This window comes from Elgaria multicarinata, chromosome 3, assembly GCF_023053635.1.
Source record: "Elgaria multicarinata webbii isolate HBS135686 ecotype San Diego chromosome 3, rElgMul1.1.pri, whole genome shotgun sequence".
Lineage (NCBI taxonomy): Eukaryota > Metazoa > Chordata > Lepidosauria > Squamata > Anguidae > Elgaria > Elgaria multicarinata.
Window position 1 is genome coordinate 54,480,699 of NC_086173.1, and position 72,089 is coordinate 54,552,787.

The window sequence follows — 72,089 nt, forward strand, 5'->3', positions numbered from 1 at the left end:
CTCTACCTGGTCTTGTGCATGCATACACTGTACATATAACACAGTCTTCTGTGGCCTCCCTTCTGAAGGAGGCAGCTTGTTGGGAAAGCAGATTACACGACTCCTCCAGCATCTGGCACTGGCTTCTTATGGCTCCTGGTATCTCTGCTGGAAAATCACTCACTAGGACTATGGCTCCCAAATGTGTCTATAGCAGACCCTGCAAGGCCGGCCCTACCATAAAGCAATGTGAGATGGCCACCTCAGGCAGCAGATGCTGGAGGGCAGCAGTGGCACAGTCCCCTTGCCCTTCTCATCCTGTTGAGCTGGTGCCCTGGCAGCAGAGACGCTTGCTTGTTGCCTCCCCTAGTTGCCTTCTCCTAACATGTTACAGACAGGGCCATTAGGATAGGTCCCAGATGGAGTGAGCAGGCATAGAGGCAGGCAGCCCAGGCACATACCTGAATCTATTGCTCTGCTCATGTGTCACACAGTGGGGCTGCCCCTGCTGCTGTACTGCAGCATTGAAGGAGGCATCAGGGGGAACAGGGAGGAAGTCTTGGCGAGGTGCTAGAGGACAGAGTTCAACTGTGTGTGTCGCATTGGCTGCCCTGCACCCGGAAGCCCTCCTGCTGCCCTCAGGTGTCAGGTGCAGGTTGCCAAGCTTGAAGGAAGTTTCCATAGTCAGTCTGGCTGGCTTCTGTATGAAGACTAGGAGAGAGGTGACGCCATCTTGTCCTTTGCCTTGGGTTGCAACATAACTTGGGCCAGCCATAACAAGGAACTGAATGTTTATCTTCATTCAAAACAGACCTGTGGCTCTTCATCCCACCCTACCCAATCAAGTAGTCAGACCTCAGCACTGTGGCTACAAAAAGGCCCAGTTATCCAGTGCTGCTAGAAGAAGATCACCTGGCCATCTGCAACATGCACAGAACCCAAAGCTAGGTCTGACGTTCCATTTAGGGCAGGGTTGTTGAACCTCTTTTTTTGCTCGAGAGCCCAATTCCATTTCAGAGAAGCTTTCAGGGGCTGCATTGCAGTGGTGGGCGAGGCCGAAAGCAGAAGGGGCAGAGCCAACATTACCAGCATATTGTAGCTGAAGGCTCTCACTGCCAGTAACTAAACCTTAGGAGAGGAATTTCAACCTTTTAGAATGGAGGAAGAACATGCACAAAGCCAGGAGGCCACCAAGCGATCGGTGGTAGGAGGAAAGGGGCCACGGGCATCTGGGGAACCCTAGAGGGCCACACTAGAAACTCAAGTGGGCCGAAATTGGCCCCCAGGCCTGAGGTTCTTCACCCCTGATTAGGGGGCTCAGCACCAGCTACGTGCTAAGGAGCACCACTATCTCCATTTTAATGGCAGGAAAACAAGAGGGCAAAGATTTGGCTTCTCCAAAGCCGAGTGCCTGGCCATAAGCAGATTTCTTATTCAAATCCTCGAGAGCATTTCTTGGAACAAACAGTGTGAATGAGCAGTGCCGTTTATCCCAAAAGACAATGGCAAGCGAGGGCTGTGGTGGCATTTTCTCCTGGGGGTGGGGAGGGGAGGAGAGGAGGCCACTCGTGAGTTATTCCCCTCTCTGCTTCACAAATAAACACAGATGCCAGAGGAGATCAGCCATCTCGCATGAAGCACGTCTTTCCCTCCCTCCCACTCGGCTTCGGCAGAGAGACTGTTTTAGATGACAGCTGTGGGAAATAAAAGGGAAAAGGCTTGAAAACGTGGAAGGACAGAAGCAGCTGAAGACATTTAGAACCTTGAAGCCGCCCTGCACTTTCTATAGCGGGATGTGTTTTTGTTTAAAAGACAAGGGAGGGGAAGGCAGCAGGCATCTGTTGCGAAGAGTACTTGAAGTCACAAAGTTTGCCTCCATAAAACCAAGATAGATATCTGCGGCCAACCTTCCAGTTCCTGGTTCTTCTGATTGCCATTGAAATGCCTGTTCAGGGCCCTTTAGCTTACTAGTGATGGAGCCACTAAGCAACCCAGTTTCTACGATTGATTCAAGGGGTTATGGATGAGCCAGAGACATGAACCTCTGCATCAGGGTATGGTGTGGGGAAGAAAGTGTGTCGGACTACAACTCCCATGATCGCCAGCTAGCAGGACCATTGCCCATTCTTGATTGGGATGACGGGAGTTGTAGTCTGACACTTCTGGAGGACACCAGGTTATAGTATTTCAGCCTCCAAATGGACTAGATTAATAGGTATAGTACCTGTTTGTTTGTTTTGCACACTATATCTTGCTGACATACAAGCAAGATATAGTGGCTTGTCTGTTACCCATTGACTCAGCCATTCACAGTCATTCACTAACAGATCCATTTCCTTCTGTCAAATGGTATGTAATCCATGAAGAAGCCACATGGGACAGCCTTTGACTCTGCCAGCTCTTGTTTTTGTATTTTCAGTACTCTTCCCATTTCTGGTTTACAAGCACATGTGCCACAATTAATATGTTAGGGCACATCTACACCACAGACTTTTAGCTGTTCCATCTTCTGTCCCCAGGGAACCTTGGGAAATGTAGTTCTGTAAGGGGGCTTGGGATCTCTCATGGAGAATTCTCAGACGCCTCATCAAATTCCACTTCCCATGTTTCTTCGGGGGAAGCCATGTCAATTCATCTGGTATAAGGAGCCATCTCTTTATAGTTTTACTCTACATACTTAGCAGTTTCTCCTTATGAAATGTTTGCTTGTAATATAATATTCTATTGATAGAATGCAGTGTCCTGGAAAGACCTCCTGTGTGTCCCTTAACATAATCTTACAAAACAAATAAAAATAAACAGACACCCAGTTCTCTGAAGAATCCACACACCATATTTTGTACAGATTGTATGACAAGGCTAGACAGGATTTTGGATTATTATACTGGCATTCAGGCCAAGTGGCTGCTTTCAAGAAGTTGCTAATTCTTTAGTGATGAGTTATGGCATATTCATTCATCCATCCATTACAGAATGCCTCAGGGACCTCTGGCAAACGCTTACTATGCCTTTGTCCACATGGCTAGCTACCCACTGTCAATCCAGTGAGGCCTTATCCAGGAAATTCCTATTAACCTTCACTCCCACACAAGAAGGATCGGCTCTTGTGAGGAACGGATGTTGAACCTCGTCTAGCCCAAGGGCTGAATTCAGTTCCGGAGTAGCTCTCGGGAGCTGTATCCCAAGGATGCTTCAGGCAAAGGGAAAAGCGGTGGGACCAAAACACCAGCATATTTTAGCTGCTTGAAGCTTGTAGGCCTGTAAATAAGCCTTAGAAGGGGCAATTTAGCCTCTTAGAGTTGGGGAAAGCATGCAGCGGCCAGCAAATCAGCAAACATTTCAGTCACCTGGGGTGAAAGGGGGAGGGGCCGTATGGGGAACCCTAGAGGGCCAAATTGGGACTTCAGGTGGGCCAGAGTTTCTGCACCCCTGTTGTAGAGATCCAAGGTTTTCTGGGGGATTGAGTAGTAGGGCCAGGAAAAATATTGCCACCCCAAATGGCTGCACCACACTATGTGCAGGGTGCCTGGTGTCATTTTTGATGGCTGTGTGGTGCCTTTAAAGATATTGTTGCTCCCTGCAACTGTATGGGTTCTCGTTCTCTCTCTCTCTCTCTCTCTCTCTCTCTCTCTCTCTCTCTCTCTCTCTCTCTCTCTCTGTGTGTGTGTGTGTGTGTGTGTGTGTGTGTGTGTGTGTGTAAGTAAACCAGCTGGTCTGGGTTTAGACAGAACTCCATACCTTCCAGTTTGCATCTTAAAGATAGAACTGGCTCTTAGGGAAGATAGTCCACAGGAATACCAGACGTAGGCCTGATTCAATGTATAATGCCTATTTAGTAGGGACTGTTTTCTGGTAACTGACCCTGGTAGAACATTTTCCTTATTATGCTTTTTTGGAGTGAAGTTAAATCCCCTGAATTCAGAGGAACTTACTCCAAGTAAGTGTGCGTCAGACTGTAGCCATGACTCCTCTCTTCTATTAGCCTGGGATGTAACAGAGATAAGAGAACTCTTCCTGATTTACCAAGGCTGCAATGCTATGCATGTTCATTTCTGGGTAAACATGGATCAGACTGCATTCTCCTAAATCTCTTACATTGTTTATTTTAAAATACAATATTGTTATTGTCAGTTTACTAGCACACCCTGCTTCTGAAGCCAGTGTAGTTAAGGTTGTTGCAGAATAAATGGATACAATTAAATTCATTATATTGAAGTCCTTTAATGTGGCATTTAAATATTTACTACTACTACTACTACTATTTTTATTTATTTATTTATTTCATTTCTATACTGCCCAATAGCCGAAGCTCTCTGGGCGGTTCACTACTACAGTTGTTGTGGAAGATTTAGAGCACACATCATACAACAAAGCATAGTAAACAAAGAACAGCCTTCCAAATGTATACCGAAGGAGGTAAGGGCATAGGGCATCATACCTGATATGAGCACAGAAGTGCTACTGTTAGGAAATGTAGCTGAATGAAACAGACTGAATCCAGAGAGTAAAGGGCTTGGTGAACATCACTGAGTTATAAACAGTCCTCTGGCCAAGCAATCAGAAGTATAAAATAGCTGAGTAAATCAGGCTAGATGTCTAAAAGAATGAAACGACTACTACTACAGAGATAAGGAACAGGCTACTCTTCTTATACACAAGAATGCAAGGCTAAAAAGAAAACTTATGTGGCTCCATCTGGCTGCTAGGCAACAATTTGTCCCCTCTTGTGGGCTCTGTTTGTTCCCAAGACTTAACCCTTAGCTTGTACCTTTGTTTGATGCCATTCCCTTCTATCACTATTCCAAAAGTTACAGGTATACAAGCCTCTCTATTTTCATCTGTGAAATGCTGGAAGTTATGGAATAATATGCTTACTGGGCCTGGGCTCCAACGTGACATAGAATCATAGAATAGCAGAGTTGGAAGGGGCCTACAAGGCCATCGAGTCCAACCCCCTGCTCAATGCAGGAATCCACCCTAAAGCATCCACCCTAAACAGATGGTTGTCCAGAATAGAGCACTGAGCAACCCTCCTCCTCCCTCTCTCTGCCCCCCCCATTAACATCATTAAAAAAATTATTTTTAGCTGCTTTTCTGCCCCAAAATGTCACTCGAGGTGGCTGTATGAGGAATTCCACACAGAGGTGCTCAGACATGATCACCTAATTCACACAGTTTCCTCTTGTTCTGAAAGGCCTTGTTCTCTTTTGTATCTGACTTCCCTAACTTCTTTGCATCCAGTGCAAGAAAAACCCAGAGCAATGGAAAGAAAAGGAAAGAGGGGAGGGAAGGCACAAACATACACCCTCCTCACAAACGTAGCCTATTTTCTTTTTTGCTTTTGAAGTGCTTCTTCAAAGAGTATCGACCCCCTCCACATAAGCACACTTATTTCAGAACAAATTATCTAAGTAGCTGCATGCATATTGCATTTAGTTTATTTTGTTGGTTGGTTGGTTTTGCGTGTTTGAAATCTTTCCCAGCCACAGACATAAAATCATTTTCTGCACTGCTGAGATAAAGGAGCTAGGGTTGTGTATGGAGATGGTCGGATCCAATCAGGAATAGGCCAGCTGGCAAGCCAAAATGGCACTACGACTTGGGGTGATGGTGGTGGTGGTTACTGATGCTGTCCTTGGTCATACACTCCTCAAATTGCTGGAGCTCTTCATCAGATATAAAAGAAAAATGAAAGATTTACAGCCGTGCGACTGAGGATAGTCTGTCTTGAACATTATCTCAATGCTGTACAGTGCCATTAGGCAAAGCAGCAGTATTCACAATTTTGTACATGCTGACTTAGAATTCAAAATTATTCTGTATGAGGATTATCTTTTATTGGTTATTTCAAAACTCCAGTCGTTGGTTCTGGCTTTGATGAAGCTGATTAATACTTTCGGTGATTTGCCTAGTTATTCAATTAACTGCTCAAAGTCAGAAATAATGCCGATTGGAGATAAGATACATTCTAGTGTATTAGCCAACTGGCTCACAGCTAAAGTGGCTAGATTTTGCGCAGCAGCCATAAACCGTCATAGAGAGGTGATAAATTAACATTGTTAAACGTTCTACAGATGTTTCTCCTGTGGTGCCTGTATATTTTTACTCTTAATCTCTCAATTTTAACTCTTCTTGTTGTTGTTGTTGTTGTTGTTGTTGTTTTAAACTTTATTTTATTGTTCATTTGTTCTGACATGCTGGCTGCTTGCCGTAATAAACTTGATTGATTGATTGACTGCATTGCAACTGGCAATTTCATTGGTGCCCTGATTCCATCACTTATTTGGGAATAATCATTCCCAGAAACATATCTCAAATGATTAAGTTAAATGTAAATAAGTTGATCAATGATATTTCACGAGATATTGATAGATGGGCATCCTTCAAGTTAAGTTTATGGGGCAAGATTAGCACACTTAAGATGAATACTATACATCAAATTGTTTATGTTATATGTGGAATCCCTTTACTTATACCTAGTAAAGTAGGTATAAGTAAAGGGATACCAGTACCATAGCTGTAGCCATCTAATTTTTAGAGGAATTCGAGATTCATAGAAAGGGCCTAGCGGCATATTCTAAGACCAGCAATTTTTTTATTTGTGCTTTATTTTATTATACCAAATCAACCAGCTTTACGCTCTATGTGCCCCACCACGTCATCTGACATCTGAGATAACTTTCTGACAATCTTTGTCTCAACAAATACCTAGAGTGCTAGCTAAGCAATTGAAGGGCCAAGGGGAACCATTATTGGGTTGTGCTTAGGGCATCATCTGGCCTTAATCCGGCCCTGCTTCTTTTGTTCATATGTTCTGGAAATGTCCAATAGTTGCTGCCTTTTGGGAGGAATTTATCAGAAGCATAAATTTTGTATAAGAAAGTTCTTTAATATTTTCAGATGTACATGTCATCTTAAATTATGTACTGGTTTCTTGGAATGTAACACACGGTCAATGTAAATGGATTTTTGTGCTCTTTTGACCACCAAAAGAATTATTCTACAACACTGGAAAGATAAAACCACACTCCCTATAATGCAATGGATTGAAGACTTAACATTAGCAACATTTGAAAGAGTGGGATGCAGGCATCACTTACGAATGGACTTATACTCAGACATTTGGTCTGCCTTTATGGAAATTTATGTGTAATCTACGCTACTTTTCCTTCTTTCTCTCTCTTTGTTCATTTAGAAATTGTGATATTTGAAACAGAGGCTTTTGAAATATGTAGTTGTATATTTATTATTAATATTATTATCTTTTAAAGTTTTTATTTTGTTTAAAAACTCACAATAAAAATTGATTAAAAAATAAATAAAAGAAAAATGAAGGATTTACAGCCGTGCAACAGAGAGGATAGTCTGTCTTGAACATTATCTCAATGCTGCATGGTCGTAACAGGGGGGCATGGGCTGGATATTAGACCTAAACTGGTTTAGACATGAAGTCTTCAACAAAGGGACACAGTGTGTGTGTGTGTGTGTGTGTGTGTGTGTGTGTGTGTGTGTGTGTGTTTGTGTTGTATTTTTGTAATGATGCTTAGAAATCTCGAATAGATCTACCCCAGACTTCCCCAACCTAGAAATTTTGGACTACAACACCCAACATTCTTGCTGGGTGGGTCCACTAGGAATTGAAGGCCGAAACATCTTGAGGGAATTCAGCTAGGGACAGCCAGCCTACCTAGCCTTCTGGTGGAACTATAATACCCAGGATTCCACAGGAAAGCTGTGATTTACCAGCTAAGGCCTTTAGTGTAGCCCTGTCCTTTAGAGCAGCATTTGCCAACCTACTCCTCTCCAGATTTTTGGACCATCACTCCCAGCATGCCTAGCCATTGACCATGGTAGTTGGGGCTAATAGGAGTTAAAGTCCAGAACATCTGTAGGGCCCAGGTTGGGGAAGATTGCCTTAGATCAGCAGTGGGGAACCTCTTCCTGCCCGAGGGCCAAATTTAGTTTTGGAGAAGATCTCAGGGGGCATATTCCAGTGGTGAGTGGGGCCAAACATACCCTAAAAACACACAACCTATTGTATCTTAAAATTCTTGATGCCAGTAACAAAGCCCTGTGAGAGTAATTTCCACCTTTTAAAATTGGGAAAGATTGCACAAAAGCAGGGAAATCACCGAATGATTGGTAGTTGAGGGAAAGGAGGTGGTGCCAGGAGAAGGGGGTGTGGCCATCTGGGGAACACCGGAGGGCCATATTGGGGTTCCGGGATGGTTGGATTTGGCCCCTGGGCTTGAGGTTCCCCACCCCTGTCTTAGGGGTTGTCTTCACAGCGCTGAGTTGGTGCTGCCTTCCCCGAAACACACAGGAAAGCCCCACGGTGGCTGCGAATCTGCGGCTGTGTCGGCACCAGCGCAGATTTGCAGCCACTATGGGACTTTGGCCATGTATAGATAGCCCCCTGGACTGTATAGGGCTTCTCTTCAGAGCCCCAACTGTTGGAGTCATTATAAGAGCATACAGGCATGTCAATTGATTAATTACCAACAGAAAGGAAAACCGAATGAATAATGAGAGAATAGATATCTGATATCTGTTTCAGGGGACGACGACTTTAACATGGTGGGAGAGCATGGCTGTATTGCACATCATCTCTCTCTCTCCCTCTCCCTCCGAGCCAAGGACCTGAAGCGTTCAGCTCTAGCCAGACACCACAAATCAGGAGGTCATGCCCAGCCATTGCCTGCTGTTGAGAGCAGATGTAACCATTTGGGGCCTTCCAGGCTTTGCAGCTATGATGTTCCAGCAGTTTGGGTTCTCCTGACCCAAACATTTGTTCTTCCCTGTGGGGAGCTGCCTGAAGGAACTATCACCACGGGGCCACTGAGTGCTTCACAACCCATTTAGCCCGTAGCCATATGTTTAAAGAGATGATCATCTCTGCTAGGGAGCTGTTTGGAAATGCTGCTCTGAGAATCTGAGGCTCTGAGTTACGCCTGTGCTTTGGCCTTTGGCAAAACTGGGAAAAGCAAGGCGCCAAGAAGGAACCAGAGGGGTATAATTCCATTGGTGTCTCCTTTAGGATTCAGGCAAATTTCCCTGTGTTGGGGAAATGACTGTGATGCTAAAGGCAGCCAAGAGCAAGATCACACAGGAACTGGAAACAACTCCCCTTCCTACTGAGTTTCTGGTGTAATTCTTTCCATCAGTTTGCCAATGGTGATGTTGCAGCCCTTAACATTCCCCTAATGTAGGTTAGTACAAGTCTCCTTTTTACAGATGGGGAATGCTCAGGCTTGCCCGTGGCTGCAATTTACATAACAAGCATTATGCATGTTGACTGCATTCATGCAATTAACACCATGAGACTTTCTACACCAAGGAAAATCCCACATTCACGACGTGCTCCCTTTCCCTTCCCTATTTTCCCATTTAACCAGGAGCTTTATAGGTTTTATTTATACAGCCAAAAGATGGTGCTGTCTTCTGTCTCTTTTTATAGCATGTTTCCTCTTTTCACTGTGAAATGGAAAGGAGGTCTTTTTGTTACTACTTTTTTCTGTTTTCATTTAAATCACAGAAAAAACAAGAGATGCACTGGTGGTTTGTAGCACCATGTAATCAACCAGGAAACTTCCGTGAGTGGCCAGTCATGAACGTACTATAAATAACTCATTTAGAAGAGCTCCATGTCTATTTTTTACTTTGGAGAGTGTGGCTTGCCTGTTTCCACCCAGTGGGCCAGTTCGCTTCCCTTGTGGGAGGGGAAACAACCCTCAGGTAACCCATGGGTTGTTATTGGGTTATGTGAGGGTTACTATGTACAGCACCATGTACATTGATGGTGCTATATACATACATACATACATACATACATACATAAATAATGTTTCCTCCTCCAACAAGCCATGCCACCTGGGTTCAGACAACACGACAAGCTGCACCCAGGCGGCTGTTTAGGCAAATGGTGCCATCACTTAAACAAGCCACTATAGGGCAAATTCAATTTTAGAGAAGCTCCTGGGGACCATGTTCCAATGGTGGGTGGGGCTAAAAGCCAAAAGGGATGGGGCCAAAGGCAAAGGGGGTGAGGCCCCAAATACCATAAATGCCGGCACATTTTAGCTTAAAGCTCTCTCTGCCAGTAGCTAATAGCTTCTCCACACGAGTGATTTATAGCATGCTTGTGATTGGTCTCTCAGGGAAGTTTGTGGGTCCTTTTCATGACATCATCAACCCCCAATGCCTCTCCCACCATTTTTCAAGCAGGAATTGTCATTTTATAATACCCTGAAAATGCTGTAATAAATTGAAATTGCGCCATGAAACTGCTCCATCTGCTGACGATAGAATTGAAACATAAGGGAAGGAACTGGCAAAAAACTAGTGGGGAGCACGCGTATGGTGCTGGTTGCTAAACCTGCGAAGGTTCCAGAAGACAAAGCCCTTTTGTCTTCTGGAGTCTTGGTGGGATTTTTGCTAAATGTGGAGAAGCAGAGGCCTTAACAAAGGAATTTTAATCTTTTAGAATGGGGGGGGGGAGAGTGCAGAAACACCAGGAATCCTCCAAATGATCAGTGGTCAGGGTAAAGTGGGCATGGCCACCTGGGAAACTCTGGAGGGCCGGATTTAGATGCCAGGTGGGCCGGATCTGCATCCCCTGGGTTGTGTGTGAATGCAGTGGGGAATCTGATCTACTCCCACGTGATTTAGGGCCCTGGAAAATCATTGACAGGGACGGACGGAGGGCACACACTTGTCTACATTCTCTGCCTCATTGCATGGGGGATTTAGAATGCCTGAACAGGTCTTTTGTTCCAGTTCCCACTCATATGGGTTGAACATGAGAGGGAAATCGGAGATTCCTCCAGTGTACCTTGACATTTACATTACAGACCAACGAGAGAAAAGCTGACCCCAGCCCCAACGGTGAAGATGCATTTGGTTTCTGAGGCACTACAATCGTTTCTGCGTTTTCTCAGGAAAACCCCCAAGAGTGATCGGAGGGTGCTCAGCTATCTCATTAAAACTAATAGCTGCAGGGAATAAATATTTGTATCTCCCATCCCTGCCTTATTTTAAATCCAAAACTTTAAAAACACTTGAACCCAGCAAATCTCTCCACACAATCAAGGACCCTGCAGCAGGCCTGTCATGGGGGTGGGGGTAGAGTTGGGAAGGGGGCTCATGTTGATACAAGCTTGTGCTGGGCCCAGAGAAATGATGCTGGTGTGTATCATTATGTTTGTTATTCCCAGTAATGAATAAACATGATCTACCCAGTTTTCAATGAACTTGCCTTTCTGCTATTATTCATTTCTTATTCTAACATAAGAACATAAAGAAGTGCCATGCTGGATCAGACCAAGGGTCCATCTAGTCCAGCACTCTGATCACACAGTGGCCCACCAGCCATCGGCCAGGGATGAACAAGCAGGACACAGTGCAACAGCACCCTCCCACCCATGTTCCCCAGCAACTGGTGCACACAGGCTTATTGCCTCAAATACTGGAGATAGCAAGCATGACCATTTCTGCAATGAAGCCAGGATTTTTATTTCTTCACCTTCTTCCAGTGTGTAAAAGGTTTGTCACAAATTCTACATCACACGTTTCAGTTCTGGCCTCCTTATCATTCGGAAGTCAAACGGATCCTTTGCCATTTCTTCTACGGATTCTATAACTTTCCCCCAATAAATGTGAATCTTTAGCCTTGGCAAACGCTAAAAAGAGCACTCTCTCTCTCTCTCTCTCTCTCTCTCTCTCTCTCTCTCTCTCTGTGTGTGTGTGTGTGTGTGTGTGTTGTAATTTACATGTTGTTGAGTACCATTGAAACAACTTTATACAGATTTGTCTTCAACGTTATAAATTTTGAGGCTATGTTAAGCGAAAGCCATTGCGATTGATAATGTGAAATAGCAAAGCTTGTATCTTCTCCCTATATGGTCTGATACGGCTGAATTGGTAAGGAATCCTGCTTACAATATTGTTTATGGTGTTCTTCAGCAGAAATGTGATTTTAAAAACTGTTTTCTATGACATAGTCGCAAAGCCAGCTGAAGTGTTAGAAAACTGCTGCTGCTAAAAATGTCTGTGTGGCAGGAGCGACCCCTCGTGGCAAAGTGGATCCAAGATGCAAACAGAGAAATCTGGATGCCATTCAGGAAATAATCTAAAGACAGGAGAAAGTGAATTTCAAAACTGGCACATTGCATGTTCAGCCCAGTCCAATTTTTTTGCTGATTTATCATTGAATGCAGTTAGTGCCTGCCTTAGCTGAACACCTAATGTAGCCCTCACCTTCCCAGCTGTCTGCCACTTTGGCTTCTAGTGCTCCTGATTCAAATGTGTTGTGGAGCTACTCTGTCTTTTTCTCCTACATGGATTTTCTAAGATGGAAGAAGCAGTGGGAAAACATGGGAGGATTGCGAGTTGCAGATGATGTTGTGCAGAACTCCCATAAATTTCCATGATTGAGACAGGGCAATGGTGGCCTCTGCTTTACTCTTCAATTGGGCTGTGGTGCACATTATATGCACCAGGGGGTTGCTGCTCAAAATAGCCTACCTTTGGCAAAACTTCCTTGCCCTGGATGAATTCATCACATGGATCTCTGCCATGATGTTCTAAATCTCTTAGGGTGACCATATGAAAAGGAGGACAGGGTTCCTGTATCTTTAATAGTTGTATTGAAAAGGAAATTTTAGCAGGTGTCATTTGTATATATGGGGAACCTGGTGAAATTTCTTCTTCATCACAACAGTTAAAGCTGCAGGTGCCCTGCCCTCTTTTAAAGCTGGTCACTCTAGTATAGCTCCTGCAGCTTTAACTGCTGTGAAGAGGGAATTTCATGAGGTTCTCCATATATACAAATGACACCTGCTGAAATTCCCTTTTCTATGCAACTGTTAAAGATACAGGAGCCCTGTCCTCCTTTTCATATGTTCACCTAAAATCTCTGCATCCCAGCTCCATGGCTGCAGGCAGGGGCATTCGAGATGCATAATATGATAGCAGACACCCAGTACTTCCACATGCTATGGCTGTGATGAGGATCATACATTATGGCCCAAGCAGCTGTTTCAGCAGTAGCCCCATTGGCAAACATAATTTGTGCTCTGGCCCTTAAGCTGTTCTGTGTTTTGTATAGTATCCACAACACAGAAGCTAGAAATATGTCAAATGTTAGGACCATTAACTAGCCCTGCAATACGTCCCCATTTAGATTAATGTTTTAACCACTCATTAGCCAGAAAACCGCCTCTAGGCGACAGATTTTAAACATATTATTACTATGATTACAAATACTTATAGAAACACAGAAAAGAAGCACCGTCTTAGAAGAGGCATGCCACCATCTCTCTGACACAGGAGAGGGGATGCTTCCTCTGAGATGGTGCCTGCTGCAACACACATTCATTACCTAAAAACAAGGAAAGATGCTGTTTTCTTCAAAATGGGAGAAGAGGCTGATGCTAGGGAAAGTGGAAAGCAAAAGGAAGAGGGGCCGACCAAGGGCAGGATGGATGGATGATATTCTGGAGGTGACAGACTTGACCTTGGGGGAGCTAGGGGTGGCAACGGCCGACAGAAAGCTCTGGCGTGGGCTGGTCCATGAAGTCACGAAGAGTCGGAAACGACTGAACGAATAAACAACAACAAATTCATCTGCAGATTTTCGCAGGTATAATCAACTAATGTTTGCTTAATCAGGTTGCAAACCATGTATCAATAGAGGCCTGTGGCAGGGCAACCCCAAAAAGGGACTCTTGTGGTGCAACCCATTGCATGGATCAACCCATTTAGTCTGGATCAACAGCCCTGAAAGAAGTGGATTTCCCCTCCTTCTCCTTCCCATGGCAGCTCCTCCAATCCCCTGAAAATACTGCAGTGAAAGTCAGGACACCCTGCTGAATGGGGTGAGCTATGGTATGGGGGAGGTAGAGATCCCCAAAATTGGGTCTTCTGCAAGAACAACTTCCCCTCACAGAAGGCAAATCCTGCATTCAACCCATGAACATCCCATTCCAAACATTCACAGAATGAGCTTCCTCTCCATTGGAAGAGATGGAGCTGACACAGGGAGTTTAATTTTTGAACCAGATTTTAACTTTGAACCATAATTGCAACCTCTTTGGTGGATGTTTTTAAAGCAAAGGGGTTCTCTGAAATTAGAGAAATGGCCTTCTATTTTGAAAGTGCTTTACCATCTCTATATTGTCCTTGTCATCGCAAAAAAACAGAGTAGTAGGTCAGTATTAGAACTATTTTACAGATGGGAAGCTGAAGCTGAGAGACAGGCACAGTGAGCCATAGACCTTGTTCAGATGACACGCTAAGCCACGATGGTTAAGCATTTTGAGTGAAACATTACGGGATAGTGTGTTGTGAGAACCATGACTGAGCATGTCGTGTGAACTATTCCTAACCATGGTGGCTATATAACCATGGTTTAAACATGCTCACTAACCACTTGCTGGAAAAGGGTTAGCAGCCTAACCATGTCTTAGTGTGTTGTCTGAACAGGCCCTGCATCATCATCATCTTCTTCTTCTTCATCATCCTCTTCCTCCTCCTCTTCTTCTTCTTCACGTGAACCTACCTGGATAAGATCATCTTCAGAAGTCCTTCTGCAGATTTACCCTCCCCACCTTTGGAGATGAGACTAGTGGCGATGCTGTGGCAGTGCCTTTTCAGTTGTGGCAACCTAACCTTGCTTAGGAAAGCTGCCTTGGAGCACTGTCTGCTGTGTTTTTGATGCCTGGTAAGTATATTTATATTGGCCCAGGCCTTTTAAGATAATTACATTTTTAGAGTTCTGTTTTAACCTGGTATGGTATTTATATTTACTGACTACACCTTTCATTTGTATTCTGTTGTTGTTATAGTTACTTTAGGATGCAATCCTATGCACATTAAGACAGAAGAAACTCTTACATCTCCCAGTAATGGGCTGGATGAGGAAAAACAAACTGAAGCTGAATCCAGACAAAACAGAGGTGTTTGCTTTCAAGGGCTCTGACCTAGGTTTGGAGGTGTGTCAACCGGTTCTGGATGGGGCTACACTCCCCCTGAAAGACTGTGTATACAGTTTCGGGGTGCTCCTGGATCCGTCACTCCAAATAGCCCAGATAAACACGATGGCCAGGAGTGCCTACTATCAGCTTCGGCTGATACGCCAACTGCGCCCCTTCTTAGAGTCAGAAGACCTAAAAACGGTTGTGCACATGCTGGTAACCTCAAGGCTCGACTTCTGCAATGCGCTCTACATAGGGCTACCATTGTGCCTAGTTCGGAAACTTCAACTAGTTCAAAATATGGCAGCCAGGTTGGTCACCGGTACATCTAGGGGTGAGCATATTACCCCAACATTAAAATCACTCCACTGGCTGCCGATTAGTTTCCGGGCAAAGTACAAAGTGTTGGCTATTACGTTTAAAGCCCTAAATGGTTTGGGTCCAGGTTACCTGCGGGATCGCCTTCTCCCATATAGTCCGCCCCGCACACTCAGGTCCTCTGGGGAGAACTTACTTCAGTCAGCCAAGACTAGGCTGACATCAGTTTCCCAGAGGACCTTTTCTTCTGTCGCCCCTGGATTATGGAACGGCCTGCCGGAGGAGATTCGTAATATTAACTCCCTCTGTGATTTTAAGGCAGCTTTGAAGACTAGCCTTTTTCCTGCAGGCCTACCCAGATTAATGTAAAATCAAGATTTTTTTAAAAAATGTGTTGATTCCTGCACTAATGTTGTTCCCCGCCTCGATCCAAAGGGAGAGGTGGGTAAGAAATAAATATATTATTATTGTTAGTATTAGTATTCCTCAGCCAGCATGCGAGCACTCTTACTGTTTTAAACTTGCTAGCCAATAGTCACTGTGTAAGATCCTCCAGGCTGAAGACCAGAACAGAAATGTTCTCCACATATATATACTTACATATCTAGTACATCCTAGACCCAATCCTAACTGTCATGGGATAAAGGAGAGTTCCTCTTATGGATCGGTAAATAACTGGTTAAAGAACAGGAAGCCGAGAGAAGGAGACCCTCTATCCGTATCCGTGTATGCACACCACGGTCAAGGGATCATACAGGTACTGCGCATGTGCAGTATGCATAATCGGGTTGAAACAGCTGATTCTGTGTCACTTCCAGTGACACGGCTACACCTGAAGTGACGCATTCGAGAAATTCCATGAGGCCAATTTTTTGATAGAACACCTTCTCAACTGCCGCTCGATCGCAACTCAACAAAATTGGTTCAATGTGAAAAGTCTTGGAAAGGTATGTTATTATCTTGCAAATCATATATTTTTAAAAATATAAATGAAAGGTTTTCATGAGATATGTTGTGCCCTCATACATTTCATTATTACAATTTATGTATGTGTCCGTATCTCTTATAAGGGGTTAGTTTAACCTCCGGTTTGCTAGTAAAACTGAATTACTGTGTCGTGAAATGATGCATGTCTAAAAAGTGTGTCACCAACATGAAAAGTTTGGAAGGCTCTGATTTAGAAGGTAGCCAGAGCAGCAACGCGTGTGCTAGAGAGTCCCGTTTGGGAGGAAATGCAGCCTGCAAGGCCTTCCTGACCTGTACGCAACAAGAAAAATGCTGTAAAATGTTACGTGGCAACATTTATTTGCCCCGTCTACACAGTTGAATCTACACAGATTTTAATTTTTTTTATTACTACTTTCTTTTTCTTTTTTTGAATTTTTTGCGCCCCTAAGAATTTCGGGCCCAGGGCAACTGCCCCTGAGCACCCCCCCACGCTACGCCACTGATTGGGGCACAAAATCATATACACTGATAGGATCTGAGCCGGCATCGAGTGAACAAGGACAGGATCTTGGAGTTGTGGTGGTGGATAGCTCGAAGGAAACACAGACCCAGTGTGCGGCTCTTGTGAAAAAGGCAAACGCCATGCTAAGAATCATTAGTAAAAAGAGCAAAAATTAAATTGCTAATATGACAATTCCATTTATATAAATCTATGGTGTGACCGTACTTAGAACATTGCATGTTGTTATAAAGGATATTAGAGGACTAAAGCAACCCCTTTTCCCTCATGAGGAAAGGTTACAATGTGTGAGGCTTTTAGTTTTTAAAAAGTCCAGTAAAGAGGATGTAATCTAAGCATGCTTAGAAGTAAGTCTCATAGAATTTAATGGCATCATTAGAGACGATGTGAAAAGGTGACCATTTTGGGGGCGGTGGGTTTTAAATGAAGTAAAAAATAGCCAAAGGCAAGGGTGGAACCAAGTAATCTTCTATTTTAATATTATTAGTAAAAGTTTTATTAAAGTCCCAGGTGCCTACGTGTTTCAAACGCGGTTGCGTTCTTCCTCAGGGCTTAATCTAAAACACAAAGAAATCCTTTGTATCATAATATTTACAATTAGAGGCATTTTTCAAGTATATGTACCTTAAAAATTTATAATATCTAGTTAGAAAAACTTTAAAACAATATGTATAACGAGACATACAAATTGCAAACAAAAAAGATGTAATACATCATCATTCAGCCAATTGGAGTATCTATGCAAAGTATAACAACCAGGAACAAATCGTCTGTTACAATAATAAACAACAGTATTTACTTACAACATTAGTGCAGTTGTCTGCAGAAGCTGCTAGGCTAGCATGATACAGGAAGAAGTGAGATAAAACTTTTACTAATAATATTATTGTAGATTACTTGGTTCCACCCTTGCCTTTGGCTATTTTTTACTCCCCTACGGGGTTTTCCTTGCTTTCGCATTTGGTTTTTAAATGAAACCTTTTCCTGTTTTGCCTCCGAACCAGGGCAAATATCGGTGAATATTGCTCGCAAGTATAACCTCCTCCACTAAATGGATTAGATTAGAAAACAAAAACACAACTACAGTTCCCGAGAGAGCCTTCGGTCTCACGAGAGGTAAAACGAGATTCTCCCCTGAGAGGAAATACGGGTCTGAGTTTGCGCAGGCGCGTTCGGTCTCTTCTTCCTTTCTACCGGCCTTAGCGGATGAACATAGCAGCGCTGGCGGTGAGTAAGATGGGGCCTTTTGTAGGATCTCATGTAATCCTTTCTAACTAATGCTCCTGAGGAGATGCTAGGCCGTGATAGTTATCCCGCGACCGTTTGGGCGTCGCCACGGGAGCTTATTAGTTGGCTGGCTCCCTTTTATCTTAAGTTTACTCGTGATATGAAGTGTCGTCTCCCCCACCCCCCTCCGTTTCGCGTATCCCAGCTCTGTTGTGCGAGTAAAATGGGCGATGGGTCTCCCTTCCGTAAGATGAGAAAGGCTTGTGCATTCATCGGTCTTTTCCCTTTCTTCCTTTTGTAGATGCGTGGAGGAGATGAGGACGAACATGGGACGGAATTGTGTGTGTTTCCTGAGTTCGCAGTGAGTCTGTAGCCGTAAAGGGGGCTGAGTTTTGGGGTGGTGCAGAATATATAGTGCTGGCCCTAAAAAGTCTAAGGGTAGAGCATTGAACTGCGCTAGGAAAATGCCATGTTAAGGTGGAATCTACTGGTGTCCTTTTTAAAAAAATAGCGGCCATAAGGAAAGATTGCAGAGCATCCTTTATTTTCAGCCAATGTTTCAGGAAGTTGCAGTTCTGAAAAACATTAAAAAGCACCCCCTTATTTTAAAAATGTTTCATTGTAACAGAGAGCTCAGAGCAGTGCATCCATCACAGCGTCAAAGGTCTGACTTATCTGTGAAATGTCTTGACTTGATTCAACAATCTCCTCTCCAGCATCCACTGATGAATATTAATAGTGAATTATTGTAAGTGGGCAATAGGGATTGGCTATAACAGCGGCCAGTCTATTTCTGTAGTCTGGCCTCATAGGCACACAGAGACAGTGGCCAAGAAATGGTGTGCGTGCGCACATTTGGGGAGGTTGACTTGGATGGGGCGGGGCGGGGGGGACTTCTTAGCTGTGTTTTGTGAGTGCCCCCTGCCTCTCCTTTCCCTTAGTTCCTAAAGGTGGGTAAACTATTTAAACAGGTCAGAACTCTATTGCCTTTTAGGACCTCGTTGTCTTCCAGCACTGTCTTCCAGCACTGTTCACTTTCATGGGATGGGTGTGAGTAGGGTAGGGCAGCACAGTGAATTCGTATTGAAGAATCCTAATACACCTGTTGAGATTGCACTGATCTCACCTTTTTCACCATTTGGCGTAATGGAAACCTATGAACTGATAGGATTATCTCTGGTCATGAGAGGGAAAGACTAAGACTTGGCTACACTTGAGAAATAAGTTTGTGGAATCTCCTACAGGCGCATTCTTTCAGAGATCTTATTGTCACTTATTTCCTAGCATAGCCTCATTATCCTGTGCCGTATGAAACCGAATCAAGTCTGTAGATTGGAGGACAACTAAAATGTTCCTCAGTCCACAGCTGTGCTGTAGTATTTCAGCAGTGTCCACTAGATGTCGCTACCAGGAAGAAACATGTTTTGGTGTTCATAAGAAATGCTAGAAGAAAAAACTGCACATAGCAAAAGCAAACATATTTTGTTTTTCTTGTATAGAGCTGAACTTATGATGATACAAAAGTTATCCCTGTCTGAAATGGGAGCTTTTCCGGTTTGTGGAGTTGTGGAATCTGAAGCTCAGCTTTGGGGAACTCTGAAAGTAGTAGAATATCTTATTTGAACAGTTGTCGCTAATCTTGTCCTATCCTGTTCCCAGGCTGCAGTGCAGACAAGACATGAAGATGCAAAGGTTCCTCACATGATGTAAAATTAACACATCATTGAAAAGATTATGTACATGATGTAGCCACATGATGTGCCTTTCTGATTCATTATACCCAATGGTGAGCATATGCCTATGATCTTGTTATTTGATGTTCTAGGGATCACACATAACAAATCCACTGAGTCTCACTGCCCCAAGAGGAGACTTTCACTGTGGTCTGCCTGCTTCTGTGTGTGCCTTCATCATGGGGTTGTGGCCCCACTTGCTACTGTGGCATCGTCCTTGGTAAAGCACACACTGGAACGAATAACAGATTGGCCACTGGCATGCACAGGTCCCTAACTTCCAATAGGAACACTGGATAGGCAGTTGGAAGGTGCTAAGCCAAAGTTGTAATTACTTACATGTGATTTTCAGGAACCATCTTTAAACAGCTAAAACAGAAAAGTATTGCCCTTCTAAATGGCTACAGCCTTTTATTGGCATACGTTCTATCTTGCTAAATTGCCCCCACTCTCACATCTATACTCATCTACATAAAAATCAGGTTAGTTGCAAAATGGCCACATAGGAATGCATTGAGATGGCTGTAAGAGGCTGAACTCTGGTTTCTGTAAAACGTGGGGGGGGGGCATTATCTCACAAAGGCACACAAAGATGCTCCAATCTCCCCTTGCTCCCCCCCCCCATAATTTTAGTGCAGCTGCAAATACTATCTCAATAGACTGTAAGCTAGGCCAGTATATCCCCTATATTGCAGCCTAATGTGGATGTAATGCTGATCTATAGACCCCTCATTTTTACAGCCACAAGAAAGATATTAGAAGCATCCACTCCTGTTGAACACTAACTAGTTTATTATTGCATCTGAAAAGAACAAACTAGTTTAAGCCAGCCATGGGGAACCTGTGGCCCTCCATATGTTGTTAGACTCCAGCTCCTATCAGCCGCAACCAGAAGGGTCAGTGATCAGGAATAATGGGCCACAAATTCCCCTTATTGAAATAAGCCAGGATCAAAACATATTCCTGGCTTTTTATTCAATCATAGTTTCCATTTGGAAACTCAATTGATTTTTATGTGAATGGAGATAAAAGTAACTAGTTCAGGGCAGGGGAAGCAATTGAGAAGGATCCGCATTTGTCAGTGCATTACACTGGCCATTCAGAAAGTCAGTTGGTTGCAATGGCATGTACAGGAGCCTGCGGGCAATTTCTCAACCCAGCGTATGCCACTCCATTCACATGGCTGCTTGGAAGGACAAGGCTTTGTAATAGAGGGGGAAATCTTCCTTACCAAATAGTGTTGTAAAATCTGTTGAGATAATGTGTGTGATATAGTAATATTGGAGAGGGAAGTAGGGATGGGTATGTAAGGAAGAGGGCCAAGTCGTTCCTTGAGCAGGCTGAGGTCAAATGAGACGTGACTTTCATCACATGCTTGGAAGTAGCCACTTCAGTTTAAAAAAACAACAGGGGTTGAGGGGGGTGGATCTGGATCAAGACTGGGAAAGAGTTTAACCCTTTCACCCTGAGCCATGTTTCTACTTTAAAAAAAATTCCTCTCCCTGGTTGCTGCTATTTGCCCTGATTTAAATTGCATTTAAATTGAGGTACTTAGCAGTGTTTGAGGGGAGGGAATTTTCATGAGAAAATGGCACGGAGGGAGGTTTACCCTCTCCCTCTGGTCCTGCAGCTGCTCTTTTGTAAACAAAGACGTGGCCAGCAGCAAGCATGCAATTCAAAAATGTGTCCAAAGTCACGTCTAGTTTGATCCCGAGTTGGAGAGAAGTACGGAAGATATGCCAGTGTTGAATCCTGATGGGGAAGGCAAATAGAAAATTATGTCTCGAAGTTCTGCTGTTTTCCAAATGCCCAGATAGTTTTTCAAACTCCTTCAGCCTGGTTCAGATGTAATGAGAAACTGGTTTGCTACTATGTGATTGAGCCATGCGATTGCACACTCTCTTCTGTGGCTATGAGGCTATTGGAAGCATCCATTTTTAAAGAAATGACAGTTAACTACATTGGAACGTGATGGGAATTGTGGGCTGTTTAAAAGCAAATGCATCCAATCTCCTCATGGCTGCAAAGGAGCAAGGGAGCACCAGAGCCCAAGGAGGTGAGTTTCGGCAGTGGGAAACCATGGCTTCCTGTTTGCATCTGAACCAGGCCAGTATGTTTGCAAAAATGGAACTGGATTCATTAGGCAAGTATATTGAAATATGAAAATGTGATGGATTCGTGATGATGTGGGTACGTGTTCTAGAACATGCTTCCTCAACCTGGTGCCCTCTAGATGTGTTGTGATGGGGGAAATCCCCCAAAATCGAGCAGAGGCACCTTTGTGGCCCAAGCTCTGCTCATGGAAGGTGCCTCCATGCAATTTTCAGGGATTCTCTACTTTTCCCTGCACACAGCCTCTTCCATTCAGCAGGGTCCCCCAACTTCCTGTATTGCATGTTGGAGGGCCTAGAGTGGCTGCCATGGGGAGTAGGGGGTGGAGAAGTCTGCTTCCGTCAGCCCAGTTGTATGCATCTAAATCTGGATCCAGCCCTTAATTTGATCTGATAGTTTAAACAGTTTACTCCTCAAACGATTCTCATTCCTTGCAACACTAAATTGCAGTGGATTTTACATTGCTACTGAAGAAAAATTATTTGAAGTGGTGTATAATTTTTTTAACGCAATTAACAATATTTTGGTCCACAGAGTGCAGAACATCTTCCTCTGGACTCGAAAGTGCACTTAGAAGCAACTGTGGCCTGGTAAGAAGCGTAGGGTAATGCTTATTTGTGTGTCTTGTGGTAAATATAGTCCTCCATTCCTGTTGATAATACACTGATTACAAAGTTCTAGGCAGTCTGAAAAATAGTGAGTGAAAGTGGGGTTGCGTTTTGGACTCTGAATCAGATACAAATTCTTATTCCTGCATGTTATTAGAGGTTGACCTAGTAAGAAATAATTACTTCATTTACATCCCAACCTTCTTCTAAGGAACCCTGGTATTATTCCATTCTACCTTTGTGGTAATCCTAATGATGTGTGTTAGCCCTGATTAAGAGAGAAAAAAATATCCATTGTGTAGATGCTGAAGAAACTTTCATGGCTTTAGGTCTTTTTAATGCATCAGAATATGGACAGTCTTAAAAAGAGGCAAGGGTATAATTTCTTCACTATAGCAGGCCATTTCTGAAACACCAAGAGAAAATTAATCTCATTGTACTTCGTGTGTGTGTGTGTGTGTGTGTGTACCTCATACATTTGAGAGTGAATGTGGCATAGATACTAGCTTACAGTAGAATTAGGGAGACCCAGGTTCAGTTCCTCACTCGGCAAAGAAGAAGGCTGGTGACTTAGGGCCAGTTAATTGTCTCTCAGCTTAACCTACCTTGCAGGATAAGTGTATTTGGCTGCCACAGAGGGCACATTTGGTCCACTTACAATTTTTCAGATCAATCATGATCTTGAGTTATTTCTCTGTCCCCAAAAGCCTGTGATGTGATGTTATCCCTGTCTGAAAACTCAGCTATGAGGGAAAATGAGTATCAACTGAGGCTTGTGTACTTTGCTTTCTCACAGTTGTCTTGGCAATCCCTTGCAAGAGACTAAAATGCTTTCTGAATGTAAACTTGAGTTAGCTGTGATCACTTCTTCCTTCCTGCAGCAAGTGTGTGTCAGCCTTCAGTTGTTGGATTACATTTTCTAGCAGGGATTTCCCCCCCCCCCCCCCCCCCGGTACTGATTGCGATACAAACTACGATGCAGTTCCCTGAGGCACAGTCCATTGCCAATCATCTGAAAGCCGATGTTTTTATTTTAACACTGTAATGCCCCATGAAAAGCTGTTACAATAGAAGTAGTCACCTTACCATTCCAAGGCAATAGAACTAGGGGTGTGCACGGACCCCCAATCCGCTTCGTGGCCCGATCTGGAAAATCCGGATTGGGCCCGATCCTCTTCGCGCTGCACCGCCCGTCTCCCGCTCTGCGGAGCGAGGTCCGGCTTCGCCGCCGTCACTATATGGAAGGCGGCGGCGCAAGATAACCCACCCACCCACCCTGCCCCCTTACTTACCTTCCTCCGTCGCGGGCTTCAATTGAGGCCCCGGTTGAAGCCGGAAGAGGCCTCGGCCTTCACTTCCGGCTTCAACCAGGGCCTCAATTGAAGCCCGCGACGGAGGAAGGTAAGCCTCCCTGCTCCCTTACCTGGCGCTGCTGCCGCCGTATGGATGGCGGCGCCAGATTAGTCCCCCTCCCCCCACTTACCTGCAGGCGAAGCTCCGGATTGAGGCGATCCTCTTCGCCTCGATCCGCAGCCCTCCTGACACTTTTCGCCTCCGCCTTTTCCGGAGGCGAATTAGGCCTCCTCGCTCCTGCTTCTCTGAACCGAAGAGAAGCGGAGCACATCCCTAAATAGAACCACCATGTACTTTAGTTTTATGTTTGATGAGTCAATTAAAGATTCACAAAAAGCAGCAACATTGAAGCATATCTTGAAAAAGCACATACATCTTGCATCTATGATGCGACAGCGAATGTTATCGGACTGGTCAGTCACTATTTTGACACAAAGGGCGCTCTCTAGACATATTTCTAAAAGTCTATTGTCTCTTTTATTGTATTGCTGATCTGGGAGAAGCTTTAGTTCAAGTAATAGGTGATGGGACAGACCTCTGCTTGAGTGTTGCTGCTACTCAGAGCAAACAATACTGGGCTAGATGCAGCTTCCTGTGTTTGTCCTAAAACCCAAGTGAAGGGTGTATCATACCTGTTTCCTGACTTTCTACCTTCACAGAACCCATATTAACATGTTTGCTGTAGAACTCTTGAGCAGTAGTATAAAGCCTATGTTACCATAGGCAGTAGTAGTCCTGGTTGTTTCCTGATTTTTTGCCCCTCAGATTGCAGCAGTTCTGGACCATCTAAAGCACACATTCAGTCCATATGGGGGTGCTGGGCAGACCTCTTGGGCCTTCCTGCCAGCCTGAATGAACCACGTGACTGCTATATAACATGCACCCAAGAAGAATGGTAATGATGAGCAGGTGGTTTTCCAGGGAAGCTAGACTGCTGTTAATAGTCTTCTCCCTGAGGAACTGACGATAAGCTGTCTGAGTATCCTAGGGTTCCCTGGAACATAGTATGTATTGTGTGTGTATGTGTGTTTATCTATGAGCATTACATCAGAGTATGGAGCATTCTTCCCAGTATCGTGCTTAGAGCAAGAGATTGCTACTTCCTTGTTGGGGAACCACCTTCGTTGATCACCTCATTTCATCTGATCTTTTACAGTCACAACAAAGGAGAAAGACATTTGGGAAGAAACCGAATCCAAGTTTACATGATACAGTAGTGTCACTTCCTACATGAGGGTTTAGCCTCATTGGAACCATAACACTATGGGGCAGAAGTACAGGATTTCTGTTTCTCCTCTACCACCCAAAGGGGAAGGTTGAAAATAAGGATTTGGAAGACTGCAAGCTGTTTATCCAGTATCTAAGATCTCCCTGGTAAGTAGTGAGACTCCAGTTTGCTTCTTAAACTGGATTCTTAAAGCAAACAAAAACACCTTCTAAGCGATATGATGGCGAAGCAGAATAGCCAAGCTTTCTGTAGGACGGTCATCAAACAGCAGGTGGGTGGGTAGGAGCCTGCGTATGCACATGCACATCTTTGCGGAGGGAAGAATGGCAAGTGCTGTTAAGCAGATTCCATGCCTGATGCAAGTGCCTTACAGAGACCTCCTGCACATAATTGCTTTTGTTTGTGACATGTGTAGGTGTCTTAAATGTCACGTTATTGGCACATTCTCAGGTCTGTTTCATTAGGGGGTGTAATACGTTGAGGAATAAAAATCTAAGCCTGCTAACTCCTGAGATTGCGTGCACACAACAGAAATGAAGGAACTGACTTGAAATGTAAAGTCAAGGCAAGCAGTGTTGGAACTAAGTTAATAAGAGGTAGTTTGGGATCCACCGTTGGCTGCCCTGTGTCTGCAGCATTAGGGTAGCAGCATGACAACTTTTATGCTGCCACAGAGTGGATGACAAAATTTGGGCCAGGGATACGTAATTGTGGTCTGTGGACAATGTATGGCAACTGAACTATTTCTGAATGGCTAAGAGCTCTAAACTCTTATAGTTGTTTGTGTAAGTTTGGGGATGCGTGTACATGGTTTGAAGCGTTTTCTTTTTTGGACAAACTATGGTTTTCTGAGATCCTTCTGCTCTGGTCGCTCTCAGCGTTTAGTGATCGTGAGTGTGAATTGTTTTGTTCATTGTGCTTTAGTGATTGGTTTGAGAAGCTGAGTGTATTTATTCCTTCATACGTCTTGAGCATGAAGCATTGCACACCTTAAAAAGCAACAATACGAGGTGAAGGGGAAATGAGCATATGAACAAAAAGAAGCCATGATTCAGTGTTGTTCCAGCAAATCCCATTTTGTGGTTTTGGAGGGGTTAACTTCATATTTTAACAAAAACGTTTCTTTTGAAACAGGTGTAACCATATGAATGGCTACATTTCAGCAATAGAAGATTTTTATTACAGGTAAGCTTGACTTAATTCCCCCTCCCCCTGTTGAAAATAACGCTCCCACAAAATAAAGGAATCTTGTGAGTATACAGACTGAGTGAAAGTCTCTATTTCATAACCAGTCTCCATTGTGCCTCTTGGCCCTTGGGCACATTATTCAACCTTGCTTGCTTGCTTATTTATTTATTTATTTATTGACTTTCTATACCACTCCATAGCCAAGGCTGTCTGGATGGTTTACAAAGATTAAAAACATTAAAATTTAGTATACAAAGATTAAAAACTATTTACATAAAATACACAAACAATATACACGAAGACGGCATATAGCTAAAAAGAACTGGACAGTCAACCATACCATAGGACAGATCCGGGACCACTTAAAAACTCATATGTTGCCAAATGCCTGAGAAAAGAGGTCAGTCTTATCCTGGCACCGAAAAGATAACAATGTTGGCACCAGGCAGGTAGATCATAGTGGATTTCCCTTTTGACATAAAATCATGTAGTGTTTGATGATTTGGATGCAATTGGTAATATATTTTATTAAAAATAAGTTTGTGTTGCAAAAGCTAAAGTTGTAGGTTGTGTTTGGCCACAGGAGCAGCAGCAGCAGCACCTTACATTGGTTGACTTGTTCCTTGTTACAGGGGCCAAACCACTAGTCTCAGCTCTGTGCCAATCAACAGCCTGTAGGATGTTGCAAAGGATGCTGTTGACTGCTCTATCCATCCACTCTTCTTCCAAAGGAAGAAGTGGAAAAATGCAGCTGTCACAGCATAAATCTCAGTGGCTGCAGCAGAAGAGGTGGGGTTAGGAACAAAAGAGCAGCTTTGGTGGATCACACCATGAGTCCATCTAGTCCACCATTCTGTTTGCAACAGCAGTCAGCCTCCAAGTTCCTCGGATGGCTAGCAAGCAAGGGCATGAAGGCAACAGCCCTGCCCTGCAGCTTTCCCCAGCGCTTGGTACGCAAAGCTGTACTGCTATAGTGCCTGTGAACTTGGAGAGTTTCAGTTTAGTTGTTATGGTCAATAGCTGTTGATCGGCATAGTCTCCCATGTATTTATCTAACCCAGAGCTGGGTAACCTGTGGTCCTCCAGAGGCTGGGGTGGGGGAGGCTAATTTAAGCCATCTAAGCAGCGTCCTTCATGACATCTCTTGGTAATGAGTTTGTCACAGCATGGGTTAATTACACTTGTTTGTCAGTCCTGAACTAGTGCTGATGAACTTGGCTGGGTGACCATAGTTCTTATAATATGGGAGGCCCACAGTAACAGTGACAAGGCATGAATCATTCCCTCCTGGGTATCTGTGCCTAATCCTACAAGCTGCCACCGTGTTATCAGCACAATCGCTCACAAGATCAGGTTTCATTGAAAATGTCGAAGAAAGTCGATTTACAGTTTGACTGGACTGCTGTCAGCTAAGAGCAGCATCATGGAAACTGCCACTCTATTTCTTACCTTGGTCAAGGATTGAATTAAGAACATGGCTGTTACTCTTGATTTGATTAAGTTCTTAGAAATCTCTACTCCATCCCAAAACAGCCTTGAGATGGCCTACTTAAAATTTATTTTTAAAAAGATCAACACTGCTTTTTTCACTTTTGAATTTTAGCCATCATCCTCATTCTTCTTAACTTTTCCAATCTTCACTGCTCCCAATTTTAATGCTTTCCCCATCTCTTTACCTTTCATAGGTGCTGTTTTTAAGCAGAAGAGTCTAGAAATGCAGTAATCTCAGCGGTTTTCCTGTTTGTGCATATCAAAAATAAAGCAACCTATTAGAAATGACCAGTTTGAGCATTTTTTTGTAGTAGTTAACAAGGCCACCTCAGAGATTAAAGTGGCTTACCTTCAAGGGGAATGATGTTTGTGGGAACAAATGAAAAAAAAAAGGTGTTTGTGCTCTCCAATTTACAACATTACAGCGTTATCCTCTTTGTGCTTTACTCAGAAGTAAATCTTGTGTTCAATTTTGCCTGCTCCAGGATAAGTGTGCATAGGATTTCAGCCTTGATCACTGAAGCCAAACTGATCTTAATATTGCAATTAGACATTTGAACTGCTAACACCCAGTGGTTTTCAGACATCCTTGCCAGGGAGAAACACTTTCCACAGTGGTTTATTGTGGAATATCTTTCAAGGTAGCCATGGAACCCCACTGCATCACAGGGGATTCTGGGTCCCACTGAGTGGGACTGTGCACACTCTGTTCGGGTCGGGTACTTGGTCAGTATTTATCCTTCCTATTCTGCCACATGAACTGAAAATGTTCCCTAGAATGCACCCCAGGCTTCAGTGTGGCTGCACAACGCAAGTGAAGATCAGTAATGGCAGACAAGTTCACTTAAAGAAGGTCATTCACCATTATAGAACTTCTGATTAGGGAAAGCGCAATAACCACTTTAGGCACACAGTTTGAAAACCACTGTGTTCAACCTTAAGCCGAGGCTGTGGTGGAACTATTTTATCACTTGCTCATTAACTACAATGAGCAGCCTTTCAGATGAGAAGTGGAATAAGTTGTGGAGCCTCCACAAAAAGTGAACAAAAGTAGTTTGCAAAACTGTTTTAATAATAATATATTTATTTCTTACCTGCCTCTCCCTTTGGATCGAGGCAGGGAACAACATTAAATTCAGCGAGTTGCCATGGGCAGGCATTATTATTATTATTATTATTATTATTATTATTATTATTATACATCTTGATTGTATGAATTTCATTCAGTAAATCAATCAGAAGTGCAGCTGAACAAAAACTTATTCTGAATAACAAATATTTGGTTAGAACATTGATAAGCCATTCTAGCTGTACCTATACAAATAAATCAAAACTTTATTGCCTCTGTTAATCAGGAGCACCTTTTTAAATTGATCCCATTGTTTTTAATCCAGTTAAATGTTTTATCCCTGCTTCATATGCAAGGAGCTCTTGTGCAGGGATCTGTTATGCAGAGATTGCCTGGATCCATATTTGCAGTGCTACATTTCTGTGATTCTACAGAACGATACACTTCTGTGATTCTGCAGCAATTAACCGGAGAGGAGGAATCAAAGGCGAGACAAACTCTTGGAGCCCAAAATGTCTCTATACAGTCTAGTACAGTCTCCCCCAACATGGTATCCTGATGACTCCCATCAGCCCCAGCCAGCATGGCCAATAGACATAAACACTGGGAGTTGTAGTCAAAAACATCTGGAGGGCGTCAGGTAGGGCTAGTAGCATTTGTATAACACTTCATATATGCAGTGTTTCTGAGCACTTCACATACACTGGCCAGTTTTGCGCAGCAATTGCGTGAACCAGCCCATCATCTCAGAAATCCTACAACAACTATGTAAGTTAGTTCAGTATTATCTCTGTATGGGGGCAGGGATGCTGAGAGAGTGGCTTGCCCATGGCAACTCGTGTAACAGCCAAGCAAATTCCTGACTCCTAGCTCTGTCTCTTAGCAGCTATGTTCTCACTTTTAGGCTATGATGGCTTCCAGACACACCTATGAGAACAGCAGCTGCTCTTGTGCAAATTTTAAAGTAGTGGGAGGGAAGTGCTGGTCCAGGTTTTCAACCGAACGGAAGAGTAACCTCATGGATCGGGTAATGGTGTGTCTCGGTGCCTCTTCTGGACAAGCTGCCACTAATCCATCAACACACATGTTTCAAAGCAGCTTGCGCTCTCCTCCCATGCCACTCATTCCTTCCTTGGCACCAGCTGGGCCCTACTCCTTACTCAACTTGTATTGTTTAGCCAATGCCTTTTCTCTCCCTGCGTGTGCCCCCCATTACCCCCACCCCCGGTCTCACGCCCACTTGACAAAGGAAACACACAAAGGAGCAAAGATCATTCAACATTTATGCAATTATACAAAGTGGGAAAAAGTTTCGGGTTACAACTCCACCTTTCCCCATTGTGTGCCCGCAACCCTCCGTCTGTCACTAGCCGCTGTAACATTCCTGCAGAACAAAACTGACCCGATGCGGATCTCTTGGTTGCTATTTACACTTAATTATCTTCCACACACCAGTGGGAGGTTTGGAAGGTTACTTGCGTCAAGAAGATATCTTTCTTTGCTTCTTAGTGGCTAATTGTTTAATTAGCCTGAGTGGGAATTTTACCTCCTGTGTCCAAGATGCAGGAGTCAAAGGGTCGCAATGCACCCCACTTGTGAGTGCAGCTTCTGATGCCATTGGCTTAGAAGACCAAGTGAGTCTCATGTACAATTACAGCAGCACCTCCGGAGATGCCATTGTTTTGCCAGAGTCTAATGTGGACAGGACTATTGTACCATCTAGTTATGGATACTTTTCTGCTTGTGCAACCAGAGGATGTGGACAAACTGCTTGGAGGACTGAGGCCTACTACTTGCCCCTTAGACCCTTGCCCATCCTGGCTTTTGAAATCTGCCACAGCTGGGCTGGATATCTGAACTTCTGAGGTGGTAAATGCCTCCTTGAGGTCTGGTGTGGTCCCCACAGCCTTAAAAGCAGCTGTGGTGAGGCCCTTACTGAAACACCCCCACACACACACACAAATTTAGATCCTACTGTTTTAGATAACTACTGCCCTGTCTCAAATTTACCATTCTTGGGCAAGGTGCTGAAGCGTGTGGTGGCCTCACAACTCCAAGTTGTTTTGGATGAAGCTGATTACCTAGATCCATTCCAATCGTGTTTCAGGCCTGGTTATGGGATGGAAACAGCCTTGGTCGCCCTGGTTGATGACTTGTGTCAGCGAATGGTTGGGGGAGTGCAACCCTGTTGGTTCTCCTGTAACACTCAGTGGCTTTTGATACCATCGACCATGGAATCCTTTTTATTTGTTCATCTGGATTGGCCTTGGAAGGCACAGTTTTAAAGTGGTTCCGGTCCATTCTGGAAGAGTGGTCTCAGAAGGTGGTGCTGGGGGTTTGTTAGTCCACCCCATGACCATTAATCTGTGGGGGTGCCTCCAGGTTCTATCTTGTCCCCCATGCTTTTTAACATTTACATGAAACTGCTGGGGGAAGTCATCAGGAGGTTTGGGCTGAAGTGTCATCCGTATGCGGATAATGCGCAGCTCTACCTCTCATTTCTGTCTGCACATCTCAGGGACACTGTGGAACTCTTGAACCAGTGTCTAGAGACTATTTTGGGATGGATGAGGGTGAACAAGCTGAAACTTAATCTGAACAAGCTGAAACCCTAACTGGGGAAGCCCAGGTGGCTGTGGTGTCCAGGAGTGCATTCTACCACCTTAGGTTGATCCACCAGCTGTGGCCCTTTCTGGAGAGGACAGACCTTGCCTCAGTTACCCATGCATTAGTCACATCCAGGCTGGACTACTGTAATACGCTGTATGTGGGGCTGCCTTTGAAGATGGCTCGGAAACTTCAGTTGGTGCAAAATGCGGCCGCCTGTGTATTGGTTGAGGCGAGGCCATCTGATCACATAACGCCTATACTGTGCCAGCTGCACTGGCTGCCTCTGCGTTTCCGAGCGCAATTCAAAGTGCTGGTTTTGACCTTTAAAGCCCTAAACAATTTGAGACCAAGCTACTTAAAGGACCACCTTCACCCATATCAGCCTGCCCACACTTTAAGATAAAAAAAGAGGCCCTCCTTCTCACCTGCTCATCAGTGAGAGAAATTAGGTGGGTCTCCACATGGGAGAGGGCCTTCTCAGCAGTGACCCCACATCTATGGAACAAAGTCCCACCAGCAGTCCGCCATGCACCATCCCTACAGGCTTTTAAGAAGGCCTTAAAAACATTTTATTTTGCAATGGCCTTCTCATAAGTGAACACTGTTTTGCTGCTACTACCCTTGGTTTTTTTATAGTTAGTTTTTTACCGTTAGCTTTTATTGTTTTTAACTGACATTTTACTGTCTGTGATTTTATTGCTTTTAATGTTTATACCGTTTTAAGGTACGGTTGTAAGCCGCCTTGGGAGGGCTTCTACCCTGAAAGGTGGCTAAGAAATGTTTTAAATAAATGAATAAGTTCTTCTTGCAACGGGGTTCTTTCCAGTACAACTGCAAAGGCTTGAAAATGTGTGGCTCTGATGATCACTGGGAAGCCAAAGACAGACGGAGTATAGTAAAAAAGCTCCTTGACGAAAAGAAACACAATCTGTTATGCAAAAAAGGAAGAAAAGACGACCGTGGTGCGAAAGCCAACAATGCAGTGCTCCTTGTGCCTTCGGGAAGTGAAGGGGAAGCTCATTGGGGCGGCACGTGCCTGGTATGTTCCACCTTCTGTAGGAAATAATAGCGATGTTTTTGGAGCCAAACCACTGACGAAGAAATTAATTGGCACTTCGGGACCGAACAATTGGATTTAGGTCAGTGGGAATTAAAGAAGGCTTATTGGAGTTTTATTTTGTTTAGGTGAATGCAGTGGAGGTTGGTGGCTCTGATGTCAGTGGGGCTGTGAATCCGCTCTGGGTTTCAATCAGAACTCTAAAAGAGCTATGCAAGGTGTTTCGCACCCATTTCCCGTCAAGGTGCTTCACACACATCCCCCCCACCCCAACCACTGCTTGTTTGGCAGCTTCCTGTGATTTGCACAGTTCCCCCCATTCTAAAAGGATGAAATGCATCTCCTAAGGCTTCGCTAATGGTAGTGAGAGCTTTAAGCTAAAATAGGCTGGTGCTTTGGGGTCTTGGGCCCCTCCCCCTTTACCTTCACACCCCACCCCAGCCCAGAAATGGGGGACCTGAAGGCTTCTCTGAAATGAAAGTCAGCCCTCAGGTTGAAAGAGGTTCCCCACCATTGGTTCATTCTATCATGTGTTTTATTGTTCTATGATGGGGTCCCCCCCTCCCCGTTTATAACATGAAGGGGGGGGGAGTCTGTGGCATTCCGAAGGCTTCCACCGCTTAGACATCTTCACACTATTTAAGGAAATTTGCACCATAAAGAACCTGAAATTCCCATGGACTGTGGGCTCATTAAGAGGACCTTATTTACTTCTGTGAACCTCTTCACATGTACTTTAAATTTCAACGCGTTGCTTTGTTAAGAAACAAAACCAAGTCTGTTAGATATTCCGTGGGAAGTGTTTGTTGCGAGTCCCTGAGTTTACCCTGGGAGAAACCCAGATTACATAAACATTTGCTAATACCTTGAATTCAACTTTCTGCTGGTCTACGACCGTAATAAATTTGATTGATTGATTAATTGATTGAATTCAACTTTTCTTGGCACAGATTTTTTCTTCTTTTGAATGGCAGAGTAAATGCTTCCCTGCAGCAGCCAGTCAGCAGGGTATAGCATGACAGTTATTTTCCAGAAAGGCGAGGGGCTGTCTGGCTGTATAGTCCAATGCTAAAATCAACCAATTATGGTTCTTCCTATTTCCTCAACCAGCAAAGGAGACATTTCCCCAGGTGGCCATGCCCCCTCTTCATGGCTCCACCCCTTTCTCCTAACTGCCAATTGAATGATTTCCCACCTGAAAAGGTTGAAATGCCTCTCCTAAGGCCTACTTAGGGGCAATAACGGAGAGCTAAAACAGGCTGGTGTCATAGGTATTTGAGGCCCTGCCCCCTTTGGCCCTACCCACTACCAGAATGCAGCCCCTGAGAACTGCTCCAAAATTGAATTCAGCCCTGAGTCTGAAGGAGGATCAACACCACCGACCGATATCATATCAAGGATGCTGTGTGTGCCCTGCAGTCACAGGAAGGTGGGATCAGGCAGGTTTGGCAGTGCAATGGCTTCACTTGCGTTTGAAAAGGTGGAGGATTTATCACTCTTGCCTGAAGCAGTGACTGCTTTTCAAAGTGTCTCCATGTTGGTTCCCAGTGTTGTCGGCCCAACCACAACAACACCCTGTGAACTGGGTGGCAGCGATGCAGAGTTGCGCTGAACAAGAGAGCTGTTCTGAGTGCTGGGGCTCCACTGTCTCATTACCACCAGTGAACAAAGTTCTGTGTTTGCCACGGCAGGGGCAGAGGTAGAATCGTCACGGCACGTGCAGGGGGTTCCAGCCTCTTTGTCCCATTTTACAAGGATTTTCGTTAGACCACTCCAAAGAGGAGGAGGAAAAAGAGGAAGAGAAGGAAGAAGAAGAAGAAGAAGAGGAGGTGGTGGTGGTGGAGGAGGGCTTGATTCCAAAATCTGCTGCCAATATTCCATGAAGATCAGCCATCTTCCCTCCAAGCAAAGCCACAACAGACTGCTTGGCGGATGCCTCACTGAAAGTGCACCCGAAGCAGAGGCGTTACAAACAGCCGCGTCCATTGTTCTGTCATCTAGTTTTAGCTTCCTGCAGTCAGTGATTTGGCTGTATTGCGGCTGTGCTGTTGTTTCTCCTGACCGGCCTGGACCACTGCCATAGACGGGCCTTTCTTCTAGTGTGGATTTGTATAACGTTATTCCTCTTTACCAAAAGCTTTGGGAGTGATTTCCACAGGTGAATGAATGGCTGCTGCAGTACTTCCCTCTGTATATGTTTGGAACCTGTCCCTGAGCGGTGTGCCATCATTGACCGACATAAAGGCAAAGGAAGGACTCCTGTGGAACAGGAAAGTGTTCGGACAGGGGGACTCAAGGGTTGCTGTCCCCTCCCTTTTGTGGTCCACACAATTCACTGTCTTCACCGCTGATACAACTTCATGATCCCAACCTGGTGCAGGCTCTTCCATAGCTCAGCCTCTAACAACATGTCATGGTTGGCATAGAACACCAAGGGCTTCTTCTCATGCTCGTAGTAATGATCTGAAAAAGTCTTGTAATTCTGGGTTATGAATCCGTAGGCACTGACCTAAGGGGGTGGAGAAAGCAGAGTTGACAGGCTGTTAGAGGAGGGCATGGACCAATGCCCATCCTTTCATGCGCATCACATGGGCTGTAGTTCCCACAGGAACATAGGAAGCTGCCTTATACGGAGTCAGGCCCTTGGGCCATCTAAGCCAGTACTGTCAACACTGACTGGCAGCAGCAGCTTTCCAGGGTTTCAGGCAGGATTCTTCCCTAGCCCTACCTGGAGATGCCAGGGATTGGACCTGGGTCCTTCTGCACGCAACACAGGTGCTCTATCACTGACCCGTTGCAACACTTAGTTCAAAGCTGCTTCGTGCATAAAACGGTAAGCAGCATGAAGGAGATGTCGGAATGGCTCATGCTTCCCCTCTGCTGGCTTTCAGATAACATGTGAAGAAGCAACTTGCAGACTTCCCTCATAGGAGTTCTAAATGCATGTGGATCATCTTGTAAGGAACATGCCTACGGTCACCACATGAAGGTTACCTCTAACCATGCATGTGGTCATTTGCGCATCTTCTTTTCGTAAAGTGTAAAGCCACCCTCACAGGTAGTTTTAAGCCTCTCCCCTTTTCTACTGCATTGCCAGACACTGGGAAAGATAACACGAGAAGGGCTCTTACCTGATCACAGGTATGCAACGCTGTTAAAAGCATGAGTGCTCCAGTGCTGGGCATGTAGAGGTGTCCAAACTGAGTGTTTATTAATTCTGATTTTAGAAACCTGTACATAGAAAAAAGAGGATGATGGCAAGAGAATTTTTGGGATATCGGAAAAGACAAAATAGTCTATTGGCTGCTGCATGAGGTGCAAGGAAATTGGCCATATAAAAATCTGGCAAACAGGAAGATTTCACGCTTCCAGCCTATCCATCACCCTGTCATGCTAGCTTTCCACATATGGGGAACTTCTGACATAGATGTGCTTTCACATGTGTGTTTGGAGGTGGTCCGGTTCTATGAGAGCGCAGCCTGCTTGTGCATCTGTACTGGTGTTCAGAAATCTCACAGGATATGAATAGGATTTATGCACAACTTCAGTCTTCCATCTCAACAACTCCAACATCTCGTGATCCCTTTGTCCCTTCCACCAGCCATAAATTGCGAATACTGCAGCCAAAAACAAAAAAAGTGTGTGTGCATCTGGGGAAACAGAATATATTATGCATGCACATGTGGCCACACATCTGTTCTAGCTACATAACTCATTCAAATGTTGGAATGTGGGTTCCTCCATCCCCACCCACCCCGCCAATGTGAAAAGGTGCAATTAGTAGATCTGTTGCTATATCATTAAGTTCTGTGTTCAAAGAATTACCTTTCTGTTAGATAATAGACGAATTCTGGGTGTAGCAACTTGAACTTTCCTGCAGATGCTGCAGGCCCAAAGTATTTTTGTGGCCTGTGGAAAGAGATCAAACAAAAAGAGTTTGGTAGTGTGTAATTAGACAGCGCTCAACTGATCCCACGACTGGCAAGGAACCTGAGTAAATAAGCTGAACAATGGTATCATTTGTCAGCCACTGAGATGTCTGAGAAAAGAATAATCAATGGTGGGAAAAATATATATACAACTCTCCAAATTTCCAGAGCAAGGTCAGGACATTTTGGCACCTGGGACAGAAAATCCCAATGGGATCTCTTAGTCTGCATGTGGGCAACCTGCAGGCATGTGGTCCTTGGAGTCCTTCAGCATGGCCTGCACTGGTGCCTGAGCCATCTCCCTCACAGTCAAATTTTGCCACTTCCCCTTGTGAATTGTACTCCTGCCAGCCTGCCAACAGCTATGATAAGGAAGACGGTGCACCGGGAGAGTAAGCCCATGTGCCACCCTCCCCATGTAAATTGTGCTCCCTCCAGCACACCAAACCATTGTTCAGCAGGCTCACGGGAGCATGTTTGTGATGGGGAGGACAGTGCATAGGGGTGGTTCTCTCTGCCCATGTGAAAGGGACTCCCATGAGTTTGAGGTGTCGTGAGAGGAATAGTGGACACCTCCATGAGGAGCACAAAGACTGACACAGCAATGGGGAGGACTGAGCACTACTTACTTATCGCCCTTGTCATAGCCCTCTGGAACAGGGATGCCCAGCATGGCAGATTTGAGCATGACGTAATCGCGTATATCTGAGGGGATGAAAATGTACTGCGTCTCCTGCAGCCAAGAGAAGGGGGAAATGCAAAACACAAAACAGGAATGTAAGATGTACAAGTGGGACCTGCAACAAAATGGGGCAGTGTGGAGTTCTCCTGAACAGGGTGCCACACAGCCATAGCCTTTTCCAGGACTCAAGGCGCTGTGGCCTTTGAGCATACCCAGTCCTCATTTGGACTGTTTTTGTCCACCCCACCCCCCAGCAACTTTCTTTGTCCTTCTGCAAACCTTGGAGTTCCTGCCTCTTGTTCACCTTGTTCACGTAAAGGTCAGCATTCAGTTTGCTATCAGCATATATGATGGACTGTTGCATATATGTGATGATTGTTGTTGTTGTTTATTCGTTCAGTCGCTTCCAACTCCTCGTGACTTCATGGACCAGCCCACGCCAGAGCTTTCTGTCGGCTGTCGCCACCCCTAGCTCCCCCAAGGTCAAGTCTGTCACCTCCAGAATATCATCCATCCATCTTGCCCTTGGTCGGCCCCTCTTCCTTTTGCCTTCCACTTTCCCTAGCATCAGCCTCTTCTCCAGGGTATCCTGTCTTCTCATTATGTGGCTAAAGTACTTCAGTTTTGCCTGTAATACCATTCCCTCAAGTGAGCAGTCTGGCTTTACTTCCTGGAGTATGGACTAGTTTGATCTTCTTGCAGTCCAAGGCACTCTCAGAATTTTCCTCCACTTAGTTTTATTGTCCCCCATGCTGGTTGGCCTTTCCCCTCCCTGTTTGTTTGTTATTGTGATTATAGAATGTAAGCCATATGGCAGGGGGTTTTGTATTCTGTTTTATTTTGTTCTGTACAGCACCATGAACATTGATGGTGCTCATAATAATAATAATAATAATAATAATAATAATAATAATAATAATAATAATACAGTTCTGATGGTCCAAGAGATCTGTACAGCCAAGCTGGGAAAGGATATCTTGGATTATAGATAAACTGGAAAATAGCTAGGGTACCAAGTGATATGAAAGGATTCCTTGAGCAGCACAGATCCATCCTCACCTGCTACAAGTGGCACCATCAGGACCTTCCTCCCATTACTTTTCTTTCTTCTCTCCAATTCCTGAGGCAGAGGTCTTTCCAAGGCCTACCACCTAAGATTCATTCACTGAAGAGGCTAAGGACTGGATTCGGGATATTATACACAGAAAGCCCTTGCTTCACCCTAGACTTTCCATAGACTGAAAAGTTTTATATGGCAAAAGCCAGTAAGGACAAGCAACCCATGTTGCAGTGGGGCCTACTGAAGCTCAATTACATCTTAAGGTCCTACTACACACTTGAAAAGAACAGTATCTTAGCTAATGTTATGTGTTTACCTTGGCCTGTGGTACCTGAGTGAAGCCATATTCTGCATAAGCAATGAGAGAATTCTTCATGGTGTTTACTGTGAAACCATAGAAGGAGGTCTTAGTCCCAACATCTTCCTCAAAGCCTTTGATCACTGCCCCATTAAGTCTGTAAGGTTAAAAAGAGAACAGACATTTTGAGGAGTGGGCCATGGTTAAATATAAGCAACCACTAAAGGTCCCAGAGGTCTGTCTTTTTGTTTGGAAAGCTTTAGAAGAGGGATCTCAGGGAATCTTTTAACCAACATACTGACCCCACATAGGGTTTGGGTTTGAGTCCCTTCCCAAAGATGGAAATTGCCAACCTTATTGTACCTGAAGACAAAGTCATGTGCATCTATCTCCTTGCCTTGGCGGGATCCATTCAGAATTCCCCCATTCCCAACCACAGCACAACGGATGCAGCTGTCAGGGAAACCAATCTTGCTGAAGAGTCTACTGTAGTCAGAGTCATTGAGGAGCTGTACTGTGGATGTGATCACTGCAGGGCAAAACAAGTTGATGCAAGTCAGAAGAAAGGGTGGTACCAAATACAATGGTCAGGGTTGGGGTCCACCATAAGCATAGTCGGGCTCTTGCTGAGGGCCACACTTCAGGTGCCCACTGGCCAGAGCCCCGTGCACTTCCTCTTCACCATTGTAACCTGCTTGGTCACCTGCCTCTTGCTCTGGCCCAGACACCAGTAATGGTGCAGTAGATGCTACTGCCTAACTGCTCACTGGCTTTCTGCTTGTCAAGCATGCAAATGGGAGCAATGATGAGAAAGAGCAGGAGGGCAAGAGCACCCGGTGACAACGGTGATGAGAAGGTCGACTCTTAGAGGAAGGGGACCCATTGAGGGTGCATGGTGCAAAGGCCCTCCAAAACCTGGAGGCGGCCCTGACAAAGGTCAAAACACCAGCAGAAGAGTCCTGGGACTGGCGATGACACACTAAGAAGCCAGGAAGGAACCACATAAGGCAGTATTCAGGTTGGTTTCTGCATGATAATGTGCCACTCTACAGATGCAGGGAGAGAGAGAGATGTGGACAGAATTCCCACTAATAAACAAGTCCTGGCGCTGCGTCCTGCAAGCCTTGGCTCCACAACACCACTGGTGCCAGAACATGTACGCATGAGAAAGAATTGATGTGCATATGTTCAGAAGCCTTTCCTATTGCCTATGTGTCTATCCAATAGTAAGTTCAACGTGGAGCACTTGATAAGTTTGAATTTGGCAAACTGATAGCATGAGTCATTGCAGGGGTGAACAGCTATCCATTTGCCTTTTCCACAGTTAGCTAGTTGGTTACATTGGGCTAGTTTTGGGGGTTGGAGAGGCTGCTAGGTGAAGGATCCTGCCTTGCATCAGGGAACTGAACGTAACGAGTGTCTAGTTCCTTTTGAATTCTATGGGCCCATGAAACATCCATGAATTATAAATGAGAATAGAAGATATATTTGAATAGTATTGCATATGAGAATAGTTATTAGAATAGTATTTTATATTAGAATAGTATAGTATATGAAAATAGATATTAGAATAGTATTGTATATGAGAATAGATTAATGTAAAATAATGAGGATATTTAATGACCCTATTTCTACCAAGTAAGATAAAAAGTGCTTACTTATTTCTCCAGCACCAGCTCTGAGCAACCTTTCTTTTGTGGAGGTGGGTGGAGATTGTTTTGATGAAAGCTCGGATGAATCAGTTGTTGACTAATGGTTCAGGCCTACTGCTAAAATGGAAGAGATTGACCCGGAGCTATATTTGCATTTAATAACCCCCTTTGGTGCTAGCTTGAACTCCTGCCAACAGAAGTGAGGGTTTTATTTGTTTTTAAATCTTCCTTTGTTCCTTACCTCCCATTCTTCCAGCTAGAACTCTCCACCCTTTCCCCCCCCACACACACACCCCGTGACTAGGTACAGAGTGGCATACAGATGACAATCCCAAGGTGGCCTCTTTTACAGAGGACCGTCGTCTATCTGATGGCATCCTCTGTTCGAAGGGTTGTCTTGTCCAATTCGTTTACATAGGGTGACCATATGAAAAGGAGGACAGGGCTCCTGTATCTTTAACAGTTGTATTGAAAAGGAAATTTCAGCAGGTGTCATTTGTATATATGGAGAACATGGTAAAATTCCCTCTTCATCACAACTGTTAAAGCTGCAGGTGCCCTGCCTTGTTTTAAATCTGGTCACTCTAGTATAGCTCCTGCAGCTTTAACTGCTGTGATGAAGAGGGAATTTCACAAGGTTCTCCATATATACAAATGACACCTGCTGAAATTCCCTTTTCTATGCAACTGTTAAAGATACAGGAGCCCTGTCCTCCTTTTCATATGGTCACCCTAAGTTTACAGATAAAGAACCATCAGAATTGTTGCCTGTCACCAGGCAGCCCCTGGACAGCAGAGTGAACAGGCAGGCACACTGTTCTCCTAGCCACACTCTTCCACGCTATGGTGAGATGTACAGTACTTCGATTTAAAGTATAATAAATTATTTCCAAATTTGCATCTATACATATAAATTGGCATGCACAAATTTTATGAACAAATGTCCTCCTTCTTGCTGATTCATAAGTGGCCATCCTAGAGTTAACCAACTCCCCTCAAGGCAAAACCTCTGACACATTCTACCTTCAGCAGAAGTTCTCTGCAGCCAGTTTCTCCCCACATACCAATTCATTTCTCCTCCTATTTGGAGGGGGCCTGCCCCTCTTGCTCACTCACAGTTATGAGATTCAGGACCCCGGTGGGCCAGGCTGACAGTGCGCTTGGCAAGCAAGCAAGAATGGGCATGAGGTAGGAAGTGAGATAATCCCCCAAAGCCAAGGGTCAGCTGCAACAAAGGAGCGGGTTGTGCCAAAGCCGTTTGGTTCAAGTCAATCATCACAAAAGACACTGGGACCTTTTATGCAGGCAAATGTCACAAGATTGTTACTAGCCAGCTCTTTCAAAGACTTCCTTCTTCTTCCAGATTGGTCTTTAAAGAGAAATGACAGATTGCATGAACCGCACTATAAAAATGATGACACATTTGCTAAACATTAATGAGGAATGAGAACCTTTAGTGGGAGGGAACCCTCATTTTGGGTTTAGCAGCAGATAGATGAAGAAATCCTTTCTTTTCATTCTCTTCCACTACTCATTTTTCAAGTCATTTAGGTTGCAATCCTTTGCCCACTTATGAGGGAATAAGCCTTATAGAATTCAAGGGGATCTTACTTCTGAGGAGACATGTATAGGATTGCACTGTTAGCCATTATTGCTTCATAGGTACCACCCTTCCGATATATAGAAGTGAATACGCCCACTCAACGCATACAATAGAACCCTCAACAGAATGGGCCTGTCAGGCGCAATGAGAAAGGAAGTTTCCTTTCAGACATAGAAATGACAACAACTTTCACTTTTGCCTTCACTTCTCACACCTGAACAGGTGAGGTGTGTCCTTCCCCATGAGGGCTAGTCACATGATTGTTTGTGAGGCAATTGGACCTGTGGGAAGTCTCAAGAATCACCACCACCACCAGCAGCAGAATGCAAGTATAAAGCAAGGAAACAGTCTGGGTACAGCTGTCGATAAGATGCATGGATACTACATGCAATAGCCCTGTCTATAGCAGGGTCAGGCAACTTGATGCCCTCCAAATGTTTGGACAACTCCCAACAGCTCCAGTCAGCAGGGATTATGGGAGTGGTTGTCCACAACATCTGGAGGGCACTGGGTTGCCTACCCCTGGTTTAAGGGCTTTCGATTCTTAGGTGGTCCATGAGCTGGTGCTTGGGCCAACTCCAGTCTGCCTTCTCCCACACTGTGGCAATGCCACTGAGGAACACTACGTTACTCTAAATGCAGAGTTACGCATTGTATGTAGTAGTTTTCTTTGAAACTAGCAGCCACTGGCAGGGTGGTCAGGTTGGGGACTGCGGTGCATGGGATGCTGCAGTCCAGTGGAACCTGCCATTGGCGTGCAGACAGGGGGTTCAGGGGGTTCAGCTGAACCCCCTAATATGCTGCTGCCGCCATGTTTGCTCCGTCCTTGGAAGGCTTTTTTCAGGGTGCAGCCATTGCATGCGCACACACACACAGCTCTCTCGCTTGCTTGCTCGCTCGCTCTTTCACTCATTCAGCCGCTCCTAGCTGCTCTGCTTGACCTCTTGCAACAGTTGCTGAACAAGGTGGGAGCAGCAGCCATGCTGGAACCAGGAAGCAGCACGTGGAGGAGCGGAAGAGGGGGCTGTTTCTGTAAGGAGTAAGATTGCCCGGAGCTGCAGATTGGAGCCCTCCTCCTTTCAGAGCTGCTGCTCTCCTCTCGTCATCAGCCCTGCAGGTACTGTAACGTTTGGGAGAGAGAGAGAGAAGCTGTTTACATGCTTTCTCTTCTCATCGCTGCTCCACCGCCCACCCTAGTCTAGTCTCCAGCAAGAGAAAAGAAAGGGGGAAGGGGGGAGAACTGCAATGCTCCCCCCCCCGGACCTCCTGGCTAAGGAGGGTTCATTCAGCAGCACCTTTTTCAGAAAGCATGCAAAAACAATTCTTATCTGCTCTTGCTTATTTTAGGGTGTCCACCCCCCTTTTTTCAAGCCATTCTTTTGGTAAACATTGGATGTGTGCATCTTGTGTTATTTTAAAACAGAGCTGCAGCACAATCCTATGTATGTTTACTCAGAAGTAAGCCTCACTGAGATCAATCAAACTTACTCTGAGGTAAATGTTCACCGGATGCTTCCTGAAAATGAAGAGAGGATGAAGAAAGGACAGGAGAAAAAGAATTGTAGAAATAGAATAGCAAGGTAACTGTGGGATATTTAACCATATTAAGTATATCCTACACTGGGATATTTAACTATATTTAAAGACAATAAGTACAGCAAAATTAGTGCTTCTCTACTTCAGTCCTAATCAAATAATTATAACAGTGAACCAGCTAGGTCTTCTATAGGAAAACTCTGTACTAGGTGATAGTTATTTTTAAATTTTAATTAAAAATATATTATCTTTTCTTATAACAAAATGGTACTTACTCCTAAGTGTGTCTCACTGAAGAAGGAAATCTTATTTGATTCTTGTATTCTTGTTAGTGTGACATGATAAGTTAAAGGCACAATTTTATGCATGTTTAGATAGAAAAAAGTCCTTCAACTCCTAGAATCCTCTAGCTGGCATGGCTGGCTGGGGTATGCTGAGAATTGTAGGACTTCTTTTCTTTCTAAATATGCACAGGCTTGCACCTTAAATGAGTTTAAAATGTGAAACTCTTCACATGTGTTGAATCATATATATACTATTGCTCTAGTATCAGGAATGTAGCAGCTGTTAGTGTGGAAGATATATCTGCCATTTGAACTGAACCAATGCATTTTAAGACATAAAGGGGTCTATAAGACTATTACATATGGTTTCTAAAATTGCTTAACACCATTGTAAGCTACTACCTGATTATGCAGAGAGAGATGCTCAGGCAATTACTATACTTTGCTATTATAGGCAGTGTGATTCTTGGCAAGGGGAGGAGTGGGTAGACTGGCTGTTGATATGTTCAGTGGAGTGCCATAGGCCTTCTTTACTTGTTGCTTCTTCCAAGCTGCCCAGGCCCCTTATCTGGGTCAAGGGGGCAGAAGTGGCACTGCAGCAAAAAGGGATATGAGCACCAATGTTTGGACTGGGGCAAAATAATACAGTATGTGGATATGTGGTGTGGTTTGGCTTGAATCACTTGTGTCTGGATTTCTTTTCTGGACTGTACTTGCTGGTTACATGATCCACAAGGCCAGGTTGTGGTATAGTCCTCTTTTTCTTTTGTGTTCAAAAGCCGTAAAGTATCTTGTGAGATCTGGAAGACTCACAACTTTATTATGGCATAATAAGCTGTTGTTCACTGGCCTCAAGTGCTAAAATGATTTTACTGGCTTTGCACTGTGAGTTTGGGGGTGGGGTGGGGGGTCATGTCATTTGCTATTCCACTTTGGGCAGCAAAATGTCTTGGGCCAGCCCTGGCAAGAGCTGGCTATAATTTAGATACTGAACAACAGGCCCAGGTGTCTCAAGCAGGATTTACACTACTGTTTTTATAGAATCATAGAATAATAGAGTTGGAAGAGGTCTATAAGGCCATCAAGTCCAACCCCCCGCTCAATGCAGGAATCCAGCTTAAAGCATCTCTGACAGGTGGTTGTCTAGCTGCTTCTTGAATGCCTCTAGTGTGGGAGAGCCCACAACCTTCCTAGGTAACTGGTTCTATTGTTATACTCTAACAGTCAGGAAGTTTTTCTTGATGTTCAGCTGGAATCTGACTTCCTGTAACTTGAGCCCATTATTCCGTGTCCTGCACTCTGGGATGATCCAGAAGAGATCCTGGCCCTCCTGTGTGTGTCAATCTTTCAAGTATTTGAGGAATGTTATCATGTTTCTTCTCAGGCTTCTCCTCAAGGCTAAACATTACCTCTGTTTCTTCTCCCCTCCGGGACACTCATACCTCTCCTGTCTGCACCCTCTCTCCCTCTTCTACTCCTACACATAGGGGCATTTCTCTCTCTTCTTTCTCCAGGGCTCCTCCTACGCCAATCCTTTTCTTCTGCTCTTATTTTATTTAGAGTATTTTTATTTAGAGTATTTTTATCCCGCACCTCAGCCTAAAAGGCTCCCGGAGCGGCTTACAATTGATCAGTAAAGAAGACTGATGTGCTCTTGTGACGGTTTTCCATCCTCTCTTTTCTCTTTCATCTCTTGTCTTCTGCCAATAGCCCCTTCGCGGCCTTCTAGAGATGTTCTTACTTCTAGATCTCTTACACTCCTCCAAGTTCTCCATATCTTGCTAGCTAGCCCTCTCTTATGCTAGGCTCGCAGCCACCCCTCGTCCTCACTATATTCACCCCAGAAGTCTCTCTCCTGGACCTCATTCTAAATTCTTTGCTCAGCAGCACACAGGGCAATCTTTTAAAATCATTATTAGGGCATTTTATGGTGCTGGAACTTAAGATGACACTCGTTGTTAATGTGATAGAATCTGTTTTAAATGTGAATCTGTTTTAGTAAGTTTGGAATAGGTCATTATCTGATTAAATTTAAAGATGGTGAAAATTGACTGTATCTTTATATATGCTTGGTTATCACTACAGCAAAAAAATAGTATTCAGAGTCTTTATTTTAAAATGTGTATTTTTAAAGTACAGATTATTTGTTAATTAAAAAATAGTTTACTTCAGTTTTTATTTATTTTGTTTGTTTGATGAATGAAAAAAAGTATTTTATTACTGTATATTTAATTAATGTTTACTTTAAAAAAAATCCTTGGCTGAACCCCCTAATGAAATGTGCTGCGCACACCTATGGAACCTGCTCCACCCCCAGGTGTAAATTGCAATGGGAGGAAAGCTGGGGTATGGGGGAGAGAGATTTGTTTTGACCACAGCATGGATGAAAAGTGTTAATCTCTCTTCTCCATGCTCCTGGGGACCCCACAGCTGCTATTCCACACACATGGAATGCTAAACTACACCTTGAATGTAAAGTGCTGTTGGGCTCTTAGACTATCATGCTGAGCCTCCGTCACTCCTGCAGATCAATTTTCTTTGGGGTAGGAAGTCCTTTTTTAAAAAATGGTCCTCCTGTGTTATCTGATTGATCAGAGCTTTGAAACTCTGGACATTATTGCTGATGTGAACCACTGAGTGTAAATGTAAAAATATACGGTTAGACAGAAAGGCAAGGTACACCCTGAAGTTACGAATCCCCAAATGCATTCATAGGGTGTCCCAACCACTAGTCCTGATGAAAGTATGTATTCTCTCTTCATGCCGGATCATGGTGCTTTTACTATCTGGCAAGCCCTAGAAAATATGTAGTTCCCTCTGCATTATAACCATTGTAGTTTCCAGACACCAGTGTTTATCTCCCTCCCATGAGGTTTGGCTTTCTATCATTTGTATACCAACCACCTACATTTTCTGGAGCAGACCAAAATGAGCCTGGCTTTGTGCTGTAACAGTCAGATCAAATGTCATAGGCCCAGCGTGAGCCCCTGTCCACCACAGCCCTCTATCATCCACCGTTTTCTATCATCTTGCCTCATCCCATTACCTGCATGTGACAAGCCACGCCAGCCGTAGGGGACGTTGCGTTCCTTCAGTCTGTCCCACGTCTCAGGGTTGAAGAGCAGCTTCCACATCAGCACAGGGATGTCAAAGTCAAATTGCTTCCCAAACATGGGGTCGATCTTCACTTTGGATTTTAATGACCGGGGGCACAAGCTAGACTGAGAGAGGCTGGGAGTGAGTAAATCCTAATGTGGTACATGTTAATATCAATCCAGAATTCTTTGGAATGTCTACTTATACAGGTCACCTAAAAGTACATCTACAAGCACAAGAGATCCACCACAGTACTTCCCAAAATTATATACAGTAGTTCAAGATTGCAACACTAAAGATGTAGGGATGGATCAGCTGCCCTAGTGGAAGTGGATGTCCTGCCCCTTCCTTCCCACAGCAGATCTTGGATCCAGCCCATCTCCAATTTTTGCACCTGGAAAACTCACATTCTGAGATCAGGATAAATTACACAGCCTTAAATAAACCAGACTGTACAGAATGTGCCGGCATTGTGGATTGATGCCCTATGGCAGTGTCCATGACTGGTAGGAACACAACGCAGTGCTAAACCAGAAGGACAGAAAATTGTGCTCAGAAGAAGGTAGGATAAGGTTCTACAGGGTTTGAGCCCACTGTGTCTGGGCAATTCTTCGTTAGGCCCACAGATCGTGCTGACCCTAGCATGGGATGAAGGAGTACAGGGGACTGAAATAATCCCAGGACAGCTGGATTCTAGTGTCTGTTGAAATTTCCAGTGGGCAGCAATGGTTGGATCTAGGCCAGAGCATTGAACTCTAGGTTGGTTGCTGAATCAACTCACTGTTAAGGTTGATGCTACTCAGGGCTAATCAAATGTCCCAACTTCTTGCAATGCTTATGTTGTATTTTTTGTTTGTTTGTTTTGCTTTCTGTCAGCTGTTGTCTGTATTCCATAGTAATGACTTGGGGCAGGGATGGGAAAACTTTTTCATCCTGAGGGCCGAATTCCAATCTGGGAAAGGTCGCGGGGACCGCATTCCAACTGTGGGTGGTGCCAAAAGAAAAGTCATACCAAGCCTCTGCATGACGACTCAGAAGTATGGATGGCAAGACTCTACGGGGCAAGCCTCAGAAATAAGCCAGACTGAATCACTTGGCAACTTCCTCACCCTTCTCCCAGTCAGGGGAAAGCTTTTATCTCTGAACAGCAGCTGATAGGAGATAAGAGCTTTTTCCTGTAGCACAGTGACAAAGGCTTCTTGGGGAAGAAGCTGGTGGGCCAGCTTACTGGTACATCTCTGGCTTAATAGTACAACCTGTATGTTCCAGGAAGGGAAGCACAGTGCCAATATTCAGGTTGACCATGAGCAAAGTGCTGATTAGGCTCCTATACTAACCCAAGAGTGGAACTATAATCCAGGATACAGACAGAGGTAGGGACCCAGAGATTGTGAGGAGGGGAACAGAACCAGGGCTCAGGGAACTGTTTTCCTTTCTAGTCCAATGCCAGAAGTGGAGGCCAGAAGGTGGGGGTTCTTTCTCCATTGTTAATGTCTGTAAATCATGGAAGGAAAAAGTACAAGGGGAGATGTAGTACTCTTTCTTTCCTCGATTACTCTGTAAAACAGCATTCCCTAACATCCTGCAAATCAGAGAATGCAGTGGACAAAATGAAACATTCCAAATTTTCTCCTATGGACGCAAGAATTTATAGTCTTATACTAAATAGCATCACAGAACCAAATGCCTAGCTTCCATTGCTGGGTACATGTGCACCAGATGTGTAAATACTCCCTGGGTTCACAAGCATCTTTTTCCAGAAATTATTTGTTTATTTAGACTTCAGATTTTTTTTTTATTAGAGTGCTTTTCTGCCACAAGGAGTCTCAAAGAAACTTACAATAAAATTAAAAACAATATCAATCACAAAATACACAGGCACAAAGAGCCATTCCTCCTATTTTCAAAAAGCTCAGAGGAAGATCTTTGGGCTGTGCCAAATTGTTCAAGAGCAGCCAAATTCTCCGGCACTTTGTGTGTTCACAGAATCCCAGACACTCCTTATGTTCATTACGTGAGGGCAAGGATATTAAAGGCTGTGGGGGCCGTGTGAGTGTTTTTGAGGCTGTTTTTGTATTTTGTAAGCCATCCAGAGAATCTTGGCTATGGGGCAGCGAAACAACAAAAAGGCAACAATGAAGCATTAACAATAGAAAGTGGTATCCAATCAAGAAAGAATCTTCCCCCTAGCAAAAGAAAGAGGGAAGATAGGTACAGGAGCAGGTCTTTCTAGACAAAGTTACTGCTGTACAGGAAACCACAGTGGCTATCCTTTTATTGAGCACAATCCAGGGTCTTTTCAGTCCTGGCCCCATATTTCTGGAACCCCCTCCAGAAGAAGCACATTTGTCTACATCTTTGTTAGCTTTTAAATGGATGTTAAAACTTTTTTGTTAAAATCTGCTTTTTGCTAAAAGTGTTACGCTGAGCATTTAAACCGCTGCTGTTGTTTTTAGTTTCCTAATTGGATTGTTTTGTACAAAATTATGCATGGTATGGAGAATGTGGACAGGGAGACATTTCTCTCCCTCTCTCTCAAAATACTAGAACCCAGGGTCATCCTTGGGAGATCCAGGACAAATAAAAGGTGGGAGATCCAGGACAAATAAAAGGAAGTACTTCTTCACACAGTGCATAGTTAAATTATGGAAGTCACTACCACAAGATGTAGTGTTGGCCACCAATCTGGATGGCTTCAAAAGGGGGTTGGATAAATTCCTGGAGGCAAAGGCTATCAACGGCCACTAGCCCTGATGGTTATGTGCTATATCCAGTATTCGAAGCAATAACCGTGTGTGCACCAGTTGCTGAGGAACTTGGGTGGGAGGGTGCTATTGCACCATGTCCTGCTTGTTCATCTCTGGCCGATGGCTGGTTGGCCACTATGTGAACAGAGTGCTGGACTAGATGGACCCTTGGTCTGATCCAGCATGGCACTACTTATGTTCTTATTGTTTTAATTATGTTTGTAACCTGCCTTGGGAGGCAATGGGAAGTATCCAATATTGGTCCTTTACCTCTGCTTGTTCTGTTTTGCCCTTGGGACCCATTCCCAGTGTAACATGAAGTTAGTTCTTCTTAAAGCAACCCTGGAAATGAGCGGAAATGCTCATTTCCAGAACAGGTTGCAAAGCTCAGTTCTTCAAGCTCTGATGACCTGCCCCATTCCAGAAATAAGCGCTTCCAGTTGCTTCAGGAACCGCTAGCTTCCTGTTGTACTAGTGGCGGATCCTACTAGTGTGCCAGCAGCGTTAGATACTAACCTTTGACTTGAAACATGGCATATAGATTTCTTAAATAAAATGAAACAAATATTTTTGCAAGTTGCACATTAGTCTTTGGGCAGTTGCATTTTCCTTGCATATTACAACTCTGAGTTAATGGGGAAAACGTAAGATCTAGGTTCAAAATCTACTTTAACAGTAGATGCACTAAGTCAGGGGTGGGCAGAAGGTACATTGGGATCTCCTAATAGAGCTCTGGGTGATCTGCAGTAGATCAGCAAGGATTAGAGCTTTTCTACATGAGGGAGTTAACTGGCTGTCAGTTTCGTTGTAGAATTGAGATCCAAGTGCTAGATGAGGAACTTTTCTTTTCCTGCTTTTCTGCTACATAGCCTCTAGGTGGCACTATGGTGTAGTGGAATAACATAAATACACAAGAGGAAATCATACTGGGCTTGTTGAGACAACACACTAAGCCATGTTCAGGCCACTAACCCTTTTGCAGCAAGTCGTTAGTGAGCATGTTCAAACTGTTCACACAACACACTATGCCATAATGTTTAGCTCAAAATACTTAACCACCATGGTTTAGTGTGTTGTCTGACCAGAGTCACTTTCTTCCATTTGCATAATTAAATGCTGCATTTTCCCTGCTCTAAAAAACCTTGCCAACAGTGCTGGTTAAACACAGTAGCGAAACTGGAGGGTCGCAACATCTAAAGAACCTGCAAACAACTGTGAGTAGAGAATGACGAGTGCATGATAAATGGCTTGTGTAGAAAAGCTCTTACCCCACCTTTCAAATAATACTGCTGGAATGAAAAAAAACCCCACCAGAGTAGGGTGTAACCAGAAGTGCATTTTGTGTGGCTGTGAGCTCCATTTAGTTCTGGTTCTTTTTATGCATTTTGTGCATAAAAAGTTCAATATAAATTATTAGCATTGCTTGACTGCTTTGGAAAGAGGACAAAACAAAAGGAACCACTTAGTATGACGGTTGTGCTTGCTGTACCTTCTCCTTGGGGTGATTTGGACTTTCTCCCTTAGATGGCTTTTTCGTTGGGTTCCCCCTAGGAGTAAAACAACAAAGGTAATAAGGACTGGTGTTCACTTCCAAAGATTTGTGTATTGAAAATCTTTCACTACCCCAACAGCTCTTCTGAAGAAACTTCTATCCGCTAAACTTCTAAACAGAATTCCTGGATGCAATTATGATGACCTAGGTATGAATCTGCACACTTCTATAGCCATAGGGCAATTACAGATTGATATCAGAATTTGTCATACTGGTTCATTCCCATTTGTCATCTAACCTGCAAGGTCTTGTGTTTAATTCAAGGGTCAAATAACACTAGTATATATTGGTTATATCCAATGTTAATCATACTTAGAGGAGACCCATTGAAATAAATGGAACTTGAACACTGAATACAACCCTATGTTTGTATTCCAGTTGTGGAGGTGCAACTAGTGGTACTAATAGACTGACACTGGTGAGACAGATTAGAATGTTCAGTTGCTCAGATAACTAAACGGACTGTAGTCTTGTTTCTATGAGGAAATGAAAGTCGTCAGTTTTGCTTGGATTGAAAATTTACATGGCACAGTCAAGGGAGAAGGAGCCTAGAGACAAAAAAGTTGGAGAAAGAGTGCAGAGTAAACAATGGAGTGGGAAAGAGGAATATGAAGGAAGGCTAAGTGAAGAATAAGCTTCAGAGACAATAGTAGTAAATTGAGTTGATAAGGGGATAATCAGAATGGGAGCTCTGAAAAGTCTTGTGGCACAAGGTTAGATGGGGCTGTATGCTATGGGAGGAACGAGAGGAAGGCTGGCCAATAGACAGGACAGCTAAAAAGTAGTGGAACAAAATAGGTGACTTAAAAAGCAGGGGCTGAGGGTGGTGGAGGCATGGAAATGAAGAAAGGAGGAGCGAGTGATCATGTAAGACTGTTGCGAAACTGAAAATTTGAACTAGGCATGTGAACTATTGTGAGGAAGGGGCAAGCAGGGACCCCTGAGGACTATGGGACAAGGAGCCAAGAGGACCTGGAACTTGATAGAGGAATCCTGCTTGTACTGGCCTTGACAACCCTAGGACCAAGAAGAAGCAGGTGGCTAAAATGAGCATAATGACCAGGTTCGGATAACACGCCACGGCTCATTATGTGTTATTTGACCCACAACGAGCCGTGTTGCCACTAAGTGCCAGGTTGAATATGCAACCCTTCCTCAGGCATTGTCATATCATGCGAACACAGTCAGAGTGGGTTATGCGAGAGTTTAACAACCCTCGCATAACCCAGAAACAGACTCTCACATAACTCATGCTCACCAGGCTCACAAGACAGGACAACCCTGGAATAACCCACAGTGGGTGCTCATGTCATGCAAACAGCCCCATTTATTTTAACTAATCAGCCAATTCTTTGGCTGCAGGCTACCACCCCAGAGTTGGCATTTGTTTGGACGGGTCTACTAATTGTGTAGGGCATTTGATCAATACAAATCCACATTTCTATGAAGAATGGTCCAGTGCAACCTCACTCACCTCTTCATGATGCTTTCTCTGGTCAGACCATGGCTCCTGGCATTTTGGGGTATTTCTGCTTGTGCAAGCCCCAGTGTCTCTTGCTGTAGCAGTCTGGGACACAGTAAGCAAGCAGAGACTCTCAGGTAAAGGAGTTATGTACAATGTCCTTATAACTCACGGGCTTCTTCTGCACAGCCAAGTAAGAACAGTGGGGTGTAGCTGTAGCCTCTGCACATGATGTATGGGCTGCATTAATGAGCTCCCTTGAGAAATATTAAAATCTGAGTCCTATTGAGATGCCCAATGTTTAAGTTTCCGACACTCCCCGACCATGTTCATATATACCTGTATCTCAGGACAACATTTCATGCAGCTATATGATAGACAGCAGGTCATGAAAGCTTGTGCTATAATAAATGTGTTCATTCGTAAGGTGCCACAAGATTCTGTATTGCTAATATTTAAGGTAGATTTCCCTGTCTGCGGCTGTGAAAACTGTTGTCCAGATTTTGTGGTGTTCCTGTCCATTTCACCTTCACTGTAGCTTTCTAAGCCTTACTGTTGTCAGTTAAGGTAACTTGCCCAAGAGATGAGATGAGCTTGCTAGATCAAACCAAAATACAGTGCAGTTTCACTGAAACTGCAGAAGTTTTGCAGCCCATATACAAGTGAATTGAGATACTGTGACTAAATCTGAACTGCTCTGCTCTGAGATCTTGCCAAGCAAGCCTTACCAGTTTTTAGATTTGAGCTATCTAGCCACCAGGTTTAACAAAACTTCTTCATAAGCTCATAATTAGCTCTTATGCCTGCAAACCCCTTTACGGATGCTGTGCAATAATGTTTTAGGCTACTGTTTAGGTTCTGTTTTAGTATCCTTTAGGAATATGATCAGAATGAATGCAAATCTTAAATACCAACTCTGATTTCCTTGTTTTGACTTTCATGATAGGTGAAGAAGTAAGTGTTCAAGAGGCACATAAACTCTCCTCTGCTGAATTTCCTAGTATTTGTAGACAGCTTTCCCCAACCCAACACCCTTCAGAAGTATTGGCCTACCACTACCCCCAGCCAGGATACCTATGCTGGAATGATGAGAGTTGTAGTTGTAGTCCAACACATCTGGAAGACACCAGGTTGGGGCTGGCTGGTTTGTAGGTATCACACATCGCTTAATTGTGTTCCAATAAGGCCTGAGCTGGCAAGAGCATGCACAAGGAAGAAGAACAAAGAGAGGGCATCAAGGGCAGGTTCCAAGAAGATGCAGCAACCATCTTAGGGTTAAGTTGAAACTTCTCTCCACCCACATTTTCTTAACTGAAGCAATGAGATTTGATGATCCCTGCCATTCAAGAAGGCTTTGGGCAGTACAGTTCAGAAGAACTACCATTTCTCCGGCCATGCTTTGTGTAGATAGTCTAGGAAAGGTGTGTGTTAAACCTATGCTTTAGCGAATCACATCGCATCGACTGCCTGATATTATTTCACAGCGCAGAGAAGCTGATGACTTAAATGGCAAGCCTGTCTTTTCCCTGTTCATACCATCATTGAACAGGCCAGAAACAAATGAGAGCTGCTGGCCCTGATTCAGGGACATCCTTGCACAACAGCCGGCTACGTGCCGGATGATCTCACTTCTCTCCATCAAACAGATGATTAACGCTGTCAGCTCAGGCAGCACCGATTGCCTGTAAGAGAGGAACGGGCCCTAGAGCCAGCCACGCACAGAAGATCAGAGCTGGCAACACTGGTATTCTGCCTGGCAGAGCACCTGTGGCAGAGGAACACAAACACATGCATACCCCCAGGACAGGAACTGAATCTAGGGGGTTTACATGCAGATGCACTTCTCTGGATCTGAGTGAGCATCCATGGCATTCAGTAGAATACTAAATTCCAATGCAGATGAACAGAATGCTGATGTCCAGGTGTTTGGCATTTCCATCTTGAATATTGTTAGGAACCAGGCTCCACTATTATTCAAAGCCGTTTTTAGCTTGGGCGAATCTTGGTCACAAACGAAGGTTTATGGCTCAGATCTAATCAGTGCATCAGATCACTTCAGCTGCTTGGGTCAGGGCTGGTGCCAGGGGTTGGCATCGTTGGGCACTTGTTGTAGTGCACAACCCTGCCGGGGCCCAATGCTGATCATTCGACTCTCCTGGCCCTGCTTCTCCTCGCTGTCACTACTGGTTCAACTGCACTCTCAGCACAAGCGAGCAGGGACTAGGGTGAGGAGCAAACTCTCCCTCTGAGTGGGTGCGAGGACTGGGCCCACAGCAAGAGGGGTAAACAGATGGACAGCAGTGACAATAGCAAGAAAGCCCTGGGCCACCCAGGGAGGAAACCACCGAGAGCATCTCACCCATGGGCATTCCATGAGGCCAGCACCGATTTGGATGGTCATCTCACATCAACTTGCCGGGTAAAAGGGGGCTCTGTCTGGCCATTCAAAGCATGGGGTGTGGAGGCCAGGAGAGCTGGAAGCACCATGTTTTGATTTCAAAGCTGGCTGCTATAGCTGCTGAGACATTTCTAGAGGGGCAGTGTTTGGGTTTCAGCATGCTGCTGTTTCTTAAGATGTTGCTGTAAACCAGCATTCCCAACCCGGTGTGCTCGAGATGTGCTGAGCTACAACTCTCATAATGATCCACTACCTGAGGATGATGGGAGCCAACTGTGTGTTGCTCCTTCACACTGTAATAAATACTGAACCTGTCAAGGTGTGCATAAAGAGGTAATTACAAAACACACAAGAAGTCTTCTATCCTCTCTTCTCGGAAAGCAAACTGACTCTGTAAAAACAGAAATAAAAGCAGCCCTGATTGAACAAAAGGGCCAAACTGACACATTGCCTTATTCACACTTTTAAAAAAGAGTGCAGGATTAGGGCTGTGCTCTACTCCGATTCAGATCGCGAATCTGGAGCGGACCAACCTGATCCGCCTCTGCCAAAGGCAGATCTGGATCGGGTCTGGGAGCTGCAGATCAAGGTGAAGTGGTTCGCCTGCATCCGGAGCTCCGAACACAGGTAAGGGGGGAGGGGGCTCACTTGGCGCCGCCACCGGCGCAGTCTGTGCGGCAACGGCGGTGGAGCCAGGTAAGGGGGCAGGGGGCTTACCTGCCTCCATCATGGCCTGGGCCTCAGTTGAAGTCTGTGATGGACCACGACGGAGGCAGGTAAGTGGGGGGGGGGAAGGGGACTTACCTGGCTCCAGCACCGCAGACCGTGCAGCAACGGCGGCGGAGCCAGGTAAGGGGGGCTTACCTGCCTCCGGCGCAGTCTGGCGCCAACTTCAATTGAGAGCCAGGCCTCTAGCCAGAAGAGCAGGCTGTGGCCTGCTCTTCCAGTTTGAGGCCTGGCCTCAGTTAAAGCCGGCGCTGGACCGCAACGGAGGCAGGTAAGTGGTGGGGAAGGAGGGGGGCTTATCTGGCTCCACCACCACTGCAGTCCATGCGGTGATGGTGGCGGAGCCAGGTAAGGGGCAGGGGGGCTTATTCAGGGCCCATTTTGTCCCCCCTCCCCACTTACCTGCCTCCATCGTCCGCCGCGGAGGCAAGTAAGTAGGGAAGTGGGGGCAAAATCTCCACGGAGCAGGGGAGGGTCAGATCGACCCGAAGCGGATCGGCCCAATCCGAAAGCTGCAGATCGGGCCACGAAGCGGTTTTTTTTTGGGGGGGGGGGGGGGTCCGTGCACAGCCCTATGCAGGATCACATTCTGGATCAGGGCCCCAGGCTTGTTTTCAGATTAAAATTGCTGCCTCCCTGGCTACTATTTATTCTCAAAGGTGCTGTTTGAAGTAAACAGCACTTTCCAGGGCACCCAGGAAGGACCATTTTCAACAGAAAAATAGCACAAGTTCCAATTTGGATTGGAAGTACATTCTAGGTTGGGACTCCAGGACTACTTTTTCTCCCAACTAAAAGTAGTCAGGTTAAGCACCCTTTTAAAAAAATTACTGTTGCGTGTACTTGGGTCCCAAGTTAAGCATGCGTAAGGGTTGCGATCCTCAGCATACTCACTTGGGAGTAAGGTCCATTGAATGCAGTAAGACTTACTTCTCAGTAAATATGCATATGCTTGTGTTGCATGTCACATTGCCCTGAACTGGTAAGATGTAAGCATGTGCTTTGCTCTCCCATTTATTTATTTATTTATTTATTTATTTATTTATTTATGTATGTATGTATTTATAAACATGTTTCTGTATGGCCTGTCATGTGCAACATGTCCAGGCAGTTAAATGAAACTTTAAAAGTGCTTATATGTAAACGCCAGGGTATTTACGTATGAAATTCATGACATTACTGAACCTAAAAGAGCAAATGTTGGTAGTTAACGGTTTTTTGAAAAATTAAAATCATGAAAAAGTGCACATTTTAATAATTTCTTTAGATATTTCTTTAGGCAAAATTTTAATATTTTAGACATTTTTACTGTTTAAAAAATCAGGACATTATCAGTTGATTTTGTAGGCAAATACAATCTGTCAGAAAACGTGTTAGGCAGGCTATTTGGTGTCCTTCACAGCTGCAACTACTGGATGCTGGTTCTACCAATGATAAAAAGCAATCCTATACATGTCTACCAAGTAGGAGGTAAATCATTCTAAGTAGGAGAAGGCTATGAAGGGCTACTAGTCCTGATGGCTATGCGCTACCTCCAGTATAAGAGGCAGTGAGCCTATATACACCAGTTGCTGGAGAACATGGGTGAGAGGGTGCTCCTGCATCATATCCTGCTTGTGGGTCCCTGGTTGTCAGCTGGCTGGCCACTGTGTGAACAGAGTGCTGGACTAGATGGACCCTTGGTCTGATCCAGCAGGGCTCTTCTTATGTTCCTACTTAGAAGTAAATCCTATTGAGTTCAATAGGGCTAACTCCAAGGTAAATGTGCATAGCATTGTAGCCACAATCCTTAACTATGCTCTTCCTTTCTTTAAAAAAAAGTGTTTTGTCTTAATCCTTAGCCAGCTAACAGCAAACTTTCTCAAGATGTCAGGCTACTTGGACATTTGAACTTTCTCAGGCAGAATAGAGAACTAGTTGACAGCGGCCACTCCACTCCACCCCCTTACATGCTAGTTGGGTCATCCTGGAAGAGGAAGAAAGAGGCCCATTCATTGAGAAACAGAAGGCTGACTTCAAAGCAACTCTCATAGCAGCTTGCCCTGATTTGGTGGGTGGGTAGGGGAATCAATATCATCATGTGTCTAATAAAAAAAATGCTTTACTGTGGATTAGACAAGACACATGCTGTCAAAGAATCATTTTCTGAAATATGAGGTCTTGTTGATAGTAGACTCAGCTATCTGACTTCAGCTATCTGCAAGACAAATCCCCTAACCTGAATGAACTGGCTTTAGGATTCTGCTTTTCTGAGGATCTGCCTGCTAACATTTGCCACCTGCTCCCTGTTTAACAGTGCCCGTGACTTCCATGTGTGTACTCTGACCCCCACCCGTACAATTCTCATTGTAACTAAGCATAGGATCAGTTGGAAGACAGGCGTATGCCAGCATTTCCATTCAGCGATGTTAATCTGGAGCTCCCACACTCATCTGGAGCTCCAAACACAAACTCTACTCATGTAAAGAATCCATGCAAGGATTTGCTCCCTCCAGTGAAATGAATGAATTAGCACTGTGTCTGTATCTCTGTCGACATTGACACCAGAGCTTCTATGTCCGTAAGAAATTTGGAGTTCGTGGAAATTTGTTCTGCTCTCGTATCTTGTTCAATAACCCATTCCATAAAAACCATTCTATTGCAACTGAAGTCAACAGGGCCTGACTGGTTGGCAACCTAGTTGATCCTGGTGAACTGGTTTGTGGTTTAGCCTTAATCATATGACTACTGCCTTTCCTACAGTGACCTCCACCATGAACAAAGTTTCCTACGGTGTAAACTGTGTCTGCAATCGCATGAATACCACATGAAATCCATTAGACATTGCTGTACTCACATTTCAAGGCTTCAGGGCAGGGCTGAAGAATGATGGCCCACACTGGTTATGGGCATGCAGAAGTGAACAAACACAATCTTCTTGTTCCTTGGTGTGGAAATCACCCTTTGGCTGTCACAAAGATTCCTTGTCTCTTTTTCTATTCACTCAGAGACTAGCTCTGGCCATAGGACCATTGTCAGAAAACCAACTCCTTGAACGACAACAATTAGAATGGACTCTAGAAGCTGCTGGACTCCAACTCCCATCAGCCTCAGACAGCATGGCCAGTGGTCAGGGATTATGGAAGTTGTCCAAAACATATGGAAGGTACCAAGTTGCCCACCCGTGCATTAGAAAATTTTAAGTGGTTAATCCAGTCATTTCTAAACAGAGGGTTAGCAGAACTGCTGACCTTTCTTCTAGCAAGGCTCCTATGCCTTTAGGGTGGGCAACCTAGAGCCCGCCTATTTTCCCTGACCATTGGCCATGCTGGATGGTGCTGATGGGACCTGGAGTCCAACAACACTTGGATGACTAAAAGTTGAAACAGCTGCATGAGAACTTTTAGGTTTTTCACATTTACTTATGTGCCACAATGTATGTTCTCTCCCCCTCCTCAAATATATCTTACATTTGTTCAAAATAAATGTTATCTTGTTTCTTTCAGAAGTATTCAAAGTTCCAACGCATGTACACAAACCTCCAGCTGCTTGCAAACTTATTATGGTGTCAGTGGAAAGCCACCCAACGTAAAGCGGAAAGGTATCCCTAGACCAGGGCTAGAGAACCGGTTGCCCATCCCTGCCTTAGATCTATATCAGCCCTACTCCACACTATTGTGGAACTTCCCAAAAAAACTCATTCCTACTGGCTCTAAATAAAGGGGTGAGTGATGGTATAGAAATGGCTATCCTGAGCATGCCAGTGTGAAAGTTTAGTTAGCCTACTCAAACTCATGAGTGCTAAAAGGCACCACAAAGTAGCTTTTATAGCAACAAATCTGCTTGTCACCCAGAGTTATCTCCATTAGCAGTTAAGCCTTATATTCAAAGGAGACGTTCACATTTGGGGTTAATAATTTCAGATATCACAAAAATAAATGCAATATGTCCATCTGTTAGAACTTGGCACACAGCATCATTATGCAAATGAATGTTAATTACAATTAGCTCAAATATACAAATTGGGTGCCAGCACCTGGATGTCATATGTTGTTAATGCGGTTCGCAGTACCGATCAAGTTGTTCACCCGTGGTCTAAAGGGTGAACACAAATGTAACGGATGTGGCACTGAAGGCTTATGGAAACGCCTATTTGGATCGACCCTCGTGAAATGGGTTTTAATAAATCTTGACTTGCTCAAACGCATCGCTGCCATCATCCCCACTGCAAACTCTTTTCAAAGTCAAATCAGATGGAGGGCCAAAATATCAATCACTTTAGCTTGAGCTGTCACTGTGAAAGAACCATTGGTGTCAGTATCATCACAGTTAACCCAAATTTATCTCCCGTCCTGGTATGATGCCTTGAGGTCGGCATCAAGTTGGCTTTACAGAAAAGAAATGATCTGAGCTAAAACTATTGCCTTCATTAGCCTCCACATTCCATTTTCATTACAACACTTTTAATCAGTAAACTAGTTAAAAGCACACCATTAATTCAACTAGGAAACAAGTAAACAGCCCATTATAAAGTGAGGCCAATGTATAAGGCAGGCCTAGTTTTGTTGTGGCTACCTATTAGGCCGCTCATTGTTACCGTAGTTCCTTGAATTACAGAGCAATAAGTGCTGCAGGTCTAAACTGAGGTCATCAGTGCGCTACATTTGAAAGCCTTGGAACAGGAATCTCCCCACTTCATTTTCTTTCTTTTTGGGTGGCTGCAAGGAAACAGGATTATCAGCAGCTGTTTGTTAAGAGCCCAGGAGGGTTAGGAGCGGTAGTACAATTAAATCTATTGGGCAATCTACTTATGCAAGTAGGACATCCTGATTTCTAGGAACTACATGCCAAGATACTGAATGATCCCTATGCTAAGCTGGGAATCCTGCAAGGATAAGAATCATGTGAGAGGCAATAAATAAATAAAAATAGAGGCATCCAAATCAGTGGTTTTGAAAGCATGTTCCAGGAACCTTTGGGTTCTTCAAGGTAAATTTCACCAATGGCTGACGCACTCCCTTAAAGTCAACGTGTCATCCATGATGAACCTTCATCTGAAATGGACTACAAAAGTGATACAACATATCAGTGGACATGTTGGGTAACTCCCAAAGTCAATGGAAAGAAATGTACAGGTTTCCCCAGGCTGAAGGAAGATCCATTCCAGGGAAGGAAGTTTGCCTAATAATAGCTCATAAGAAGGTAGGGAAATCCCCACAACCAACTTAGCAGCAAACATTTTAAAACTTCCTGCAGTGTGAACATGGCAGACAATCACATTGGAAGACGAACTCTGAGTTATAGAATGAGTTTTTCTCCTCTTCTTTCAGGACTCCATGCCATTTTTGCATAATTATCCTGGAAACCCAATCTCTGTTCCATTATCAAATCGCTAGAGGCATATTTGTGGAAGTTTCAATCCCCCTAGCCTTCTAGTTTTATGAAGTGAGCTATTCCAAACCTTATTTACTCCGGAACAAAAGATGATATCCTAAATAGTACACACTAGCATTACTAAGAGATGGGATCTCCCCAAATATAGTAAACTAACGAGAACCTAATGGCAAATCAACCCCTCTCTTCCCCTGCCCTCTCACTTTCACCCCCCTCCATCTTCAAAGTTCATCCTAAATAATTGTCTGTGGTTTTCCTTCTGAATTGATTAAACCCCAGCAGGGGCCTAGAAATTACTCTTTTAATTTTTGGGGACGCCAGAGGGGGCAGACCACAAATCTATAAAATTAAGAGAAATTTATTGGGGTTTGTTTATTTATTTATTCATTTTTATATAGCCGAAGCATGTTAAAGAACAGAAATGCTGTGTAAGAACTTCTGCTTATTGCTCTCCCAGGCACTGGACGGGGACCACGAAACCGAGCGAAACCCATTGATCTACTTAATAAATATTCAAAGGGTCTTTTCTGCTTGCAGCCTTGGGAGCATATTCCCAGGTATGGCTGACTTATGAGGGTGTGGGTGGGTGCAAATGATTCTTCCTCAGCTTCCTGAATATCGATGGTCCAGTGTCCAACGAGATTTATTATTGGCTGAAAGCGTGGCAAAGAATTATTATTTTCAATTAAGATTTTAGATAAGACTACAAGATAACAGCATGCTAACTATTATCACACAGACTGGCTTTCCCCTGCCCTTTCCTCAAACAATATGTGCCAATGTAGGTATTTTTCTGCCCGTGAAGTTTAATTCTTCTTATGGCCATGCAATAGCATGTTATGTACAAATGCACCTAAAGAATTTCTTCCTTTCTCCTTTCTTTGACAAGAGACTGGGAGTGGGTGTTTACCCCACTGGCACTTCTCTGCTAAAAATGTCCTCCCTCAGCTGCTTTTTCCTCTGCAGGTTTCCATCCAGAACACCTGAAACTCCACAGGGGAAAAAAACAGCTGATGAGGGGCAGTGTAGGGAAAGTATGACAGAGGCCTTTCCTTCCACAGTTCCTTGCATAAAAATCCCAACATCTTGAGGCTGCTTTTCATTTTTTAAAAACACACACACTAATCTGTTCTTTTTCCCTTTAGTTGCACTAAAGATGGATACACTTGTGATGCAAAGTTATCCTTGTCATTTGCTTTCTTCATAACCAAAAAACTATAGATTTACCAGTTCCTAGCCCACTAGAAACATACCTTTGTAAAAAGAGAGAATGCAAGAACAAGACCTGAATGTTTATTTTGTGAAAGTACTAACAACAGGACAATAGTCTGGGAAATGGTCCTGAAGGAACAGAGATAGTAACTGGAACTTTCCATGTCAGCAAAGATAGGAGTGACCTGCCTGTCATATCTTAACAGAGTAGGGGGAAATTCTGAAGCGCTAGGCCAAACATTCCTCATCCATCTTTCATTCTGAATTGTTTGTGGAAAAGATACCATCAGACGTCTTTGACTCATGTTATTCTAACCCCCTGAAAAATGTGTATTGTTTGTTTGTTTTAAATGTTCTGTTTAATAGAAAAGGGTGAAAAACTGGTTGGACCATTTCCCCTCCAAATTCTAAATCCCATGAAAGCATCCTAAAGCAGGGTTGGGAAGATCTCAAACTTGCAGGATTTACTTTGGTTCTGACTATAACCCTGAGGACGACTGACCAGAGCCAAGTGCAAAATTGTGGTTCAGATAGGCTAAAATACACTGGGGATTAAGGAAGAGGGTCTCTCTGAGAACATGCTCAGAGTAGGAATTTGTGATCAGTACCAGGATCACACTCACATAGTAGGGAAAAGTTTTGCAGTTGTTGCTACTGTTAGTCAACTGGGAGTCAGAAACCCTTGGCAAGCTACTGCAAATCACCCAGAGATCTGACCCACCTTCCGCCCACCACTGCCCAAAAGTATGTGAATGGCAAGGGATTGGCTGTGAATGGTAAAAGATTAGAACTTTTCTGTTCAACAGCAGTGCTTAAGACAAACATGTCCATTTTACTGTGTCACTTTGTTAGAAAGCTCAGTGATGCTGAGAACGTGAGCCATGACAGAAAAACAGAGTGGAGAGTCTTTCAAGTTCCTGAGATACTGTCTGACAAGGATCAAAACATCAAAAATAAAATAAATAAATAAATACTAATATGGAACTCATAGGAGGTTGAAATAGGAAATACACATTTGTTTCAGTTCTGTAGAGCTATGATGCTCTGGAGAAAGGAACAGTATCTTCATGCTCAAGGTGTTATGGAAATACTTTTACAGGTATCTCCCTCCAAAAGACAGTAAGGCATGCTAGGCTGAGAATATGTTCCAGCTATTGTAAGCAGTGACAGCATTGATCTGCAACCTAGACTAGGGCTTTTGGGAGAGGAGGAGCATGTATATTTATAAGAAGACAGTCACAGATCCCACTTCCACCTCTGGATGTGTTTTCAAGAGCCTGTTCGGTTTGTTTTCAATGTACACATTCAGAAAAAAAAACCCTCCTGGAACTCTTACTACTTCAAAATGCAGGATGGGGAGATCATGTCTGAATGCTCCCTCATGTCAAAAAGTCATTGCAGAAAAGTCAAGTAGAAGGTAAGCTGGTAGATATATTTAGTTTGCTCTTTCTGTAGCAGTGCTTCAACTATGGGGAGGCTAGGTAGGCTTCTTCATTACCATGTTTTAGACAGGCGATGAGTATGGCATTCTTCTGTCAAGTTTTGTAATGGATGTTGAAGTCTCTCTTTTTGACGTATCATGTTGGATTTTGTTTGTTTTTATTCCATTGTATATTGTTCCGGGGTGGCCATGGGTTTATATCCAATGTTAGTTCTACTTAGAGTAGACCCAATGAAATTAAGTGGACTTAAATTAGACTAACATTGGATACAACCCATTGGATGGAGGGGTGATTTATAAATGTTAAATAAACCTCTCAAAACCATAGTCCTGTAACTTCCCATATGCCCTCACAGCAGAAATGGAGAAAATATTAGCACCCTTTTTTTGGTACATGTAAGCATGTGTGCATTATATAATGTTCTTTTCAAGTTTCATTGTCACAGACAGAGAATGTTATGGAGAGTAAATAAAGGGACCTGTAGAACAGGGGAGGAACATTATTGCCAATGCGATTTTGCACCACAAGGAATTTCAGTAGTTCACTCAGCCCATCATCATATGGAGCATCATCAGATAGGTGGATTTTCACATTTCCCTACCAACGCTATGGCCTCCTGCTGCTGTCCCACAATAGCAACAATCTCTTTCCAAGGGGAGAGAAAGAGGAAGCAGCAATGACCACTTGGCCCATTCAGGGGCCATTTTTATCATGCGGCTTTTCCTGCACACAACAGGAAATGGCAGCACATTCCATTAAAAAAAAAAGACAGATTAAAAGGGGTCTATTTTATGATGGAAAAATGAGTGGAAGGAGCGGGAGGTGCACGGGAGCTGGACGTTGTCGTCTAAAGGACGTGAAAACATCCATAAGTGAGCAGTAGTGACCGTGCAATAAAACACTCATCTGATGATGCTCATGGTCTCCACAAGTAATTGCATTAAAGGACAGCTACTCCATTCTTTTGATTCATATAGAGATTCTAAAAGTCCTGTATATGAGGGAACATGGCATGATCACCTTAGCTACTAGGGATACAAAGCAGGTATAGTTATCTTCTGAGGTGGCATTAGAATTTATAAAAACAACAGAAAGTTGTCTATGTTTGTCTGGATATACAGTATGTATATTTAGCCAACATGACTGTAAAATAGCCACTGTTGGTGAAGTGTGCCTTAAATCAAAGCTTCCAGACTAAGCTAACCCTTGTTGCGCGATGTATATTTAAACACTATTCTTGACCTTATTCTTTCAACTCCTATGAGCCATTTCCTGTCAGATTTCTGCATCATTTCTCCTAGGAAAGGAAAAAAAATGTGTCAACAACTTGTCACAAGTCTCATGCTTCTAATTACAGATCATGAGCATGTAACAAAACGTTAACTCTGACGTTGGAAAAGATCACTATGGCATGGACCTGGTGTCAAATTTTGATAACTTCCAAATAATGCCTAGGTTTTGGAGCATTATTTGGTACAGAAGTATGCCAATTCTGCTAGTAGTTACTGATTTGCTGCCCATTTCAAAAGTAAAATCAATTATACATGTAGCTTGAACTTATACATGTTTAAAAAGAAATAAGTCTCTTTGTGTTCAAAGGGACTTACTCCTGGGTAGGTATGCATAGGATTGCAGTCATAGGGTGCCTACAGATAACCATTTAACATAAGGTCACCAGCTGTAAATGAACCATGGTAAACATGCAGCGAAGTGAAAAGCAGCTAATCAGTAGCATTCTACGATATGTCGAGATGGCCACGCCACTCATCTACAACCAGTCAGATATCTGGAGAAGCAGGGATGTGGTCAATTGCTTCACCAAGTGGACAAGTGTTATAAATTACCAGATTCTCACATGATTACTTGGACACTGTTGTCTGTTGCCAACCCATTGCTACCCTCCTCCTGATTGTATTATCCAGGGCCAACCCTATCATTAGGAAGAGTGAAGCAGTTGCCTCAGGCAGCAGATGCTGTGGGGTGGGCAGCTATGGGGTGTTCAGAAGACATACCTGTGGGTATTATGCAGCCTGTCCTGCACCCTCTAAGCTAGCTTGCTGTCTTCAGGTGTGGTGGAGCGCACTGTCCCATCAACAGTGTTGATTCTGCATATGGAATGGGAGGGGGTACCATTGTATTCTTTGCCTCAGGCGGCAAAATGTTTTGGCCTGGCCCTGGTATTACCTGACTGTAGAGTCAGCTCTGCATTTGGTGGTGGGTGATGAGTTGTGTGTATGTGCGCGCATGTGCAATATATTCAGTGTAAGGCAATGAACAATTCTACTACAGCTAAAACTACACAGATACTCAACAATGGAGGATGACTTATTTCCCAGAAGATTAAGCAGCCATCACACCTTGCATCCTATATACATGACAAGCTATTAAGGATTCATCCACATGCTAGATTAACATGTGGAAAAGAAAATGTATACTAGTAAACATAAATTATCCAAGATGTTTTGGCTAACCATGTTACATGGATGACATCCATAGATTACACCATTCATTAGTATTTGGTATTAAATCCTCAGATTGAAAGTACAACATTTTAAATGTATCAAGTTGCCTCAATGGATCAGATGAAATTTGAACCCAGATCTACATGTAGGTTGGGGGTATGTATCTTTGGGGTATTTTAACTGGTGTGTTCCAAAGAGGTGGCCCAGCTGAAGTAGAATAATACAGGTATTTTTTACCAACATGTATATCAAGTCAGCAAAAAGTGTCTCCAACAGCTTTTGAGTTGGAGTTGAGCAAACAAAAACGAGTTCACACGATCTCACTTTGCGTGTTTCTTTACTCTGGGTGATGAAAGACACAGAATCAAGGGTGCAGATATGGGTATGGGGCGGGGGACACATCTACATTTGTAAATTCACAATCTTTCTTTAATCCAGGGATGGGCAACTTCAGGAAGCAATTTCACCCTCCCTCTGCCCAAGTGTCTACAATCAGGGTATGATCAGTATGCAAGGTGTTTTACTACGCCTAAACTAGCACTAACTTGAACTGAGATTTCTGAAGGCTTTTCAGCATAAATTCAACATACAAGACTTCTACAAAGTTCAGTGGATCCTGGATTATTTATTTATTACCAGAGATATACTCAAATGGAATTGGTTCTTTGTTTAGGACCAGAGCTGAAATATGAGATCATGTCATTCTGAAATTTAGAAAAGCTATTACTACATTCAAAACTCTTGAACTCAAAATTAACATACAAAAAAACAGAAGGGATGGGCTCACGCTCAGATCTATGACTGTGGGTGCAGCTGTAAAATGATAGCTGGTGTGTGTATGTGTGTGATTATACGTATGTATGTTGAGACAGAATTTTATGATTAAATGAAATTCAAGGTGTGAAAACCCTCTTTGCCCAGGCATATGGCGGCACATCCTAATTACCCACATGTTTAGTTTTTAATCGGTTTTTAATGCTTTATGTATGTATGTTCTGTGTTTTAGAGTTTAAAATTTTGTATACTTGTTTTTACCTCAATTTTAGAATTTCTGTAAACCGCCCAGAGAGCCCTGGCTATGGGAGCGGTATATAAGTTTAATAAATAAATAAAATAAATAAATAAAACCCAAAGTAGTTTTCTTGTGATGTTTGCCAAACTGTTTTGACAATTTAGAATTTGAGATTTTGGTCCCAATTCATTCCCGGAGAACCATGCCTTCGTAGCCGCTCACTCATCTCTTAGGCAATGATGAGAGTGGATAAAATCTATCTGTAGAAATCCACATGATATTGTACAAGTGCTTTATATTTATTGAGCAATGTGGAACAAATATTTTTTCAGGAGCCCAGAGCATCCTTCCAGCCCCCTGTAGTACTTGTCAGTTACTGTTTATTTTCACCACAGCTCTTAATGTACCTCTATACGTCATTTGCCTACCGACGGATGCTTTAATGTACAACCAGCAAAGTGGGAAGTGTCTTAGAGAAAGGCAGATATCTTTTCCCCGGGATGCTTTTCCGTTCATTAGAGGACACAGCGTTTGAGCGAGCTGCTGCTCTCTCAGAGATGAGCGGCGAGGGCAGCACATGGATTATGGCACTCTCTGCAAATGTACACCTGCCGAGAGTGGGATTTCTAAAACAGCGCACCTGATCTCCAAAATTAAAGCCATCTGGTGATGCCCTTCTAAGAACCCTCCAATCTTCTGCTGGTCCTCCTGACCCACTATTTGGGATTGTGCCACATTGCATAGAATCCTTGAACATGCAGGCACCTGGAAGTCTCAACCCCAATGCTCCCGTGTATTAACTACTCTGCTGAAGGTAATTAGCATGACCTGTTGGCTATTATTCCGAGGCTTTTGGGAACTGGGAGGATAATACCCCTCTTCTCTCCAACACCTGCCTGCCCTGTTTCATCCCTCCTCACTCTCTACAGGAGGTAACACTGTGGCTGCTCTGCTTTGTTGTTTAATGCACACTTTGGTGTATCTGTGCTTTGGAGGGTGCATATTCTATTGTAAAGCAACATGTGCAGCTACATCTCTGCAAGCAAGATTCCAGTTAGTATATCTAGTTCCCCCCACCCTGCCTGCTGGCTTTTAAAAAACGAACCTGTGTCTTTTTTGTACATTCCAGTGACTGAGTTTGGGGCTGTGTGTACCCGACAGATCAAAAGAAATCACACACAGACGAAAGAATATTAGGCAAGAAGAGCTAATATTCATCACTCCTCAGCCAGCCTTTAATGCTCTGTTCTCTTAACAGGGTTCCCAGATGCCTTTTAAGTGGCATCCTTGTTTGATGTTTAAGGATTGCACCTGATTCTCATACATCACAACCGTCCCGCGAAACGCATGGGATACCCTTCATTTCAGAACAGCCTGCAGATCCCTGGCATTGTAGTAAAGCACAGGGTCAGGAGGGTTTCTTGCCTCCTTGGTTTTAGAACATCCCTCCAGCCCGCCCCTTCCCCGGTCCCACCAAGCCGTCCATCCTTACCTGAATGCAGTCCTGGGACTGCCTGGAGAATTCCGGCTGTAGTAGTGCCCATAGAAAATGATAGAGAACGTTAACCCTACCAGGAACAAAAGGCAGATCCTCTTCCACCGCGGGGAGCCCATCCTGGAAAGTTTGAAAGCACACCGGGGAGGAAGCACTGGAAGAAAGCCTGCCCAACAGGGACTGGTTTCCTAGTGCACCCTAACCCAGACACGGCCAAATCAGAGCCGCCGCTACCGCCGCCTCCTCCGCTCTCAAGCAAGGCCTCCCCCTTCCAAAGTGGGGCGCTCTCTTCTCTCCTCCTCTGCAAAGCTCTTGCAGTTCTTTTGCAAAGTTCTTCGCGCGAGCGGCTGCCGCGGCTGCTCGGTCCCGGCTCTCCTGGCTGCTTTTGCACTCCCGAGTCCAGCTGCAAAAGGTCTCCCGGGGCCCGGGTATTGTCGGCGCCGTAATAAAGACCGCCTCCGCGCCGCCGCCTCTGTCTCTCTTTCTGTACTTCCATCTGTTGATAGTTGCCAAGGCACCTTCGGAGGGCCGCTAAGAAGAAGCGGGTGTGTAAGATAGGAAAGGGGGGAGCAGGCGGGGGGGGGGGGGGCAGCAGCTCACTAACTGGTTCAGACTTGCCCGCTGTGTAGAGAGGAAGGGGGGGGGGAGAGAAAGCACTTCTAAAGCGGCCGTTAATTCTGAAGTGCCGGTGATTAAACATTTACTTAAACAGGCAGGGACCACCACACACACACACACACACACGCACGCACGCACGGGTTTTAGAAAAACAGAAAACCCCGTCTTTGTGTCGGTATTACACAGACTCAAATACCACTAGGATTGGGAGTGTGTGTGTGTATGTATATATGTATGTGGCGGAGGAGAGGTATCAGACCTATGTATCCTTGGAGTTACTCCCAGTGGTTGAATAAATAGAGGGGCCATGCAGAAGGGAGAAGGATTGGGTCTCTGCCAATCATCCCCTCACTTTTCCTGTAGATCCCCTGCCTTCCTTCATGCAAAGCTGAAGAATTCATGGGAACCCCCCACATTCCTCTCCCAAGTGCCCCATTACTGAGATCCCTACTGAATTTCCATAAGCCTGCGTCGTCGTCCCCCTGGCCTGCACCCTTCCCTAAATAACCGCTCCGCCCTCCTCCCCCCATTGTAATTGTAACTTTACTGGAGTCAGCAGAATTCGGTTGAAAGTGGCTTTGGACGCGCCTGCGAGGGTGACTTGCACACCCGCTTTGGGGGCTTCTGTGTAATGTCAAGGGGGGGGGGGACCCTCATTCATCCATTTCCTGGAACTATGGGCCAGACCCAGTGGCTCTTCTAACTAACGGGTCAACCCGTTAGTTAGTAACAGCCACGAAGGCAATGGCGAAGAGGAGAGTCCCTGAGCACGTGTTGCCTTCCTCTACTAAGTGACCGGAGAGCTTCGCTATTGGGTGGTATAAAAATTAAATAAATAAATAAATACTGCTTTCTGACAACTTGAGCTCTGATAATTCACGAAGGGCAGACAATCCTATGCATGTTTAGACAGAAAAAAGTTCGGATGCTGGGAGTTGAAGGACTTTTCTTCTGTCTAAAGCTAATCGAAGGCTTAAATCGTAATCATCAATAGAAGTGGTATCCAGTTAATGCAAGAATGGTGTAGCCATGGTCTGAGGCTGCTCCCATGTAGCACTCCTATGTAGCACCCCACCTCGATCCAGAGGGAGAGGCGGGTAACAAATAAATAAATAAATATAATAATAATAATACTCACAATCAATCTGACACCTGTTCCTATGCAAATTCACACCTGAAGGCCTTACTCCAGGATTCGAAAATGAAAATTCAAGCAGCCCCTTAAATCCCAGTCAGTAGAGTTACCTGAGCAACACTGGATTCTCATGTTCACCTTCCCAATAGCCTTGTTCACATTTACACCCACTTAGATTAAAAATAGAGTGGGAGAGAGTAAGACAGTTGCAGATGTGATAGAGACTCACATTTCTGTCACTTTTGATATTGTTACATAAATGTGCTCCTAAAGTACTTGGGACTCAAGCAGCGGCACGGGCGGTGTCCCTGGCCACTGCACCCTGTATGTCCTTCCACTACATTTAGAGCAAGGTGGCCTCTACATCCAAGGCCCAGCTGAACTGAAGGAATCCTGCCCAGTCAGTGGGAGTGGGGGTACGTGGTGTGTATGTGTGAGGGAGACATTAGGAAGGAATAGTTTATAACAAAGGACATGGGGTGGGATATAAAGAGGGAACCAAGGAAGAACTTCTCCAATGACTCTTATTCTACATGGGTTTTTGAAAAGGAAAGTTGTTAACAATTTCATAAGAAATGGTTTTGACTTTTGCTGTGAGCTGCCTTGGGCATGGTTTTACCATGGAAATGAGGCATACAAATAAATGGATCATGATGACATTGTTATTGCATTAAGGTAAATGTGCACAGTTATTTAGTACATTATTTGCCCATTGTTTAATGAAACAAAAGAAGCAGTCTCTTCCCAACATTCTTTGGTGGTGCTGTTTTTTAAAATATTTGCTGACGTGATAAAGTAATTTTCCAGCAGAATATCCATTTTCAAGATACAAGAGTACTTAACGTGTTCAGTATATAGTATGTATTTTTCTTGTATTTTGTTTTTATTGTTGTAAGCCAGTTGGGAATTCATTTGACAGGGTGGGTAGACAAAATCTGTAATATGTCTCTGATAAACTCATCATCATCAGTATCTTTATGTCAACCCTTTCAATAAGTCTGTGCACTGACTTTCTGGCATGCTTAATGTCAACTTCAAAATTCTAGGCCATACTTTTACCATTCTCCACTTCTTGTCCCTAAAGCATAGTGGGCTGGTTTTCACACAATGGCCACCATGCCCCTGCTGTAAATGTCTCCATTTACACTCTCATGATCCATCTACATCCAGCAAGGCATGAAATAATTTTCTTCATATCACCACATACAGCTATAAAGGGACATCCCAAAGAGTGTGGAAGATTGCCATGAATTGAAAGGAGCTTCAGCCCTTTCACGTGTTAGTATGTTCCTCAATTGTGTGTTTGGCTGCATTTTCAAACATCAGTTTATTTCACTTAATGGAGGAATTTGAAGATGGAGGAATTTAAGGCAAATGAAACGCAAGAAGAAACAGGAGAGGCTGTGTTATACATATAAAAAAGTATTGCCACCATGCTGCAGGAATAATATCTTGGCAGAGCCTTAACTTGGACCAAATAGCTGAAGATACCCTGTATTTTGTAAGTTTTGAAAGTGCTTTTCAATTTCAAGTCCTAGGAATGTTGGTTGTTGAGCAACTGACTGTCTAGATTGTGGAATTCCCTGCCCCAGGAGCAGTGCAGGCTCCAGGTTTTTGAGAGCCCTTGAGCCAGACACCCTCATCTCACCACCATCGTCACCAACTGCTATTGCTCCTCATCCTCTTTCTCATCATGGTGACCATTTGCTTGATTGGCAGGCAGAGAACCAGTGAGCAAGTAGGCAGCGGCATCTACTGGTCTCCATTCTCATCACCACCATTGTCTGGGCCAGACTGAAAGGGAGATGAACAAGCAGGTTGCAATGTTGAAGAGAAGGAGCAACTCCAGGGGCTCTTGTTCATGGACCCTCACTGGAGTGTTGGCCCTTAGCAGGTGCCCAA

General features: G+C 44.1%; 1 protein-coding gene, 1 long non-coding RNA gene and 1 other non-coding gene across 3 annotated transcripts; 2 read left to right on the plus strand and 1 right to left on the minus strand.

Moving 5' to 3' along the window:
- Positions 1-17,927: 17,927 nt before the first annotated feature.
- Positions 17,928-27,965, plus strand: LOC134394695 (uncharacterized). The gene is made up of 7 exons (XR_010025194.1): positions 17,928-17,964; positions 18,266-18,325; positions 19,624-19,750; positions 22,344-22,399; positions 24,927-25,144; positions 26,133-26,183; positions 27,872-27,965. It is a non-coding gene; the product is annotated as an uncharacterized LOC134394695 (long non-coding RNA).
- LOC134397082 (small nucleolar RNA R38) lies at positions 19,466-19,548 on the plus strand. The gene has a single exon (XR_010025350.1). It is a non-coding gene; the product is annotated as a small nucleolar RNA R38 (small nucleolar RNA).
- Positions 27,966-34,419: 6,454 nt separating the features above from the next.
- On the minus strand, positions 34,420-68,639 carry ST6GALNAC2 (ST6 N-acetylgalactosaminide alpha-2,6-sialyltransferase 2). The gene is made up of 9 exons (XM_063123236.1): positions 68,432-68,639; positions 52,327-52,419; positions 46,504-46,673; positions 38,746-38,911; positions 38,401-38,539; positions 36,972-37,075; positions 36,239-36,322; positions 35,545-35,644; positions 34,420-34,922 (listed from the first exon to the last, which is right to left on the minus strand). The coding sequence occupies exons 1-9, from the start codon at positions 68,551-68,553 to the stop codon at positions 34,755-34,757; spliced, it is 1,146 nt and encodes a 381-aa protein (XP_062979306.1). The 5' UTR covers positions 68,554-68,639; the 3' UTR covers positions 34,420-34,754.
- Positions 68,640-72,089: the final 3,450 nt, after the last annotated feature.

Excerpts from the sequence above, each read along its gene's own strand:
- ST6GALNAC2 (XM_063123236.1), bottom strand. The coding sequence starts at position 68,553 with ATGGGCTCCCCGCGGTGGAAGAGGATCTGCCTTTTGTTCCTGGTAGGG. Across the intron at positions 38,912-46,503 it reads GCGTGGCTTGTCACATGCAG|TGATCACATCCACAGTACAG; the intron begins GTAATGGGATGA and ends TTTGCCCTGCAG. Across the intron at positions 36,323-36,971 it reads GGCTATGACAAGGGCGATAA|GCCACAAAAATACTTTGGGC; the intron begins GTAAGTAGTGCT and ends CTCTTTCCACAG.